Source organism: Gossypium hirsutum, chromosome A05 (assembly GCF_007990345.1).
Source record: "Gossypium hirsutum isolate 1008001.06 chromosome A05, Gossypium_hirsutum_v2.1, whole genome shotgun sequence".
Classification (NCBI taxonomy): Eukaryota; Viridiplantae; Streptophyta; class Magnoliopsida; order Malvales; family Malvaceae; genus Gossypium; species Gossypium hirsutum.
This window is the reverse complement of record NC_053428.1, coordinates 70416596-70488684: the sequence shown is the minus strand read 5'-3', so window position 1 is coordinate 70488684 and position 72089 is coordinate 70416596. Positions and strand designations below refer to the sequence as shown.

Here is a 72089-nt window from a genome sequence, read left to right as displayed (position 1 = left end):
AGCACACGGGCGTATGGCGTGGCTGTGTAACCCAAGTTAGAGAGTTACACAAGCACAGGCACGGGCTGGACACAGCCGTGTGTCCTTATTTCTAATGTTACATGGCCTGAGACACGTGTATGTGTCTCAGCCGTGTGACCACTGTAGTGTGAAAATTTTTCCATCTTTTTCCATGAAGTTTTGAATATTTCTGATTTAGTCCCAAATAGTTTCTAAAGTGTTTTTGAGGCATTGAGGGCCCGAATAAGGGATGATATGCATGTGACTGAATGGACTTTAATATGCATAATGAAATGTTAGAAATGAATGTTTGATGTTTTGATTATACAGTAATGCTCTGTAACCTTATTCCAGCAATGAATACGGGTTAGGAGTGTTACGTAGAGTCTCCTTGAAAGACTTTTATGAAGCGGGTAAAGAGCACAATAATAGCATAGCCTAATCTTTATCATCAACCTGAACCTAAACGTTCTTTAAATCATTTAAAAGAGTAATGAATTAACTAATATGATCTCTAAGAAACTCACCTTCATTCATGCGAAACGTAAATAGACGTTGTTTCAACACTAAACGGTTAGCCGAGACTTAGTCGCATAAAGAGTTTCTAACCTTTCCCACAAGGCGGATGAGGTCTTCTCTATCAATACCTCCTGCAATACCATAGTCGCGAGGCACAATTGGATTGCAAAAAAGGCTTTTTCATCAAGCTCTACCCATTTTATTTGATTCAGATTCTCAGGCTTTTTCCCAGTAACAACCTTCTTCAACCGGTTTGAACTAGAATTGCCATCATCTGAACTTGTAATAGATTGAAATTTGTGTCACCATCGAACTTCTCAATTTCAAACCTTGTTGTTGCTATAACAACCCGATTTATGGCCCAGTCGGAACAGTTGTCTCAAGACCACAAATCTAAAGTTAAAAAGATTATTTTATTATTTTATTATTCTTTTGATGTTCTAGCATTAATATATTAGTGCATGGAAAATTTGGTAAGTTAATTTTGACGTTTGTGAGCCCAATTGTGGAAAATGACTAAATCGTAAGCTAAAGGTGTTATTTTGTTAGAGAACCAAAATTGGAGGTTTTTAATGGGCAAATAGACCCTTAATTGATAGTATAGCCGACCATGAGATATAGGGGAGACAATTTTCAAAATTAAGTGGAAATTTGGTAGCTATTTTGACCAAAAAGAAATAAAATAGAAAAAAGTTGTCAATCTCTTTTCTTCTCATCTCTTTCCACCGAAATTATCAACCATGAAAGGGGGTTTGAAAGCTTAAATTTTTCAGCAACTTGAAGCACATGCAAGTAAGTGATTTTGATAGTTTCTCTTAATGATTTTTACATTTTTGGACTCCTTGAAACATAAGCTTTCAAATGAGGGGTCTATTTTGCAAAATGATTAAGAGTTTAGGGTTTTGAAATGAAAGAATTTTTTTTGTTTGTTGAGTTTTTATGGAATAAAATGAGTCTTGGTTGTCTTATAAACAACTTTTTTGAAAGGTGTTAGCATGAAAACACCTAAAGGGGACTATTTTGCATAAGTTGCAAAATAAGTGATAAGTGTGTGAAATAGAGAGAATTTGGGGTTTCTATAAGAGTAAAAAGAGTTTAGCTAGGCTTAAGATGCGAAGAAATTCGAAAAAAAATCAATTTTCGAGCATAGGGGCAAAATGGTCATTTTGCCAAAGTCTAGGGGCAAAATGGTCCTTTTTTGAAAATGTGAATTTTCAATTGCCTAATTGTAATTAGTGACTAAAGGAGTGTATTTTTCTAATATTGATCAAGAATTGTCAAATCCGAACCAAGACCGGGGGAAAGCCAATCAAATCAACTAAACCGTTTAGTCGCTACATTTTGAAATCCGAGGCAAGTTGTATGTAAATAATACAACTATCCTACTATCAGTATTTAAATTTTCATTGAATAAATATGACATGAATTACTTGATTTTAGGATTTGAGAATGTGTAATGATCATTGAGATAGTAGAATTCCCGTTGGGACCTTAGGAAGTAAACCGGATATTCATGCCATAACACTTGGGTCATTTGTGTGAGCTAGTGTAAGACATGTCTGGGACATGCATCGGCCACATTAGGAGAGTCAATGTAAGACCATGTTTGGGACATGGCATCGGCATTGAGACGAGTGCTAGTGTAAGACATGTCTAGGACATGCATCGGCCTCGGGACGTAAGCCAGTGTAAGACATGTTTGGGACATGCATCAGCTACAAGATGTGTCAGTGTAAGACCATGTCTGGGACATGGTATCGGCACGGTTATGTGAGAGCTAGTGTAAGACCATGTCTAGGACATGGCATCGGCCTCGAAGATGATAGCCAGTGTAAGACCATGTCTGGGACATGGCATCGGCACCTTACCCATGATTGAGGCCTATGGAATATCCAGTAGTGTTCCGAATGGTTCAATGGTGAGAGTTATAAATCTAAGTTAATGAGAAAAGTACAACCGTATTGTGAGTATTACAGGTACCTAAGTGATTTGTATAAGATGTGAACTCATTGTATATGTTATGTGATTGTATGAAGTGAAGAGTAAGTCATGCTTATGCCCACTTTGGTATCATAAGTTGTTGGTAAATTGTAGACTTATTATTGTATATTTATTTATATGCAACTTACTAAGCTTTATGCTTACTCCTTTTCCTTTCCTTTTCTTTCAGTGCTGCCTAACTAGTTTAAGGATCACCGGAAGTCAGAGATATCGATCACACTATCAGCCGAAACATTCGGTATAGTTGGATTTATATTTTTGAATATGGCATGTATAGGATTAAAACTTATTATTTTGAGTCTTAGAGATTTGGCCAAATGTGTTGGCTTGGGACAGATCCCACACCTAGTATTAAGCCATGAATGATGGTTAATATTTATATTGAGTTTATAAAATTTACATTTACATTGTTGAATGAACGTCTATTATGACTGATTTGATTTTGGAAAATTATGCTGCTTTGGTATTGGCTGGTATTTACATGAAAATAGGTATGCAAGGGTGGCAATGAGGTTTGGTAAATAGCCTTATATTGTCCATACAGGTAGACACACGGGCGTGTGTCTAGGCCATGTGTGACACACGGTCGGCCCCATGGGCGGTGGTCCAGCCGTGTGTCCCCTGCACATAAAAATTTCAAGTTCGTACACATGGTAATAAACACACGGGTAGAGACACAGTAGTGTGTCTCAGCCATGTGGAGGACACAGCCATTTACAAGTTAGTACGCATGGTAATAAACACACGGGCAGAAACATGGCCGTGTGGAGGACACGGCCTAGTACACGGCGTGTGCCATGGCCGTGTGACATTTTAAGGATGCTGACGTCAGAAATAGAATACCCAGGTTTTTGCACACGGGTTAAGACACGGGCGTGTCATGGCCGTGTGAGGGACACGGGCCATTGACACGGGCATGTATTTAGCCGTGTGAAAACCCCTGTAAGTGTGAATTAGAATTTAATTCCACACAGGTGTGGGACACGGGCGTGTCCCAGGGTGCTTAGGCCGTGTGGGCCACACGGACCATTAGCATGACCATGTCGAAATGGTCACACGGGCGTGTGCCCTATTTTAAGGCAAATTTCTTAAGGTTGGTTTAAGGACCCAGAATGGTCTTGAATAGTTTTCAACTGTCGATTTGGGGCTCGTAGGACCATAATAAGAAGTTTAAAATAGAAATTGAAAATTTTTTAATTTAGACCAAGTCTCGGCAACTTGAGACTGTTGTATGCATGGGATAAAGTTAGATAATACCTCGTACTCTGACCCAACATGGGTTTCGAGTATAGAGTGTTACATTTAGTGGTATCAGAGCTATGGTTTAGTCGGTTCTAGGACTAACCTAGCGAGAGTACGGGTCTAACTATACATACCATAGTTGTACATTAATAGTGTGACGAATTCTGACGATTATAAATTATGTTTTTATATAGTAAATGGATCCTGATAGAGCCACGACGGATGACGTGGAAAGTAATGCGTCGGCTCTCGCCAAAGGAACCGTGCCGGTTGAGAGTGAGCCCGTGACTATGGGCCAAAGCGAAGGGGCTAGAGAAGCCTACCTCCGGATGATGGATTTTTGGTACATAGAGTTCGTTCATACGAACCCGAACACTCCATGTCCTCCACCTCCCTCGATTCTTTAGTATGCCTCAGTAGCTCCGCAAGGTGCGGACATGTTTAGAAGAGAGAAGCCTCTGGTAGACAAGATCCGGAAACAAGGGGCCGAGGAATTTCGGGCTAGCATAGATGATGATCCGGAGAGAGTAGAGTTTTGGCTAGAAAATACCATCAGAGTATTTGATGAATTATTATGCACACCTGAAGAATGCGTGAAGTGGCGATGTCACTTTTACGAGATTCGGCATATCAGTGGTGGAACACTCTCATGTCTGTGGTACCAGGAGAAAGAGTAACTTGGGAAATTTTCCAAGAAGAGTTACGAAAAAAGTACATTAGTCAAAGATTCATAGATCAAAAGAGGAAGCAGTTCCTAGAGTTAAAGCAAGGTCGTATGTCAGTGACAGAGTATGAGCGGGAATTTGTGAAGCTCAGCAAGTATGCGCAGAAGTGCGTATCTACAAAAGCCACCATGTATAAGAGGTTTGAGGATGGCCTCAATAAAGACATCTGAGCGTTTGTTGGCATTTTAAAGCTACGGGAATTTGTAGCTCTTGTTGAAAGAGCCTGTTAGGCCAAAGAATTGATTAAAGAAAGAAAGAAAGCCGCATTTGAGTCACAGGATTCGAATAAGAGACAGATGGGGAAATCACATCAGTCCTCATCCAATAGATCAAAGGAATTCTCTACCGATTGAGTAATTGGTGGGGTATTCAAACAGAAACAAGAATTAGCAGAACACGGCATCTAGAGCCCAGACCACTTCGATCGCGAGTGTCGGCAGTGCTCGACCAAATAAGCTGGAGTGCTCGCATTATGAAAGATGTCACTTCAGCGAGTGCCGAAGAAACGAAAGGGACTGCTTCAAGTGTGGGTCACTAGACCACTTTATCCGTAATTTTCCTAAAATGAGAGAGAGAGAAAGAAAGCAAGAAGTGAAGGCAACTAGTGCACCGTTGAGGGGTAGACCAAAAAGAACCCTGAGAGGGGGGCTAGCAGTAGGGTGCGGCAAGAGATATCGCAGTAAGGTCTGAGGGCAGAGCACTTGCAAGGACTTATGCTAAACGTGCCCGAGAAGAGGCAAAATCTCCCGATGTGATTACGGGTACTTTTTCTATCTATGATATAATTGACCCGGGATCTATCCACTCTTATATTTGTATGGAATTGGTACCTCGTATGAGCATGCTAGTAGAGTCCACTGAGTTTGTGATCAAAGTGTCTAACCCTTTAGGCAAATATGTATTAGTGGACCAAGTGTGTAAGAATTGTCCTTTGACAATTAGAGGTCATTGTTTTCCAGCCTTGATATAATTTCCGTTTAATGAATTTGACGTAATCCTTGGAATGGATTGGTTGACTTCTCATAGTGTTGTAGTGGACTGTAGAAGGAAAGTTATTGAGTTAAAATGTGAAAATGAGAATGTTCTTAGAGTTGGACCAGACGGATCAGATAATCTACCTATAGTAATATCGTCTTTAACTGCTGAGAAATATTTGAGGAAAGGATATGAGGCCTATCTAGCTTTTGTGTTGAATACTCAAGTATCTGAGTTGAAGATTGAATCAGTACCAGTGGTCTGTGAGTTTACAGACGTGTTCCCGGAAGAATTACCCGGACTACCTCCAGTGAGGGAAATCGAGTTTGGAATTGAGTTGGTTCCTAGTACGATGCCCATCTCGATTACTCTGTATAGGATGGCTCCAACCGAGTTGAAAAAGTTGAAAGCACAGTTGCAATAGCTAACGGATAAGGGCTTTGCGAGATCGAGTTTTTCACTATGGGGTGCTCTGGTACTTTTCGTGAAAAAGAAAGACGAGTCGATGAGATTATGTATCGACTATAGACAGCTCAATAAGGTGACGGTGAAGAACAAATATCCTTTGCCAAGAATCAATGATTTGTTCGATCAGTTAAAGGGAGCCACTGTATTTTCCAAGATTGATCTGAGGTCTGGCTACTACTAGTTAAGAGTGAAAGAGCAAGATGTGTCAAAGACTGCATTTTAGACAAGATACGGGCATTATGAGTTCCGCGTCATGCCTTTTGGTTTGACTAATGCCCTATCAGTGTTTATGGATTTCATAAACCGCATTTTCCGACCGTATCTAGATAAGTTTGTTCTCGTCATTATTGATGACATATTGATTTATTCACGTGATGAGAGCGAGCACGCGGAACCTTTGAGAGTTGTGTTACAAACCTTGAGAGACAAGCAATTATAGGCCAAGTTCAGTAAGAGTGAATTTTGGCTTAAAGAGGTCGAGTTCTTAGGACATGTTGTGTCGGGTGACGGGATCCAAGTTAACCTAAGCAAGATCTCGGCTATTGTGGAATGAAAATCGCCAAGTAATGTAGCTGAAGTTCGAAGCTTTTTAGGTTTGGCCAGATATTACAGGCGGTTTGTAAACTGATTCTCTACGATAGTTACACCGATGACAAGACTGCTGCAAAAAGATGTTAAGTTCGAATGGACAGAAAAGTGCCAACAAAGTTTTGAGAAACTGAAGACTTTATTGACTGAAGCACCAGTGTTAGTGCAACCGGAGTTAGGCAAGGAATTTGTGATATATAGTGACGCCTCCTTGAATAGTTTAGGGTGTGTACTCATACAAGAAGGCAAGGTTATAGCCTATGCCTTGAGACAACTAAAACTACACGAGAGAAATTACCCGACCCATGACTTGAACTAGCGGCTGTAGTGTTTACGTTGAAGATTTGGAGACACCATTTGTATGGAGAGAAATGTCAGGTATTCACTGACCATAAGAGCTTAAAGTACTTGATGACTCAAAAGGAATTGAATTTACAGAAACGATAGTGGTTAGAGCTATTAAAGGATTACGAGTTGATTATCGACTACCATCCGGGGAAGGCGAACATCGTCGCTGATGCATTGAGTAGAAAATCATTATTTGCGCTGAGAGCAATGAATGCCAATATGGCTTTATCTGATGATGGTTCAGTTCTAACAGAGTTGAGAGCTAGACCGACGTTTCTTCAAGAGATCCGAGAAGCTCAGAAAGGCGATGAGAAATTGCAAGCCAAGAGAACTCAGTGTGAGTCGGGAATTGATTCAGATTCTCTAAATGTGTTATGAGTTCTAATCTCTAATCGGTGTATTTTTCTAAGTTTGTAAAATAGCCTATTTATAGGCTAAATTCATAGGTCAAATAATAATAAAATAATCTAGACTAATTAAAGTTTGATTGAAACAAATAAATAGAGATTAATTGGAAGATTATTTCTCAAATTTGACTGAAATAGGAGTCATACTTAACACTAATAAATTGGAATTTATGCACTTATTGATTCCTACCATCATCTTCTCCATTTAAGCCCCAATGGTTTAGTGAGAGAAAATAGAAGATAAAGAAAGAAAGATTCAATCAAAGTAAGAAATTATGTTTCCACAATCTACACTTTAATTATTTGTGATCTTTGGTATGATAAAGCTACTTGAGCCTATATATTAATATTTTTGTTCATATTTTTTATGTTGGGAGAAGAGGAAATGATGTAAAGAAGGCTTCCAAGTTAAGGGAAAAAGGATTCAAGCGTTGAATAACTTTATATTGAATTTTCAGTTCATCCAAAAGGTAAATACCCATGGATTTTCTTACTTTTCCTTTAAATATTATAATGATAAGTTTGAATAATTAGTGAAATAAATAGTTGAAGTGATTATGTGTATTAATATGAAAAACCATGGCTTGAAATGTTGCCATAATTAGTAAAAAAATGATAAGCCTTCCCTTAAATTGCATAAAAATTAGCTAATAAAGTGTCATGACAATTTTAGTGCCATGGTATAATGGAAAAAGTGTTGTTAAATAATAATATGTGATTAATAGCTATAAATGAGCAAAATATAGTAATATGATACAACGAAACAAAGAAATGATAAAAGTGGAAATTGAATCATTAAAAATGGAAAATGTGTTGTATAAGATGCAAATTTAAATGTGGTAATTAGCACATTGAGTATGAGATATATAAGACTATAGTATATATTACCTTAAGGATTAGCACTTTGATACAACCGGTTGGGCCCTATATATATATATGTGTATACTTGGTTTGATGGATGGATGCACTCTTAATAAAATATGTATAGGGTGTTTGATTAGAATCTGGAATATTCGATTCATATTTTATTAGTGTTTACTAAGGACTATGTGCATAAGATTGTGATAATAAAATGTATCACATGAATTATTTTTAAAAAGATTGAATACTTGAACTCAATAACTTTACAATAATAAGAAACTCATTTTTGAATGTAAAGTTATTAAACAAAAGATTGATATCCAAACTTGGCATTAAACCATCCTAAGTATAGGGGTAAAAGAGAATTATTGAAATAGTAATGTAATCGTAATGCAGAAAAAGGGGCATGCAGCAAAAGTGATTGAAAGTGCTTATACAACGGATGGCAACATTAAAGATAAAATGGCTTAAGTAAAAGCTAATGGAATGAGAAAAGAGTTTAGTCAGGGGTGAAGCCAAAAAAATTTTAGGGGCAGATGAAATTTTAATTTTTTATAGTTTATATTTTTATAATTTATAAATGATTAAATTGAATTTTTTATAATTTTAGGGGGGACAAAGTGTAATTTTACCTTTATTAATTTAAAATTTTTAAAAAATTTTCAAGAGCCTAAAATGTAATTTTCCGTTTTAAGGGGGCCGGGGCCCATGCCATGTTAAAGAATTTAAAAGTGAGACTGTGGTTAAATTCTGTTAAGTGGCATAAATTAAAACTTTGTACCATAATTAAAAAATGAGGTGAGTGAGAAAATCTGTGTACTTATTAAATTCATTGAGCTTACATGTTAGTTGTTAAACGTGTAGGTTGATTGCAAGCAGGAGGATGGGCTTGTATTGCTTCACCGATGGATCACATCACATTCCCTAGGGAATAACTTGTGTATTCTTTTTCACTTTGACTTGATTTAAAGGAATTGGTCGGTATATACATAGGTTAAGTGTATTAATAGTGAACAATGAATAAAGTGTCTTATTAATTTTTTTTTGTAAAATGTGCCGTGAGTTGTCATATGGGATGTTATCGGTTAAGTTCATGATATTAAAAAATTATATTTCAAATTGTATTTGATGCCTAAAAATGTCTGAATGATTGTTTTGGAGATAATAAATTATGAATTTGAGTGTGTGGCTATTCACGTACTTGAATGATTTTCAAAGATATTAAGAGTTTTAGAAATGAAGTGTCATTAATTACTATTATTTACAGTTGTAGGGCCATCAGATGATAGAATTTAGCCATCGAAATGGAAGGCAAACAATCTTAATAGATGTGTTCTTGCCAAAATGTCATCTAGATGGCAAAAAAATAGTCATTCTAATGGCATCAAGGTTATTTTGAAATATATAAAAGTGTGCTGATTCCATTTTGAGTTATTGAAGATATATTTTATGTAATTGTCATGTCCAAACATTTAGAGGATAATTTAATGATTTTTTTTTAAATGTTTTTGAATTGTTCAAATTGATGAACTTTTTTTCATTAAATTTTATTAAATGGTTCAAATAATAATTTCATTTAAAAAGACATTGATAAATAGAAAGATTTCATGAACGCCACATCACCTACCCATATCAGACGTTGGATTGGATAAAGAGGTGTTACATATTATGTGCATTTGTTCTCAGTTGTAAGGTTGATTGTGGTTCTTGTAATGTTTAAGTTGTTATTGGTTGTCCCTTGTTAGCATACCTCAGGTTTTTATATGAAATAAATTATTTTTTTGCTGAAAAGAAAAAAAAAGATATATTCTAAAGCTCATGATGATTTGAGGAAATTCATGTCAACTCAAAATTTCTCCACATTGTTCTAGGGCCCATTTGGATGCGTTTGAAATATTAACACAGAAATTGAAGCAATCAGAATGGTACTCCAATCAACTCCTTTCGGAAGACCTCCATTGAGGTGAGATTGGACAATTGACCGGAGATATTTGGAGGGTTTAGCTACTGAAACTGTTACTTACAAAAATACTTATAAGATTATTAAAATAGAATTTTTCCTTGGCATAGTCATTCTTAGTTGTTGAATGAAATCTAGTCAAGCCAACCTAAAAATTAAAATAGAATTAAAGCAAATCTTTAAAAATAAAAATATTATTTTTAGTAAAAAACATTCCAAGTAAACTAATCCCAAAAATTTATTGGGGATTTTTTTATGCAATTCAATATATTGTGAATTTTCTTAGGTTCTCTTTGAATGAGTGGTGAGGTTAGTTACTACTGTAATGAGATTAGATGCAATTGAACATATTGTTAATAATTTTCTTAGGCTTCCATAGATTGGCTATTGTTGAACTGAGATTAAATTTAGCAATGAATATACATGTCTGTGTTCAAATGTAATTATAGTGGTTATGTGAAAATAGAAAATGATTATTAAAGATATTATATTGAAATGGTATTTAGTAGAAGTTTATCAAAATTAGATTTATTTTAAATAATGATTTTATTTAGTTCTCTTGTATTAATGTTTATTTTATCAATTCATATTAATTTTATATATCTAATTCCTTCACATATATATCTAATTACTACATAAAAATAAATTTTACAGATTTATTATGTAATGAGTTCCTCAAAAATATATGTGTTTAATTATTTATTTCTCAGTTAAAAAATCTAAAATTTGAAAAAAGAAAAAAGAAAATTGTAAAGACAAACTTTATTTACCCAACAAATGGTACAACAGTAAACGTTTCTTTCATTGGAAAGCTTTTCCTTCCATTTGGAGCTTAAAAGAGAGTTCATGCGTTTAAAGACTTCAAACTCACCTCACCTTACGTTATCTAAAAAACATCTTTCAGTTAAAAAAAAAATACTTTTTCGTTAATAGGATAATGGAAGATTGATGCGGGAGTTAAGTGAAAATACATATTATTTTTAATTTTCACATTAGAAACCATTTATTTTGCACATGGACAAATTTCTAAAAGCAAATTGAGAGTATCAGTCGCTTTAACTTTCAGAGAATATTTTGGAGCCAAGGAAAAAAGTAGAAAAAATAAGGTTTTTGGAAAAGAAAATTTAGAGAGAGTGCACGTCTAGAAGCTATTATTGACGGGTAGGTATTTCGTATGTGAAATTTAAGTCTGGTTAGTGTGTTTTTTATTTTTTTTTTGGAAATCCTTCTGTGCAAAACCCTAAAATATCGAGGTTTAAAATTTTGGGGGGAAGGTTTGTGTCGAAAGTTTGTTTGTATGTAGTTATATGTAAAAAAAATGTTTGACAAAGAAACAGGTTTTTTTGAATCAGAACTATTTTTGGGAGTAGAGCTTCCTCCATATGAAAAAGAATGTAAAATCTGTTTGATTTTTTGGAGAATGAAATAATGGGTAAACTTTTGTTTGTGCATAGACAAACCTTAAATCTAAGAAGCATTACCTTCTCTTTTTTTCTTCTCTTCTTTGCTTAACGTCTTTGCCTACAATAACACTATGGTTTTATATTATCATTTAGGGTAACAAAAATTAAAAAAAAAAATGGTATACTATTTAGCCTTTTAGTGCAGAGTGTGCCTCGTATTTATCAAACGTTTTGCAGGTACTTAGGAAGACATTCGACAATTCTTCGAATAAGAGGTAAAATAGAGGTGACATCGCGAGGAAACCCCTAATGAATGTGGCAGCGACGTCGTGACAAGCATGCATGGGATGTCATGACGTCACAATGATTTCTCCAAGTTATGTAATCGCGTTTTAGACTTCAAGAAGGACTGCTTCTCCCAGTTAGATTTTGATAATTCTACGGATATTTTAGTATGATTAGAACTTTAATCTTGGTCTATTTAAAGATGTCATTGTATCCTTGTTTAGACATGCCAATCAACAAAGGCTTTTCTTGAGAGCGACAAGATGTAATTGCATATGAGTTTTGGTGAGAATTTTCGTGATAACTATGAAGAGAATTTTGTTCTAGAGTTAGATTTTTTATTCGGGGTTTGGGTAATGTATGTTTAGTACATTTAGGTTTATTTTCTCTATATTATACTCTCGTTTGTTTACTCATTTAGTGGAAAGTCAATATCTCCTTTGCCCACAGTTTTTCCCTCTTTGAGGGTTTTCAACGTAAAATATTTGTGTTCGTTCTTCTCCACTTTTACTATCTCATTGTTGATACGGTTTGATCCCCACAAAATGGTATTAGAACCAAGGTTCAGCTTCCGCAGATCGACTCATTCAGTGACACAACAATGATTTTGGATATCGAGAAGTTTGATAGTTCAAAATTTTCAATTTTTGGAAATTTTGGATAATTATGGAGGTAGCTGATGTGGTCGAGCACAAGGGTGATGATTCGTTGCTCTCAACATAATCCAGTTGAATGTGGAGTCGTGTCAGATGAAGGCATGTGTTTGATTTAGAAAAGAATCTCATCCCCTTTTAGTCTTTAGGACTTGAATAGTTCGCAGAGTGTTTGAGGCAAGATTGGTCACAGAGGGTTACAGTCAAGTGGAGAAAGTTGATGCTTTCTCTCCTATTCGGGTATTACTGGCCCTTATTGCATTATACAACTTTGATTTGAAAACTAGGAGTCTTTTAGTTTCCAAGTTTGAGCACAATTTAGAATTGGTTGGCATTCTGAGAAATTTGAATTTAGTCCGTAATGGGGTATGGAAAAGGAGCCCTGATAAATACGAGTCAATGTGGAGATTTGTGAGATGTGCTTTGCATTTATTAGACATTTTGTAGACACTTAGGAAGATGTTCGATGATTCATCGAAGAAGAGGTAAAATAGAGGCGATGTCAAAACATGAAGACAAGTACCGTCATGATGATGCGATAAAACCCCAAACGAATATGGTGATGACATCGTGATGAGCATGCATGGGCGTCACGATGATTTCTCCAAGTTATGCAACTGCATTTAAAACTTCAAGATACTACTTCTCCCAGTTAGATTTTGATAATTCCAGGGGTATTTTAGTATGATTAGAACTCTAATGTTAACCTATTTAAAGGGGTCATTGTATCCCTGTTTAGACATGCCAATCAGCAAAGGCTTTTCTTGAGAGCGAAAAGACATAGCCGCATACAAGTTTTGGTGAGAGTTTTCGTGATAACTATGAAGAGAATTTTGTTCTCGAGTTAGGTTTTTTTATTCGGGGTTTGGGTAATGTACTCTCGTTTGTTTACTCATTTAATGAAAAGTCGATACCTTTTTTGCTCGTGATTTTTCTCTCTTTAAGGTTTTTCACGTAAAATATTTATGCTCGTTCTTCTCCAGTTTTACTATCTCGTTGTTGATATTGGTCGATCCCCAACATTTAGATTTCTAACATTTATATAATTTAAATTTATTGTAAAACATGGAAAATAGGTGTATTTTTCATTTTAATGAGGCGGAATATTAGTGTTTTACACAGCTCCACGTGACCAATTATAAAAAAATAGTTAGATAACAAAAAAAAAGAGTTCATAATTGTTTGAGCTCTGATATAATTTACCCAAAAAAATATACCCCTGAAATTCCATCTCAATAATGAAATAGGGAGCCTTAAGAGCATGTCGTGTAGCTTTGGGCCTCAGTTGATGCATTAATTTAACTTTATTACACTACCCACACCTTGCTCATCAAAATAACATTTTATCATGTTTTTCAGGCTCAAGTATTGTATCAAGCAACTTAAATCTATCGATAGATTGCATTTTCTTCCCTTCTAACCAACGGTCTTATAGAAAGTAAACTCTCTTCCCGGGATTCTTTTGCAATATTTTTAAAATGGTGAAATTATCAATTTTTAATTTCATCAATTTAAAGGGTTCAATTGAATATATTATTAAAAAAATACAAACAATTGATTCAATAGATTTACGAGTCAACCTTTTCTTCTACAAACGACTAAGGCTTCGTTTGGATAGGCAATTGACTGCGGTGAGGTGTGTTTAGCTTACTTTTTGTCTCACGCTACAGTATCGCTATAGTATCTAATCTCACCGCCACCGCTGTTTTTACACTAACCGCAGCTAAACGCACCGCCTATCCAAACTCACCTTAAGTCTTACCATTACCTCCATCCCATTTTGAAACAAAGGCTATCTAACAAACAAATCAAGCGGTTGATATTTTTCACTCACCAAATTAGATTCCAATTCCATTTTTTGTTTGCTTCCTTGACTGGCTCAACCTCATCTCCTATCTACATTTCATCAATCAAATTGCAAAATTTTCCTCAAAAATTTGGGTATTCTACATATCCAATAATATTTCTAAAAAATATATATATCATACCTTCATTTTATTTTACATTTTGTGAACCATACATCTCAAGGATGCATTTGGCTCATTTTATGTAACATTTTACCTCATAATCTCACATTCTGAGTTAAGATTATCTTATTTGAATTCGAAATATTTTCATCACCTCATAATTCCATATTCCCAAATAGTGTCAAGATGTCGAATGTAATATGTAATCTAAATACCACTCATTCCTTGAGTTATTTCATATTACAAGTGGAATCTGACCAATTTACCATTTGTTTTATTTTAATCAATTTTATCCTTTTTTTCAAATAAAATTTGTGTCTAATTAAAAGAAAAAAAAATCTCCCTTTTTCTTAATAATGAAATAGTAAGTTTTACTTTAAAATTATAATTATTATATTTACTCTAAATATAGTTTATTGATTGTTTTATAAGTATGATTTATAAATTAAAATTGATGATACAATCGTTTACTTATTAATATATAAATTGTAATAAAAAAAGTTATCATAATTTATAACAGTTTTATGAAATTTGAGATAAAAATATTAAAAGATTTGAACTTAGTAAAATAAATAAATTTCATAATAAAAATAATTTAGTAAAATATGTTTCGGGCAATTTTAAAATTTGTCAATCAAAAATCAAAATTTTACATTTCAACCAAGTAAATCAAATCAATTTATTTTCCAGGTTTTAAAAGATATTTAGCAAAGTAGGTCGTTTTTCTCAAATTCAGGAAAATAGGTCGATTTTGGAGGGAGAAACAAAAAATGCTTCTTGCAAGAAACGTTTTAGATGACATGTCGGAAAATGTTTTCTACAAAACGTGTTTTCTTTTAACACATTAGATTCTTCAATCAGATGGTTAAATGTTAGCAGTTTTGTCCTTGAGTCTCGGGTTAGATTCTTTTCCTACTCACTTTTTTATTTTTTTGTATTTCATGTTGTTTTAATTTTTTTTTAATTTTTAATTAATAAATATATTATTTTTAAGTTTTTTTAATTCATCTTTTTAATTAATAACTCTTTTATTTATATAAATAAATTAAAAGTACAAAATTATATAAAAAATTATATGATATAAATATCATTATGTTAAAATGTTTTTAATTAATAACTTATTTATTTATATATAATAAAAATTAATTTTGATTTTATAATATTAGAATTTATCATACCCACAATGCAGATGAAAAAAATAATGATATTTAAAATAATCATTTAATTTTATAATATTAGAAATCATCACTCCCATAATGTAGATGGAGAAAATAAATATGTAATATATAAAAATTATATATAAAAAAGTATCAAACAAATTAGTTAAAAATAAAATACTTTTAACATAATAATATATATAATATTTGTTAATTATATAATTACATATTTATTATTTCATTTATATCAATAAAAGAGTTATTAATTAAAAATATGAATTAAAAAACTTGAAAAATATATTTATGAATTAAAAATATTAGATAAAAATTAAAAATTAAAAAAATATATAAAAAACATGAAATAAAAATACAAATGGGGGCAGAAGAGACAATTAATAACATTTAATTATCTACCAAAGGAGGTAATATATTATAATAATAAAAAAACATACATTTTGTAGAAATCGTTTTCTGATTCTCTTAAAAATTAATCCATTTCTTTAAATTAAAAAAACCGACTTAAATCCATAATTATTTTTTAGAAACGGCCACTTTATCTAATTTACCCAAAATTTCACCTCATAACAAACCAAACCCCTTATAATGTCATATATCTAGCCTAAGATATCTCACCGGAATGTCCACAATCATGATAAACTGAATGAGAAAAAGGTGATGAGGTGATGTGGGTGGCATGAAGGAGCTAACCTATGTTTAACGTGTCGCACATTCAAGAGCCTGCACCATACTGGACGCAATGCTTCCAATGAATCAGTATCAGGACCTTTTGCTTACACCTTTTTTCTTTAGGTTAAAAATTAGCATCAATGGATTTGGTTTGCTAAATACAATATTAAGGTTGCTAAAGTTATATTCTAAAATGAGATTATAGTATTTATATTGGTAACATTCCAGTAATCTTATTATTATACATTATAAAATTAAGATGTCGTAATATAGGATATAACCTCGTTATAGTCCATTTTTTAGATTATCTTAAATTATGAACCAATTGATTATTTATTTTTATAACCACTAGAGTTTTGTTCTTAAATAAAATTTGACTAGTTAAAAATATAATATAAATATATATATTTTTCTTAATAATGAACCAGTAGATATCATACATTATAATTATAATTATTATATTTTATTTAATAATTTCTTTATTAATATATTAATTATAGTTCATCTTGCAATCGCTTTTTGTAAATTGTTATAATTATGATTTATAAATTTATTTAACATTATATAAACTTATTAATCTATAAATTATATTAAAAAGTAAAAATTATAATAATTTATCCCAATTTTATGAAAATTGAAACTAAAAAAAAATATTAAATGAGTTAAACTTGTTAAAAAACAAATTCTATAACAAGGACAATTAAGTAAAATGTACTTTTAGGCATTCCATCAACCAAACACTTGAATCTTACATGTCAAATGAACCAAACAATGTAATCTCACGTTCCACCTATAATCTTATATTCTCATAATCCTATCATGAAATATAATCTAAGATTTGGTAAATCGAACTTGCTATTTCTATTTATAAAAGGAATAAAGGATGAAAAACATGATTGTTTGAACAAAATCAAACCGATCAGTTACATCAATTGGATTGTGAATCAATCAAGGTACTGATCCGAAAAGACGTATCAAATCAGTTGATTCGAGAATTGGTATAGCCTGATTGAATTGTAATAAAATGGTTGAATAAAAAATTTTATTTTTATTATTTTCTATGAAATTATTAATAATTTTTAATAAATCAATTGAATTAATAAATAATGATATAACTGATTCAGATTTTATTCTAAAAAATTTAGGTGCAAAAACATAAGGTTTTCTTTGGTTTAGGGAATAAAGAAATCCTAAATCCAATTTCAAACTTATTTAAGCACATTAATGCTCATTTCTTTCCTTAACTCTTCATCATGAATGTTGAGATAATTCATCGATATTTAATTCTCAATCTTTTTCATCTTTTACCAATACTAGAAGAAGAAAGGAAAAAGATTAAATTTGTAATTAGAACTTATTTTTTTTATTTTTATATTTAAATATATTGAATAAAAAAATATTTAGTCTTTTTTTAACATTAATCTCATTAGATTCTTATTATATCTGTTCTTTTTAATACTATATCAACTCCTTCAATATATAAACAGAAAAATAATGTACCTCAACTTACTTGAATCTACGTCCTTATGCATTTATACATTTCAAATTGAGAGAATGATGTACGAGGTTTCAACTTTGGTGATTAAAATGTCAAATAGTGGACCTTAACAACTATTTTTAGGTTCAAAATCAGATTTTCGATGTCCGATAAATTGATATTGTCAATACGTACACAATTATTTCAAAATTTTAATTAAAATGAGAAATAAATAAGATTTAAATAATTATAGAAATAAATCCTAAATTACAAAATGATAAATTTAATTCTCAATGTATATATTTTTTATTAATTTGATCTTTTTTTTACTAAATTTAACCATTAAATTTTTTTGAAAATAATCAAATTATTTTTCTTTAATAAAAATGCTGGCTAAAACATTTAATTCTTTTAATAATGTTGGCATTGTAGTATACGTGCACTTTATGCTGACATGATATTATTTGTCTTGAATGTTATATCAAAAAATAATTTAAAATTTAAAACAATATTTAAAAATAAAAATTATAAAAAAATCATAAAAGTTTAATTAAAAAAAAAGAAGAAGAAGCATGAAGTATATATTGATTGTCATGCAGAGTACAACGTTTAAAAACTTAACGTTTTAGCCAATATTTTTATTAAAAAATTAATTTGACTTTTTTTGAAAGGCTGGTGGTCAAATTTAACTTTAAAAAAAACAATAACAGTCAAATTAACATAATATAAAAACTTTGAGAACTGAATTTTTTATTATGACATCTCACATTTATGTCTTTTTAGAGTCATAGACTTATGTATAAATTATGATTTAATACACAATGTAATACATAAAGAACAATTATGTAAATGAAATATCTATTTTAGTTCAATGATATAAATGAAAAGTTAGAGAAAAAAAATTGTAAAAATAAAACTTTAACTTTAATTCAAGTATATATATAGTTAGAAAGATATATGTATTCATTTATTTTATTATATTTATATAAACTTTTACTTTTATATTAAGGGAGAAGTTAAGAGGCTGGCAGTAGAGATGTTCAAATTTTGGTTAAAACTAAATTAATAGATCGAATCAATCTAATTCAGTTAATTAGTCGGTGAACTGATCTAATTCGGTCAGACGTTGGTTAATAATTTTTTGAAAGTTCGATTATTGGTTAATTTGATTCGAAATAGGGTAATTAGTTGTATTAATCGAGCTTAATAATTAATAATACAAATTATATGTAGTTTTAATTTGATTAACTAGGTCAAATGAACATTATCAATTTTTTTTATGTGTTATACTTGTTTTAACCCAAAAAACATATAAATTTGGTTAATCAACTGAATTAACCGAAATTTTTCGATTCAATTAATTATTTTTAAAAAAATTTCGATTCAATTAATGGTTGAAAGATTAAAAAGTTTAATTAATTCAATTAATACTAGTTCAGTTCGGTTAACTGAATAGTTAAGCGTTTAAACACCTCTACCTGGCAGGGACTCCAACCTCTTAAAATAGAAAATTTATTTTTTAGCCCCTTTATAATTATCAAAAACTTATTATTTTTATAAAACAATAAATTTTAATAGGGTATTGTTATCCTTTTTTATATTTTTATATCAATTCTAAAAAAGTAAATACAAAAGATAATATTCGAATACAAGGCATTATAATCTTTAATAGCTTAGTTTTACCATTTCAATTAAAAGCAGATTATATTTTTATATCATTTTTATTAATTTATTATATAATTCTTTTTACTCATAGTATAATTGTGTTATAATCTAATATTTATAATATTATATTATATATGTTAAATATGACTCTTATTTTCAGTCAAATTTGAAAAATAATCTTTCAGTTAAACTCTGTTTACTTTTTTCAATCAAACACTGATTAATTTAGATTATTTTATTATTATTTGACCTATGAATTTAGCCTATAAATAGGCTCTTTTACAACCTTAGAAAAAAACACCCATTAGAGATTAGAACTCATAACACATTTAGAGAATTTTGTGTTTACGTTTTGAGGGTTCTTTGTTTTCGAGTTTTCGAGGTTTAGTCTTAATCTCCATCTTTTGTAATCTTCGTTCTTTTGCCATTATAGTAAAATTATCTTTGTTCGTGATTTTTTATCCTCATTGGAGGGGTTTTTTCACGTTAAATTTGTGTGTTCAATTTCTCAATTTATTCCGCTATTTTCTTGTTCGTTGCTTAATCGGGTCGATTCTTAACAAGTGGTATCAGAGCTAGTTCAATTTTCATAGATCAGCCCGTTCAGAGATGGCAGTAACAAGATTTGAAATTGAGAAGTTCGATGGTGAGACAAATTTCAATCTATGGCAAGTTTGGATGATGGCAATTCTAGTTCAATCTGGTTTGAAAAAGGTTGTTACTGTGACAACCCTAAAATGACCCTAGTCGAAAAGCAGTTTCGGGACCGCTAAACTGAGTCACCAAATTATTTGAATGTGATATTTATTGTCTAAAATATGTGATTATGAAGGTGTGAAAGTTTTAGGCTTCGATTTAGTAAATTGCATGTGAATTTAGGCAAAAGGACTTATGGGTGACATTTTTGAAATGTGATAGGCTAATCTACAAGGACCTAATAGTGCATGTAATCAAAAGGGAGGACTTGCATGTCAATTTTCCCCCCCTAATATGTAGTGGCCAGCCATGAGCATGGGTGGACAAGATGTTATGGCTAAAAACATGTCATAAACATGTTGGGGTAGTGCATTATGTAAGGATTAATAAAATAAAGAGCATGGGTGGACAAGATGTTATGGCTAAAAACATGTCATAGACATGTTGTGTTGGTGCATCATGGGAGGAAACAATAAAATAAAGTTAGTAATAAAGAAATGGAGAAAGAAAAAAAGAGAAAATATTAAGAATGATAAAACATGAGGTGAGTGGGAGGAGAAACCAAAGTTGTCTCCCCCTTTACTCCCCATTGCCGTGACTAGAGAAAGGGGAGGAAAAACAAAATTCTTTCTTTGTTGTTCAACATGGCCGAATAGAAGAAACAAAGGAGGGGAAGAATTTTTGGTCACTTGAGTCATTAAAAAGGTTAGTATATTATGTCAAATTGTGAAATTTTAACTTGTTTTAGGTAAATAATCATGGTTCTTACTTAGCCCATGCTAAAATTTGTAATTTTGATGGATGATTGGAGCATTCGGCTAGGGTATAAAGGAAGGGATTTTGATTGTTTCATCTAAGTATTGATGATGAATGTGATTTGTGAATGTTTATATTAGTAATAGCCGAAATTAAAGAGGTTTGATGTCTTGAACAAATGTTGATTATATGATTCGAAAATGAGATATGTTAATGATGAAGTATAATCGGCCATGGAAGTAGCCCATTTTGGAAGTGTGATTTGTGGTATATTTTTTTGTGGTTGATTATAAAAATTTGGCTTAAGTGAGGTAATTGGTAAAAGATGTGTTTATGATGTAATACATATATTCTCATAAGCTAAGTTATGTATATGTGATATCTTGCATATTGGTTGTTAAGGTAAGGTTTGAGATATTAACGTATGAATATGTTTTGTTTGTGGTTCGGCAACTAATGGTTAAGTTGTTAAGTTACATGCTTGAGTTTAAAATGTGCCTTATATGTGGTTTAAGAATTTGGTAAATGATAGATTGATATTTTGGATATTTCATTAGTCAAGTGATATTGTAAGTGTGGTATTATTTGATTCGGCACTTATGTGTAAAATTGGTAGTTATTATTTTGGTAAAATGTGAAAATTTTGGTAAGACCAAATTTTATACTTAAGCTTAAGTGAAGTTGTTAATGCTGTATATATATATATTAACGATTAATAAATCATGTGGTTTGGCTTGACTTAGTAAATAGTGAAGAAATGCATATTTATACATAGTGTTTATGAAAGGTAGTTTTATAAATGTGATATGAGTATTTCGTTTGTAAATGAGTAGTAAATATGTTAAGAATGGTTCTAAAATGTATATGGATGCCGTGTGATTGTGTTTGATTGGGAAGTAAATTGTTTGATTTAGCTCAAGAGCTTAGAGGATCAAAGTCGGATAGGGGAAAAGAGAAAGTAAACGAATAGCCGTGGATATCTAATCGTCGACCACTTCCGAGGTAAGTTTTAAGTGATTAAACGTTGAGTAAATTCAATCATAATAGGACATAATGAGTTGATTTAATAAGGTATGATGTGGCCATGATATGTCTTAAACTCAAATGGTAAGTTCATATGTGTTTGGACTTGGAAATTTAAGAGCAAATTGTAATAGTTTGCTTTGGATAGCAGCAGTAACGTGATTTTAGAAAATCACTATAAATTGTTGGTGTGGAATTATAGGCTGAATAAAATATTTAATCAAGGCTTAATTAGTCTAGTTTCTTATAAAAGAGACCTTGTGAGCAAAGAAATTTCCTATAAAGAGATATTTAAAGTTGTGTGAGACGGTGTCAGAATGACTCCGAAATCCCCTGTACTATTTTTAGAAAATCATTATAAATTGTACAAAAATGGTTATAATATAAAATTTATATGCTTAGACTCCTTAATGAGTCTAGTTTCAAATGAAATCAAATACAACACATTTTGAATTCTGTAAAATGAGAAATTTGATTCGTAGTGAAGAGTGGTCAGATTAGTCAAACAGTGAAACAGGGGAAACTTTAAGAAAAATCTGGTATTAATTGGCCAAACCTAAAATTCTGGAAATTTTATGGATGGAAGATATACGATGCTATATTCAGGAAAAATTAACGGCAAGTGATTTGGAGTTTTGTAGCTCCGGTTATAAATAATTTAGTGACCATTGCTCAGGAAAACAGCTCGTAGTGAATATGTGATTTTGTTGTAAACATGGATAAAACTTGTTTTAGTTGCTCATAAACTATTGATTAAACCCATACTTGAATTCTAAATCGTGATATTGTAAGCTTATGAGTATTCGAATATGAAATGATAGTATGGCGTAAAATTGAATTATTCATTGGAAAGTGATGGATGTAGATTCGGCCAAGACCAAGTCTGTACATGATAGTATATGTGGTATGTGAAGTATATTTGAATAAATGTGAAAGTGTATATATGTGGTAAGGCCTAATGGCCGATGTGATGAATGTGAAAGTGTATATATATGTGATAAGGCCTAATGGCCGATGTGATGAATGTGAAAGTGTATATATGTGATAAGGCCGAATGGCCAATGTGATGAATGTGAAAGTGTATATATATGTGTGATAAGGCCTAATGGCCGATGTGATGAATGTGAAAGTGTATATATGTGATAAGGCCTAATAGCCGATGTGATGAATGTGAAAGTGTATATATATGTGATAAGGCCTAATGGCCGATGTGATGAATGTGAAAGTGTATATATGTGATAAGGCCTAATGGCCGATGTGATGAATGCGAAAGTGTATATATGTGACAGGGCCGAGTGGCCAACGTGATGGATGTGAAAGTGTATAAATGTGATAAGTCCCGAAGGGCATTTGTGTCAGTACTATATCCGGGTTAAAACCCCGCAGGCTTTATGCGAAAATATTATCACTGATTAATGTCCGTAAGCTTCATGCTCGTACTATATCCGAGCTCTAAAGACCCGATGACTACGTGTGGAGATTATGTCCGGGTAAGACCCGATGACTACGTTTGGAGATTATGTCCGGGTAAGACCCGATGACTACGTGTGGAGATTTTGTCCGGGTAAGACCCGATAACTTCATGTGGAGACTTCGTCTGAGCTAAAGGTCTCACCGATAATCCGAGTAGAGGTTAAAGCTATAAGACTTCGTAATAAGAATTGCTTATAAATGTATTCAATGCGAAAGGTTAAACAGGTATGTACTCCAAGTTTATATGTGAGCTTGATTTAAACTAAATCATAAGGTAGTTATGTGATGCATACGAGAGCAATCTATGAGACTATTCCTATGATTATGTGACATCGGATCAGTGTGAGAGGTTATGTGAAATCATACAATAGATCTATGTCACATGAGCTCACTTTTATGTGAAGGTTTATCTGCCTATTGTATATGATGAGATGTGCATATTCGGTAAAGGGATGGTATGCCTGAAGGAAGAGGGAAATAAAAAATACGAACAACTATGTTATGATTTGATTGTTATCTGTTGACACTGCTTAAAACTTACTAAGCATTATAATGCTTACTCCGTTTATTTTGTTTTCTCTGTTTTATAGATCTCATTGCGAAGCTACAGGCTCGGGGATCGTCAGCAACTAGTCACACTATCACTGTCCACTGTTTGGTACTGCTATGTTTTGGATTATCTTATGGCATGTATAAAATAGACTAGTGGCGGAAGAATATTTTGGTTAATGTATATAAGCCATGCGAAAATGACATCTTTTGAATGTTTACTTAGAGAAGTTTAAATTTTATCCCTGGCTGTGCTTAGTACTTATCTAAATGAATGACCTTTATTTCAAGAAAAAGTTCAAAATTTTACGGTTCTGACATGAGTTACAAGCTCGGTAATGCCCCTTACCTATTCCGGCGATGGTCACGGGATAGGGGTGTTACATTTTATTGGTATCAGAGCTACGGTTTAGTCGATTCTAGGACTAACGTAGCACGCGTGAGTCTATTTATACATGCCATAAAGTGATAAAATGATAGTGTGATGATTTTTGACTATTAAAATGTGTTTGCTGTATTGTAATGAATCTTGATCCCGATCGAGCTGTAGCAAGCTTCTGACTATGAGAATCTGCGATATAACTTCACTTAGATATGCCTAAATTATTAAGTTGATCAGGTACGTATCATGTACTCATATTTGAATTTCGATTTGGATTGAATTATAAGGGTATAAGTGATGCAATTTTGAAAGAGTGTTATGACTATAAATGTGATTTTTGTATGTGGCTATGGAACTGGAAGTTGAATGGTCGATAAGCATGTTGTGTTTGTATTCAAGTAATGTAAATGATATACTAATGTGTAATGCTATATGTGTATATGTACATGAGAATTGAGAGTGAAATGTCCGGGCTAAATCCCGAAGAGCATTCGTGCTAGTGATGTATCCGGACTAAGTTCCGAAGAGCATTTGTGCTAGTGATGTATCCGGACTAAGTTCCGAAGAGCATTCGTGCTAGTGATGTATCCGGGCTAAGTCCCGAAGAGCATTCGTGCTAGTGATGTATCCGGACTAAGTTCCGAAGAGCATTCGTGCTAGTGATGTATCCGGGCTAAGTCCCGAAGAGCATTCGTGCTAGTGATATATCCGTGCTAAACCCCGAAGAGCAGTTGTGCTGGTGTTATATCCGGGCTAGGTCCCAAAGAGCAATCATGCTGGTGACGTGTATTCGGGCCTTCGTGCCTAGTAGGCTTCGTGCCGGTAATTTGAGCAAATTTTAAGTGTTCATTACTATACGAATTCAAATTTAAATGAGATGATATGTTTAAAAGTGTACATACATGATGTTTATAGACTTGGTTAAGTCATTTCAATGTGTAATAACGAATGAATAAGAGCACTATGTGTGTGAATGATTAGAGGCACTGTGTGTGTGCGAATTCCTTTAACCGAGCACTATGAGTGCGAGATCGGTCAGTGGGCACTAAGTGTGTGAAGTGGAATTCATGTAAGACCTCGTCTGGGACGAAGGCATTGATTTGAGATAGTGTGTAAGACCATGTCTGGGACATGGCATCGGCTCGATATGTGAGAATATGTAAGACCATATCTAGGATATGGCATTGTAAGAGCTATATGTGCTTAATGAGTATCCGTAATGATTTCGAATGATTCAACAGGTATATTTAAGATGATAAATTAAGTAAGATCAGAATAAGTGATACAGGTATGTACGGAAGGTATGAGAAAATCAGATGAAAGTAAAAAGATGGTGGATATGTTGTTAAGAAATGAATTCATGTTATAAATGTGTTACGAATTTAGTCTATGGAATGCTTGGTATATGAAGTCATATGTGCTATTGCTAAATGACCCCTATTTTTTTTTGTTAATCATATTCAAGAAATTATTTCGATTAAGTTCGACATTTGAAAGTCGGTAAGAATTTGTGATGAATGCTGATAATTTTGGATATATGGGTTATGTGCTAAAATAAATCCCATGCCGGTATACAATATGAGGCTTGATGCCAAATCGATTGTATACGGGTATCGTTAACGGTGATTGAATGTGCTAAATGAACTCAATGTTCAGGTATGTGGAAGTTGATTTTTTGTTGGAAATAGGTTAAGTTGAATAGTGAGATATGATGGAGTGATAAAGGATAATTATTGGGATGTTTGAGTATATGTGTACTTTCGGTCAGGTTACAGCTTATACATGAATGAAAATGTGGGTTACAAATATGTGGGTTGATGATGTGAATTATACATATTAATATGTGCTTAATATGTGTTTGAAATGCATTTGTGAATTAAATTAAGTGATTATTACTTATGAAATCAAGAAAATGAGATATATGTGCATACTTGTAGAAATGTTTATGTATTTGTTTTAAGATAAGAAAATGATTTTATAGATCGATGCGAAATCAATAATGAATTACAATTGCTATCAATGAGCTAATGTCTTTGTGGATATAATTCAATAAGAGGACGTTATCCTAAACTATGCATCGGTAGAAATTTTCGGGGACGAAAATTTCTTAAGTGGGGGAGAGTTGTGACAGCCCTAAAATGACCCTAGTCGGAAAGCGGTTTCGGGACCGCTAAACCGAGTCACCAAATTATTTGAATGTGATATTTATTGTCTAAAATATGTGATTATGAAGGTGTGAAAGTTTTAGGCTTCGATTTAGTAAATTGCATGTGAATTTAGGCAAAAGGACTTATGGGTGACATTTTTGAAATGTGATAGGCTAATCTACAAGGACCTAATAGTGCATGTAATCAAAAGGGAGGACTTGCATGTCAATTTTCCCCCCCTAATATGTAGTGGCCAGCCATGAGCATGGATGGACAAGATGTTATGGCTAAAAACATGTCATAAACATGTTGGGGTAGTGCATTATGTAAGGATTAATAAAATAAAGAGCATGGGTGGACAAGATGTTATGGCTAAAAACATGTCATAGACATGTTGTGTTGGTGCATCATGGGAGGAAACAATAAAATAAAGTTAGTAATAAAGAAATGGAGAAAGAAAAAAGAGAAAATATTAAGAATGATAAAACATGAGGTGAGTGGGAGGAGAAACCAAAGTTGTCTCCCCGTTTACTCCCCATTGCTGTGACTAGAGAAAGGGGAGGAAAAACAAAATTCTTTCTTTGTTGTTCAACATGGCCGAATAGAAGAAACAAAGGAGGGGAAGAATTTTTGGTCACTTGAGTCATTAAAAAGGTTAGTATATTATGTCAAATTGTGAAATTTTAACTTGTTTTAGGTAAATAATCATGGTTCTTACTTAGCCCATGCTAAAATTTGTAATTTTGATGGATGATTGGAGCATTCGGCTAGGGTATAAAGGAAGGGATTTTGATTGTTTCATCTAAGTATTGATGATGAATGTGATTTGTGAATGTTTATATTAGTAATAGCCGAAATTAAAGAGGTTTGATGTCTTGAACAAATGTTGATTATATGATTCGAAAATGAGATATGTTAATGATGAAGTATAATCGGCCATGGAAGTAGCCCATTTTGGAAGTGTGATTTGTGGTATATTTTTTTGTGGTTGATTATAAAAATTTGGCTTAAGTGAGGTAATTGGTAAAAGATGTGTTTATGATGTAATACATATGTTCTCATAAGCTAAGTTATGTATATGTGATATCTTGCATATTGGTTGTTAAGGTAAGGTTTGAGATATTAACGTATGAATATGTTTTGTTTGTGGTTTGGCAACTAATGGTTAAGTTGTTAAGTTACATGCTTGAGTTTAAAATGTGCCTTATATGTGGTTTAAGAATTTGGTAAATGATAGATTGATATTTTGGATATTTCATTAGTCAAGTGACATTGTAAGTGTGGTATTATTTGATTCGGCACTTATGTGTAAAATTGGTAGTTATTATTTTGGTAAAATGTGAAAATTTTGGTAAGACCAAATTTTATACTTAAGCTTAAGTGAAGTTGTTAATGCTGTATATATATATATTAACGATTAATAAATCATGTGGTTTGGCTTGACTTAGTAAATAGTGAAGAAATGCATATTTATACATAGTGTTTATGAAAGGTAGTTTTATAAATGTGATATGAGTATTTCGTTTGTAAATGAGTAGTAAATATGTTAAGAATGGTTCTAAAATGTATATGGATGCCGTTTGATTGTGTTTGATTGGGAAGTAAATTGTTTGATTTAGCTCAAGAGCTTAGAGGATCAAAGTCGGATAGGGGAAAAGAGAAAGTAAACGAATAGCCGTGGATATCTAATCGTCGACCACTTCCGAGGTAAGTTTTAAGTGATTAAAAGTTGAGTAAATTCAATCATAATAGGACATAATGAGTTGATTTAATAAGGTATGATGTGGCCATGATATGTCTTAAACTCAAATGGTAAGTTCATATGTGTTTGGACTTGGAAATTTAAAAGCAAATTGTAATAATTTGCTTTGGACAGCAGCAGTAACGTGATTTTAGAAAATCACTATAAATTGTTGGTGTGGAATTATAGGCTGAATAAAATATGTAATCAAGGCTTAATTAGTCTAGTTTCTTATAAAAGAGACCTTGTGAGCAAAGAAATTTCCTATAAAGAGATATTTAAAGTTGTGTGAGACGGTGTCAGAATGACTCCGAAATCCCCTGTCCTATTTTTAGAAAATCATTATAAATTGTACAAAAATGGTTATAATATAAAATTTATATGCTTAGACTCCTTAATGAGTCTAGTTTCAAATGAAATCAAATACAACACATTTTGAATTCTGTAAAATGAGAAATTTGATTCGTAGTGAAGAGTGATCAGATTAGTCAAACAGTGAAACAGGGGAAACTTTAAGAAAAATCTGGTATTGATTGGCCTAACCTAAAATTCTGGAAATTTTATGGATGGAAGATATACGAGTCTATATTCAGAAAAATTAACGGCAAGTGATTTGGAGTTTTGTAGCTCCGGTTATAAATAATTTAGTGACCATTGCTCAGGAAAATAGCTCGTAGTGAATATGTGATTTTGTTGTAAACATGGATAAAACTTGTTTTAGTTGCTCATAAGCTATTGATTAAACCCATACTTGAATTCTAAATCGTGATATTGTAAGCTTATGAGTATTCGAATATGAAATGATAGTATGGCGTAAAATTGAATTATTCATTGGAAAGTGATGGATGTAGATTCGGCCAAGACCAAGTCTGTACATGATAGTATATGTGGTATGTGAAGTATATTTGAATAAATGTGAAAGTGTATATATGTGATAAGGCCTAATGGCCGATGTGATGAATGTGAAAGTGTATATATGTGATAAGGCCTAATAGCCGATGTGATGAATGTGAAAGTGTATATATGTGATAATGCCTAATGGCCGATGTGATGAATGTGAAAGTGTATATATATGTGATAAGGCCTAATGGCCGATGTGATGAATGTGAAAGTGTATATATGTGATAAGGCCGAATGGCCAATGTGATGAATGTGAAAGTGTATATATATGTGTGATAAGGCCTAATGGCCGATGTGATGAATGTGAAAGTGTATATATGTGATAAGGCCTAATAGCCGATGTGACGAATGTGAAAGTGTATATATGTGATAAGGCCTAATGGCCGATGTGATGAATGTGAAAGTGTATATATGTGATAAGGCCGAATGGCCAATGTGATGAATGTGAAAGTGTATATATATGTGTGATAAGGCCTAATGGTCGATGTGATGAATGTGAAAGTGTATATATGTGATAAGGCCTAATAGCCGATGTGATGAATGTGAAAGTGTATATATGTGATAAGGCCTAATGGCCAATGTGATGAATGTGAAAGTGTATATATATGTGATAAGGCCTAATGGCCGATGTGATGAATGTGAAAGTGTATATATGTGATAAGGCCTAATGGCCGATGTGATGAATGTGAAAGTGTATATATGTGACAGGGCCGAGTGGCCAACGTGATGGATGTGAAAGTGTATAAATGTGATAAGTCCCGAAGGGCATTTGTGTCAGTACTATATCCGGGTTAAAGCCCCGCAGGCTTTATGCGAAAATATTATCACTGATTAATGTCCGTAAGCTTCGTGCTCGTACTATATCCGAGCTCTAAAGACCCGATGACTACGTGTGGAGATTATGTCCGGGTAAGACCCGATGACTACGTGTGGAGATTATGTCCGGGTAAGACCCGATGACTACGTGTGGAGATTTTGTCCGGGTAAGACCCGATAACTTCATGTGGAGACTTCGTCTGAGCTAAAGGTCTCACCGATAATCCGAGTAGAGGTTAAAGCTATAAGACTTCGTAATAAGAATTGCTTATAAATGTATTCAATGCGAAAGGTTAAACAGGTATGTACTCCAAGTTTATATGTGAGCTTGATTTGAACTAAATCATAAGGTAGTTATGTGATGCATACGAGAGCAATCTACGAGACTATTCCTATGATTATGTGACATCGGATCAGTGTGAGAGGTTATGTGAAATCATACAATAGATCTATGTCACATGAGCTCACTTTTATGTGAAGGTTTATCTGCCTATTGTATATGATGAGATGTGCATATTCGGTAAAGGGATGGTATGCCTGAAGGAAGAGGGAAATAAAAAATACGAACAACTATGTTATGATTTGATTGTTATCTGTTGACACTGCTTAAAACTTACTAAGCATTATAATGCTTACTCCGTTTATTTTGTTTTCTCTATTTTATAGATCTCATTGCGAAGCTACAGGCTCGGGGATCGTCAGCAACTAGTCACACTATCACTATCCACTTTTTGGTACTGCTATGTTTTGGATTATTTTATGGCATGTATAAAATAGACTAGTGGCAGAAGAATATTTTGGTTAATGTATATAAGCCATGCGAAAATGGCATCTTTTGAATGTTTACTTAGAGAAGTTTAAATTTTATCCCTGGTTGTGCTTAGTACTTATCTAAATGAATGACCTTTATTTCAAGAAAAAGTTCAAAATTTTACGGTTCTGACATGAGTTACAAGCCCGGTAATGCCCCTTACCTATTCCGGCGACGGTCACGGGATAGGGGTATTACAGTTACTGTAAAAAAAGCCTGAGAATCTAAATAAAATAGAATGGGAAGAGCTTGATGAAAAGGCTTTTTCTGCAATCCAGTTGTGCCTCGCAAATACGGTATTGCAGGAGGTATTGATGGAGAAGACCTTATCTACCTTGTGGAAAAGGTTAGAAACTCTTTATGCGACTAAGTCTCTAGCTAATCGTTTAGTGTTGAAACAATGTCTATTTACATTTCGCATGAACGAAGGTGAGCCTCTTAGAGATTACATCAGTCAATTTATTACTCTTTTAAATGATTTAAAGAATGTTGAGGTTCATATTGACGATGAAGATCAGGCTATGTTATTATTGTGCTCTTTACCCCCTTCATACAAGTCTTTCAGGGAGACCCTGATTTATAGCAAAGACAAACTCTCGTTCGAAGATGTGAAGGGTCATTTTTTGAGTAGAGACAAAACTCAACAATGAACTTCATTTGGATAGAAAGATAGATAGGCAAGCTTCCGTTTTGGTAGCAACAACGAAACGAGATAAAAGGTGTCGCTATTGTAAAAAAGTTAGGTCACGTCAAAGCAGATTGTTATAAACTGCGAAATAAAAGAGCTGCTGAGAGTAACGAGGAAGATGTAGCTAGTGCTAATTTGGCCGATGAAAATGGTGATGATTTCTTGTTAGTGTCAACAAGCGATAACACCAAGCTCACATCCGAGTAGATTCTAGATTCAGGATGTTCTTTCCACATGTGTCCCAATAGAGAATGGTTCTCCACATACAGTTCGGTTGAAGGTTGTAACACCCCGTACCCGAGACCGTTGCCGGAGTCGAACACGAGCTGCTAACCGACTTAATTCATTTACTTTTACAGTCCATTTTAAAAATTTCCAGGCAGTTGGTAACTGTGTCACTGTCACCTTAAAAATCATATCTTGAGTTCTAAAACTCGAAAATCAGTTTTGTAATTTTTCCCTGAAACTAGACTCATATGTCCATCTACATATTTTTTTCTAGAATTTTTTTATTGGGCAAATTAGTACAGTTTATTAGTTAAAGTCTCCCCTGTTACAGGGTACGACTACACTGACCTTCATGCATTACGATTTGGATATCTCCCTGTACAGGGCTTCAATACTGATTCCGTTTGTTTCTATAGAAACTATACTCAAATAGGAATCTATACATATATGGCATGACTTCTAAATGTCTCTGGTTAATATATAATGAATTTCCAAAGTCAGATCAGGGGATCCAGAAACCGTTTTGACCCTGTCTCACAAAAACTTTAGCATCTCATAATATACTGTTCATATGAACATTTCGTTACTTTCCTATGAAAATAGATTCATCAAGGTTAGTTTGCATAATTTATTCACTATTTAATTCCATTCCTACTATTTTTAGTGATTTTCCAAATCTACATCACTGCTGCTGTCAGCATCTGCCTTTAAGGTAGACTTTACCTATTTCATAGTTTCCATGATTCAACTAGCCCTTTTAGCATAAATAGCACAAATTATGATAGTGATTAACCATTCCCATGGCCAATCCTTGTTAAGCATATCCATACCAAATGATTATAACATTATGCTCAAACATATATAAGCCATTTTCGCATGGCTATCCAAAATTATACAAATCCAAAGGGTCCATGACCCACAACAAAAAGGGTAGTCCTATACATGCCATTTCAAAGTTCAACCAAAAGTATACCAAAAGGAGCTTTGATAGTGTGGGCGACTTCGACTTCAAAATCCCGAGTCCGATAACTAAAGAACTAAAATCTATAAAACAGAGAATCAAAGAAACGGAGTAAGCATTAAATGCTTAGTAAGTTTTAAGCAAACAAAGTGTTCTCAATCACTATCATTGGTCATTCATTTCAACTGTTTGATGAAGTTAATCTAGAGCTTCATCTCGATCTATAATATCATTAAACGCAACACTTGGCTGCCACATATATACTTTCAAATAATAATGACCTAGATGGTCAAATATTTCCAAAGCACATTCTTCATCGATTTTCAACTTTCAATAATCCTTTCCACTTGTTCATAATCACATCCATACTTTTACGTATTTCAACATGACAAGTACTAAATTACCATAGGCACATAAAGAACCAAACATATTCCTTATCACATATACGTAAGCTTACAAATCATAATCCTTACCTTGTACTGGCACATCTAGCTCAACCCAACTCATACTCAAATCATAAGGCTTTTGGGCAGAATATGCACTAATACATAAGAATATTTCATCGCATACTTTATTATACAAACATACCATTACCAATTAGATCATTCTCATATTTGGAGTTATAATATTAATCACATTTACCTACCTCTTTGATACTAATAATTCACCTCGAAATCACTCCACCGATGAGTAAGTAATACGTACCTAAACATCTTAAATACATAATACTTAATGCAGATACTCAATATCAAAGTCTTACTTGAATCCTAGCATTTAGCCGTCGGGTCTTTAAAGCTCGGATATAGTACGAGCACGAAGCCTACGGACATTAATCAGGATAATATTCTCGCATAAAGCCTGCGGTGTTTTAACCCGGATATAGTACTGACACAAATGCCCTTCGGGACTCATCACATTTATACACTTTCACATCCATCACGTTGGCCACTCGGCCCTGTCACATATATACACTTTCACATTTATTCAAATATACTTCACATACCACATATACTATCATGTACAGACTTGGTCTTGGCCGAATCTACATCCATCACTTTCCAATGAATAATTCAATTTTACGTCATACTATCATTTCATATTCGAATACTCATAAGCTTACAATATCACGATTTAGAATTCAAGTATGGGTTTAATCAATAGCTTATGAGCAACTAAAACAAGTTTTATCCATGTTTACAACAAAATCACATATTCACTACGAGCTGTTTTCCTGAGCAATGGTCACTAAATTATTTATAACCAGAGCTACAAAACTCCAAATCACTTGCCGTTAATTTTTCCTGAATATAGACTCGTATATCTTCCATCCATAAAATTTCCAGAATTTTAGGTTTGGCCAATCAATACCAGATTTTTCTTAAATTTTCCCCTGTTTCACTGTTTGACTAATCTGACCACTCTTCACTACGAATCAAATTTCTAATTTTACAGAATTCAAAATGTGTTGTATTTGATTTCATTTGAAACTAGACTCATTAAGGAGTCTAAGAATATAAATTTTATCTTATAAATATTTTTGTACAATTTATAATGATTTTCTAAAAACAGAACAGGGGATTTCGGAGTCATTCTGACACCGTCTCACACAACTTTAAATATCTCTTTATAGGAAATTTATTTGCTCACAAGGTCTCTTTTATAAGAAACTAGACTAACTAAGCTTTGATTACATATTTTATTCAGCCTATAATTCCACGCCAACAATTTATAGTGATTTTCTAAAATCACGTTACTGCTGCTGTCCAAAGCAAATTATTACAATTTGCTCTTAAATTTCCAAGTCCAAACACTTATGAACTTACCTTTTGAGTTTAAGACATATCATGGCCACATCATATCTTATTAACTCAACCCATTATGTCCTATTTTGATTGGATTTACTCAACGTTTGATCACTTAAAACTTACCTCGGAAGTGGTCGACGATTAGGTATCCACGGCTATTCGTTTACATTCTCTTTTTCCCCTATCCGACTTTGATCCTCTTTGCTCTTAAGCTAAAGCCGCAGAGCACTTTCAAACACCATCACTCAGCTTGGATTGAAGCATCGGATACAAAAACTTTAACCTTCATGTACAATTAATTTCGGCATTCAATCCCCTTAAATTTCAGCTTGTAAAACAATTAATAGCAGTTTTAGACATCATAGTCTTCACCCATTTAGACAACATTCTTTAACATCTAAATAGCTCATTTATATATCATTTGTTCATTAACAACACAATATTCAAATAGCATCAATACCACAATCAGATAGCATAAGCAGGGCAGCAATGAATAATACCAACAAGGTAAAATTCGGACAATGATTTAACATTTTCAACAATTGTCAAACACAAGAGAATAAAAGTTCAAGGAAAGCTCACTAAGGTTCCCAACACCGATTCTACCTATTCAATTTGCTCTTTCCCTTTTCTACTACAACCTTCTCCTACCTTGTTAGCTAAATACAATCAACCCCAAAGTTACAAAAATGGATTATAACAACACAAGCATTCACTAAATTCTTTTAACACAAGTGAGAAACTCTTCATCTACTAGACATGTAACACCCCGAACCCGAGACCGACACTGGAGTCGGACACGAGATGTTAACAAACTTTGAAAAAATTTTCCAGACACTGCCCAGTCTGAGTACTAGTCGCTTCAAAAATCATATCTTGAGTTTCACAACTCGAAAATCAGTTTTGTGATTTTTCCCTGAAACTAGACTCATGTCCCCACCTATGTATTTATTTCTAGAATTTTTGGTTGGGCCAATTAGTACAGTTTATTAGTCAAAGTCTCCCATGTTACAGGGGTCGACTACACTGACCTTTTCCCATTACGACTTGGATATCTCTCTGCACAGAGCTTCAATACTGATACTGTTTGTTTCTATGGAAACTAGACTCAGAGAGGAATCTATACATATATGGTATGACCCCTAATTATCTCTGGTCAATTTATAGTGAATTTCCAAAATCGGAACAGGGAATCCAGAAACTGTTCTGGCCCTGTTCCACAAGAACCCGAATATCTCTTACTGTACTGTTCATATGATTGTTTCGTTACTTTCATATGAAAGTAGATTCATCAAGGTTCGATTACATAATTTATTCACTATTTAATTCCACTCCTACGAATTCTTGTGATTTTTCCAATCGACACCACTGCTGCTGTCAGCCTCTGTTTTCAAAGTAAACCTTACCTATTTTCGGGGTTTCATGGACCAACTAGGGCCTTGTCATACATATGCCCACATATGATCATACTTAGCCATTCCAATGGCTGATCATTTGCTCAACACTTCCATTCCAACTATAGTTACATCATGAAACCATCTATACATTCATAAACACGAATGGTCTAATGCCATACTCCACTTCTACAAGCCATTTTCGCATGGCTGTACACTTATACATTTCATAAAGTACTCGAAAAACAACAATGGGTAGTCTTATACATGCCATATCAAAATTCAACCAAAATAGTACCCAAAAGAGCCTTTGATAGTGTGGGCGACTTCGACTTCAAGATCCCGAGTCCGATAGCTGGAGAACCAAAAATCTATAAAACAGAGGAGCAGTGTAACGAGTAAGCAATTTATGCTTAGTAAGTTTTGAGCAAGGAATTCCAGCATAAACAAAGAATAACACACATTTAGCTAAACGGAATATTTCACAATACGCAATTTACCGATATCAAACTTGCTTCACAACATTAACAACCCTTATGTACATACACAAAGACTAACTTAGCCGAAGGCCGGTAGCTCGTTTATCAACTGAGCGAACATTTATTTGTAAGGGCTCGATTAAATTCAACACATACGTAACATATCCCCATATTGGGATGTTTTTCGAGTATTCGCTGGAATTTTACAGCAAGCTCATTCATTACCAAATCACGTACCTTCGGGATTTAACCGGATATAGCTCCTCGTTCAAATGCCTTCGGGACATAGCCCGGTTTTAGTAACTCACACAATGCCTTCGGGACATAACCCGGATTTAACAACTCGCACGAATGCCTTCGGGACTTAACCCGGATTTAGTATCTCGCACAAAGGCCTTCGGGGCTTAACCCGGAATTTGTATCTCGCACAAAAGCCTTCAGATCTTAGTCCGGATATATTCACTTAGCACAAAGCCTTCGGGACTTAGCCCGGACAGCATTCAATTAATCATGCACATCTAACAATAATTCATGGCACATTCATATTTCATTTTCATTTGCGAAACTCAAACACAAGGCACATATCGTCCTTGCACATTCGGCTCAATAGCCACACATAGAGCATGATTTAATCACATCGTAATTTAAGCTCTCTTACTCAAGAACTTACCTCGGGTGTTGTCGAACGATTCCGCTAACTATTCGACCACTTTTTCCTTCCCTTTATCGGATTTATTTCCCCTTTGCTCTTGAGCTTAATTAAACAAATAAATTGATTTCATCATTTAGGCATCAAAAAGATGAACACAAGGCACTTAGCCCATATTTATACATTAGACATTAAAGTCTCATACATGCAAAAATCATGCATCAACACAACATATTAGCTAATTTCTTTCCCCTTGGCCGAATATGCATGTCTATTTTTGGGATCGATTTCAACACTTAATACACACATATACACACTAGTAAAGCATCCTCCCCCTTTTCATCAATTTAACACATGCATTGTTCATTAACATGCAAAGTTACATTCGGCCTTAGCACACATCTTGCTAGCCGATTCTTCTCCATTTAGCAACCAATGCACATATGTGCTCACACAAAAATGCTAAAAAGGAGGTTCAAGAATCATCAAGCCATCATCACATGCATCATTAACAAGCTTCATATTTTGCATGCAATGGCATTAACACAACCTCCACCTAGGCTGAATCTTAACTCATCCTCATGCCTCATCACCACAACATCAAACACCAACCAAGAATGATGCATCCATGGTCAAGTGCCAATTCCATCACATAGCAAGATTTAGACCATGGGCTAGGTAGAACTCAAGCTAACAACTAAAACATGCATGCATCTCATGGAACATCATCAAACATACCTTAGCCTAGCTACATGCATGGCCGAATCTCTTCACCTTTCTTCTTCTTTCCTCCTTAAAATTTTTGGCCAAGGATGAACCAAAGGATGAGAAAATTTTTTCTTTGTTTTTCTTTCTAATTTAGGCTAAATGAAGGTGAGAAAAGGATGAACAAAGATCTTCTCCTCTCTTTTCTTTAGCTCACGGCAATGGGGGGAAAAGAATCAACTACACACTTTTTTTTTTTGTGTAATCATCATACTCCTTTTCATTATTTAATTTCCATGCCTATTATTTTATTTTTTTCCACCCATGATGCACCAACAAAACATGTCTATGACATGTCTTCGCCATCAAACTTGGTCTACCATGCTTGTCATGGCCGGCCACTACTAGTAGGGGGGGAATTTGACATGCAAGTCCCCCCTTTGTCCACATGCACTAATAGGTCCTCACACATTGACCTATCACATTTTAGAATTTTCTCACATAAGTCCTATTGACTAAATTCACATGAAATCGACCAAATTGAAGCTTGAAATTTTCACACATTCATAATTACATATTCTAGACAATAAGTATCACATTCAAACATTTCGGTGACTCAGTTTAGCGGTCCCGAAACCACTTCCCGACTAGGGTCAACTTTGGGCTGTCACAACTCTCCCCCACTTAAGAAATTTTCGTCCCCGAAAATCTTACCGGTAAATAGGTTTGGGTATCATTCTTTCATCGAGCTCTCGGTCTCCCAAGTAGCTTCCTCGATCCCGTGTTTGAGCCATAACACCTTTACTAGCGGAACTCTTTGTTTCGCAACTCATTCACTTCACGAGCTAGGATACGCATCGGTTCTTCTTCATAGCTCATGTCGACTTGAATTTCAACCTCTGATGGGCTAATTATATGCGATGGATCAGATCGATAGCGTCGAAGCATCGAAACATGAAAGACGTCATGAATCTTTTCAAGCTCCGTGGGCAAAATCAATCTATATGCAACCGGACCAACTCGTTCGGAGATTTCGTACGGCCCAATGAATCTTGGGCTCAACTTGCCCTTACGGCCGAACCTGAGTATCTTTTTCCAAGGTGAAACCTTAAGGAACACTTTGTCTCCCACCTGATACTCGATGTCTTTTCGTTTCAAATCTGCGTACGACTTCTGACGATCCGTGGCTACCTTCAGACTTTCACGGATTACCTTTACTTTCTGTTCAGCATCTTTAATCAAATCAACTCCGAAAATTTTACCTTCACCGAGCTCGGTCCAAAACAATGGTGTACGGCATTTACGACCGTACAAAGCCTCGTAAGGTGCCATCTTAATACTTGATTGAAAACTATTGTTGTAAGCAAATTCAATCAAAGGTAAATACCGTTCCCATGAACTACTGAACTCGAGGATGCAACATCTCAACATATCCTCAAGTATCTGAATTATCCGCTCGGATTGACCATCGGTTTGGGGGTGAAAAGCAGTGCTAAAATGCAGCTTGGTACCCAGAGCTTCTTGCAATTTCTTCCAAAATCGTGAGGTGAATCTCGGATCTCTATCCGACACGATAGAAACAGGTACCCCGTGTAATCTCACAATTTGAGAAACGTACAATTCAGCTAGTTTATCCAATGAAGAATCCGTATGTACGGGGATGAAATGAGCCGACTTAGTCAGCCTATCAACAACAACCCAAATCGCATCCTTCTTACTTGCTGACAATGGCAGTCCAGACACAAAGTCCATTGTGACTCGATCCCACTTCCACTCGGGTATCATGATCAGCTGGAGTAATCCTGAAGGCACTTGATGTTCCGCTTTCACTTGTTGACATATTAAACATCTCGAAACAAAGTCGGAGATGTCCCGTTTCATACCATGCCACCAAAATTGACGTTTCAAATCGTTGTACATTTTCGTACTCCCCGGGTGAATTGACATTTGGCTACAATGGGCTTCGTTCAGAATCATCGAAATGAGTTCCGAATTCCTTGGAACACACAAACGATTTCTGAACCTCAAACAATCATCATCATCAATTTGAAACTCCGATTCCTCGTTCGGAACACACTTAGCCCGTTTTGCAACCAATTCATCATCGACTTTCTGGGCTTCACGAATTTGGTGAGTCAATAATGGTTTAGCTTTTAATTCAGCTACCAACACATTGTCTGGTAGAACAGACAAACACACATTCATCGCTCGTAAAGCAAACAATGACTTTCGTCTTAAGGCGTCCGCAACCACGTTAGCCTTTCCCGGGTGGTAATCAATGACAAGCTCGTAATCTTTCAACAACTCAAGCCAACGTCTTTGTCGCAGATTCAAGTCTCGTTGAGTCATCAAATATTTGAGACTTTTGTGATCCGAAAATACATGGCACTTCTCACCAAACAAATGATGTCGCCATATTTTCAAAGCAAATACGATGGCGGCTAGTTCGAGATCATGGGTCGGATAATTTCTCTCGTGTGGCTTCAATTGTCTCGACGCATAGGCCACAACTCGACCGTCTTGCATCAATACGCAACCCAACCCAAGTAGGGATGCGTCACTATAAATGACAAACTCTTTACCCGATTCGGGTTGCACTAAAATTGGGGCTTCAGTCAAGTGAGTTTTTAGTTGATCAAAACTTTTCTGACACTTCTCCGTCCATTCGAACTTAACGTCCTTTTGAAGTAGCTTCGTCATTGGTGTGGCTATCATCGAGAAACCTTCGACAAATCATCGGTAATAACCGGCGATCCCCAAAAAGCTCCGAACCTCAGTAATATTTCTCGGAGGTTTCCAGTCAAGTATGGCTGAAATTTTGTTCGGGTCAACTCGAATACCCGACGCGGATACCACATGACCCAAGAAGCTAACCTCTCTTAACCAGAACTCACACTTACTGAACTTAGCATATAACTACTTTTCCCGCAAAATTTGCAACACTAGCCTCAGATGCTCAGCATGTTCGGTCTCATCTCTTGAATAGACCAAAATGTCATCAAGTACATACGCAAGGTATGCTTCGCACCCTCTTCTTACATATTTCTGTGCCAACATTGCTGATATTACAGCTGGCATCCCCTCCAAGTCCGCAGATTCAACTCGGATTACTTCGTTATTTGCGCACCTCAAATCAATAGTCTTGCTCTTGCAATTCACAACCGCATCATGCGCGGTCAACCAATCCAAACCAAGGATAACATCAAATTCATCAAACGGCAAAAGCATCAAGTTCGCCGGGAAACAGGAACCTCGAATTTCCAGGGGACATTTCTTACACACTTTGTCGACAATCACGTAACGACCCAAGGGATTTGACACCCGAATTACGAACTCAGTAGACTCAATGGGTAAAGTCTTACTGGAGGCTAAGGTTTCACATATGTAAGAATGAGTAGAACCGGGGTCAATCAAAGCAATTACATTAGTATCAAAGAGAGTGAATGTACCGGTAATAACATCAGGCGAGGAAGCATCCTCGCGGGCACGTATAGCATAAGCTCTAGCAGGCGCACGAGCTTTGGATCTGGTTATATCATCTCTAGATCCTCTCTGACCACCACTAGCATTGCCCGTATTTCCAGATGGTCTACCTCGAGCAGTGGTAGCACCCGGTTTCCCACTCTGATTTTCATTCTGTTCAAACAACCTCGGGCAATCTTTAATGAAGTGGTCAATTGATCCGCACTTGTAACAGGAGCGGTCAGGGAATCTACAACTCCCCGAATGCCATTTACCGCAATATCGACATTTCGTTCTATCTCGACGTTCATTCCCAACACTGGCGACCGAAGTGCCTCGTGTACCCACAGGGGGTCGATCACGATCTTGTCTAAAAAGGCCCGAAGTGCCTCTAAACTGGCCCGCATCATCTCGAAATCTCTTCGATGTCTGTTGAAGAGACCTTCCCGAGGATCTTTTACGAAACTCTCCAATTCCCTCATCAACTCTTTGCTTTTCTTTTCTAAGCTCTTCGGCTTTACAAGCTCGTTCAACAAGTACCACGAACTCTCGTATTTCAAGAACACCAACGAACATTTTTATATCTTCATTCAGCCCATCCTCGAAGCGTTTACACATAATAGCTTCGGACGAAACACATTCCCGAGCGTATTTGCTAAGTCTAACAAATTTTCGCTCGTAATCAGTAACCGACATGGAGCCTTGCTTAAGCTCAAGAAATTCCTTCCGTTTTTGATCAACAAATCTCTGACTAATATACTTTTTCCGAAACTCAGTTTGGAAAAACTCCCAAGTTACTTGCTCTCGGGGCACAACAGAAGTCAGAGTACTCCACCAATAGTAGGCAGAATCACGTAGCAAGGAGATAGCACACTTTAGGCATTCATCGGGTGTACAAGATAGCTCATCGAGTACCCGGATAGTGTTGTCCAGCCAAAATTCAGCTTGCTCGGCATCATCGCTATCCATAGCCTTAAATTCAGTAGCCCCATGTTTTCGGATTCTGTCAACTGGGGGCTTATTTGACCTTATTTGGTCCGTTACTGGTGGTATTGTAGGTGCGGGGGTAGTATTTGTCGGGAATGGAGGTTGTGGAACAGCCATATTAGTTCGAATGTATTGGTTGAACCAATCATTCATCACGCTATAGAATGCTTGTCTAGCTTCATCATTCGGATTACTAGCATTAGGTTGAGAGTCTGCCGGCAATGTCCCTTGTGCGGGAGCAGGCGCTACACTCTCAAGATCATCAGCTACCTCTCGGTCACGATCGGGATCCATTACTATAAACACATTTACAATTGTCAGAAATCACCACACTATCAAGTAATCACATAAAATGGCATGTATAGCTAGACCCAACACATTACGGTAGTCCTAGAATCGACTAAACCGTAGCTCTGATACCAATATAATGTAACACCCCGAACCCGAGACCGACACTGGAGTCGGACACGAGATGTTAACAAACTTTGAAAAATTTTTCCAGACACTGCCCAGTCTGAGTACTAGTCGCTTCAAAAATCATATCTTGAGTTTCACAACTCGAAAATCAGTTTTGTGATTTTTCCCTGAAACTAGACTCATGTCCCACCTATGTATTTATTTCTAGAATTTTTGGTCGGGCCAATTAGTACAGTTTATTAGTCAAATTCTCCCATGTTACAGGGGTCGACTACACTGACCTTTTCCCATTACGACTTGGATATCTCTCTGCACAGAGCTTCAATACTGATACCGTTTGTTTCTATGGAAACTAGACTCAGAGAGGAATCCATACATATATGGTATGACCCCTAATTATCTCTGGTCAATTTATAGTGAATTTCCAAAATCGGAACAGGGAATCCAGAAACTGTTCTGGCCCTGTTCCACAAGAACCCGAATATCTCTTACTGTACTGTTCATATGATTGTTTCGTTACTTTCATATGAAAGTAGATTCATCAAGGTTCGATTAAATAATTTATTCACTATTTAATTCCACTCCTACTAATTCTTGTGATTTTTCCAATCGACACCACTGCTGCTGTCAGCCTCTGTTTTCAAAGTAAACCTTACCTATTTTCGGGGTTTCATGGACCAACTAGGGCCTTGTCATACATATGCCCACATATGATCATACTTAGCCATTCCAATGGCTGATCATTTGCTCAACACTTCCATTCCAACTATAGTTACATCATGAAACCATCTATACATTCATAAACACGAATGGTCTAATGCCATACTCCACTTCTACAAGCCATTTTCGCATGGCTGTACACTTATACATTTCATAAAGTACTCGAAAAACAACAATGGGTAGTCCTATACATGCCATATCAAAATTCAACCAAAATAGTACCCAAAAGAGCCTTTGATAGTGTGGGCGACTTCGACTTCAAGATCCCGAGTCCGATAGCTGGAGAACCAAAAATCTATAAAACAGAGGAGCAGTGTAACGAGTAAGCAATTTATGCTTAGTAAGTTTTGAGCAAGGAATTCCAGCATAAACAAAGAATAACACACATTTAGCTAAACGGAATATTTCACAATACGCAATTTACCGATATCAAACTTGCTTCACAACATTAACAACCCTTATGTACATACACAAAGACTAACTTAGCCGAAGGCCGGTAGCTCGTTTATCAACTGAGCGAACATTTATTTGTAAGGGCTCGATTAAATTCAACACATACGTAACATATCCCCATATTGGGATGTTTTTCGAGTATTCGCTGGAATTTTACAGCAAGCTCATTCATTACCAAATCACGTACCTTCGGGATTTAACCGGATATAGCTCCTCGTTCAAATGCCTTCGGGACATAGCCCGGTTTTAGTAACTCACACAATGCCTTCGGGACATAACCCGGATTTAACAACTCGCACGAATGCCTTCGGGACTTAACCCGGATTTAGTATCTCGCACAAAGGCCTTCGGGGCTTAACCCGGAATTTGTATCTCGCACAAAAGCCTTCGGATCTTAGTCCGGATATATTCACTTAGCACAAAGCCTTCGGGACTTAGCCCGGACAGCATTCAATTAATCATGCACATCTAACAATAATTCATGGCACATTCATATTTCATTTTCATTTGCGAAACTCAAACACAAGGCACATATCGTCCTTGCACATTCGGCTCAATAGCCACACATAGAGCATGATTTAATCACATCGTAATTTAAGCTCTCTTACTCAAGAACTTACCTCGGGTGTTGTCGAACGATTCCGCTAACTATTCGACCACTTTTTCCTTCCCTTTATCGGATTTATTTCCCCTTTGCTCTTGAGCTTAATTAAACAAATAAATTGATTTCATCATTTAGGCATCAAAAAGATGAACACAAGGCACTTAGCCCATATTTATACATTAGACATTAAAGTCTCATACATGCAAAAATCATGCATCAACACAACATATTAGCTAATTTCTTTCCCCTTGGCCGAATATGCATGTCTATTTTTGGGATCGATTTCAACACTTAATACACACATATACACACTAGTAAAGCATCCTCCCCCTTTTCATCAATTTAACACATGCATTGTTCATTAACATGCAAAGTTACATTCGGCCTTAGCACACATCTTGCTAGCCGATTCTTCTCCATTTAGCAACCAATGCACATATGTGCTCACACAAAAATGCTAAAAAGGAGGTTCAAGAATCATCAAGCCATCATCACATGCATCATTAACAAGCTTCATATTTTGCATGCAATGGCATTAACACAACCTCCACCTAGGCTGAATCTTAACTCATCCTCATGCTTCATCACCACAACATCAAACACCAACCAAGAATGATGCATCCATGGTCAAGTGCCAATTCCATCACATAGCAAGATTTAGACCATGGGCTAGGTAGAACTCAAGCTAACAACTAAAACATGCATGCATCTCATGGAACATCATCAAACATACCTTAGCCTAGCTACATGCATGGCCGAATCTCTTCACCTTTCTTCTTCTTTCCTCCTTAAAATTTTTGGCCAAGGATGAACCAAAGGATGAGAAAATTTTTTCTTTGTTTTTCTTTCTAATTTAGGCTAAATGAAGGTGAGAAAAGGATGAACAAAGATCTTCTCCTCTCTTTTCTTTAGCTCACGGCAATGGGGGGAAAAGAATCAACTACACACTCTTTTTTTTTTGTGTAATCATCATACTCTTTTTCATTATTTAATTTCCATGCCTATTATTTTATTTTTTTCCACCCATGATGCACCAACAAAACATGTCTATGACATGTCTTCGCCATCAAACTTGGTCTACCATGCTTGTCATGGCCGGCCACTACTAGTAGGGGGAATTTGACATGCAAGTCCCCCCTTTGTCCACATGCACTAATAGGTCCTCACACATTGACCTATCACATTTTAGAATTTTCTCACATAAGTCCTATTGACTAAATTCACATGAAATCGACCAAATTGAAGCTTGAAATTTTCACACATTCATAATTACATATTCTAGACAATAAGTATCACATTCAAACATTTCGGTGACTCGGTTTAGCGGTCCCGAAACCACTTCCCGACTTGGGTCAACTTTGGGCTGTCACAAGACATGCAACATTTGCAACTAGAAAAGAAAATCTTCTCTACTCCCACATATTCGTCAAGCTCAAATCAACAATGCAACCAGAATTTGTCAACGAAAAGCTATGGGCAAGGGAGAGTTTAGAAGAGTTACCCTTCTACTTGAAAATTTTAACTTCTATGCAACAAATTTCATGGTTTTCCACTACATGCAGCTGCCCTCTCCTTTCTAGCTTCATTCCTTTCTTCCTCTTTTCATTTTGGCCAAGAAGAACCGATTTCTTCTTTTCTTTCCTTCTCAAGTCACGGCAATGGGGGGGAAACATGGATGAGACAACTTTGTTCTCATCACCCCTCCCTTTTCATTTCTTTATTACTAACCCTTTATTATATTCTTTCTCCCATAACACACTAACACAACATGTTTCCAACATGTTTCACCCCATAACATTTTGTCCACTCTCATGCTCATGGCCGGCCACTACTAATTAGGGGGGAAATTGACATGCAAGTCCACCCTTTTTATTTCATGCACTAATAGATCCTTATGTTTTGACCTATCACATTTCAAAAGTGTCACACATAAGTCCTATTGACTAAATTCACATGCAATTTACTAAATCAAAGCTTAAAACTTTCACACATTCGTATTCACATATAATAGTCATAAAATATGACGGCTAATTATTTTTATGACTCGATTTTGTGGTCCCGAAACCACTTTTCGACTAGGGTCAAATTAGGGGTGTCACAAAGGTGGAGTTGTGCGCATGGGAAACGATTCATCTAAGTAAGGTAATTGGTAATGGTACTGTTAAAATTAAGATGCACGATGAGATGATTAAGATACTCTCAGATGTCAGGTATGTACTTGATTTACTAAAGAATCTCATCTCCTTAAGTATTTTAGACTTGAAGGATGCAAAATCAACATCTAGTCGAGCGGCATTAAAGTATCTCGTGGAGCTATCGTTTTGTTAAAAAGTAAAAGAACCGACAGTCTTTATATTTTGGAAGGTTATACAGTGACTGGTGAAATCGGACGTCCCTCGTCCGTTACGGAGCTGAAGTCAACTTGTTTGGAGCGGAGGCAACTTGGTCATAGGAGGGAAAAAGGTATGACCATTTTGTTGAAGAAAGATTCTCTTTTGGATGCAGGTTTTGAAAAGTTAGGGCACTGTGTTCGTGAAAATCAAACCTGGGTTAGTTTTGATTTGGCAGTGTACAAGTCAAAGGCTAGAAGTCTTCCAGTTTCTAAGCACAAATTTGACTCAGTTAATTCCCTGCATAGTTCAAGATAGGCTCGTGGCGGGATTTGGCAATGATGGCATTGTGAAAATATGAGTCAAGGTGGAGATTTGTTAAATATGACTCCTATTTTCAGTCAAATTTGAGAAATAATCTTTTAGTTAAACTCTGTTTACTTGTTTCAATCAAACACTGATTAATTTAGATTATTTTATTATTATTTAACCTATGAATTTAACCTATAAATAGGCTCTTTTACAACCTTAGAAAAAAACACCCATTAGAAATTAGAACCCATAACACATTTAGAGAATTTTGTGTTTACGTTTTGAGGGTTCTTTGTTTTCGGGGTTTAGTCTTAATCTCCATCTTTTGTACTTTTCGATCTTTTGCCATTATAGTAAAATTATCTTTTCTCGTGATTTTTTATCCTCATTGGAGGGGTTTTTCCACGTTAAATTTGTGTGTTCAATTTCTCAATTTATTCCGCTATTTTCTTGTTCGTTGCTTAATCGGGTTGATTCCTAACAATACATATTTATATCATTTTAGTATTTAACCATAATGATGTGAGCACACCCGGGGCAACCTCGAATGCAAACCAAGATCTATTCGAGCTTCCAAAAGGCCCTATGACTGGAGTTCGAACCAAGCAAATTCAAGACGCTTTATCAGCCTTGGTGTTGCGCATTTGGGATGACAACAAGGTCCATGATGTTGGAGGAGCTAAGGACCACTCCTTGAAGACTCCATGCACCCTTTTGCAATCTGATCTCAGCTCCTTTCCAGCTCCCCATACGCCATTCAGCTTCCATCAGCTCACTTGAGCTTGATTTAGCTCGCTTGAGCTCAAATTTAGCTCATTTCAGCTAATTTCTTCTTCATTTTAATAAACTAAGTTTCGATTTTGTTTTTAACTAAGTTTGCTATAGCTCATGCCGAATTCCCTAGCTCAACTTAGCTCACTAAGTGCTTTTGACTATTTGAGCTAGCCGAATTTAATAGTTGACTTATAATTAATATGACTAAATTTAGTTATTATCATTAAGTTGTTTAATATTCTTATTATGATTATATGAATAATTATTTTATTTAATTATGTTATTTAATTATGTAGGTTAGCCGAATGTGGAGGTTCATTCATGACAAGGTGCATGTATGGGAATGTTCATTGAACGGGAAGATACATGCATGTTTCGGTTCAATGTTTGGAAGCCTTACATTCATGTACATGGAGGGTTAATGAATATTGAAAGATACATCTTCCTTGGACGGCACACATGCATGAATGGAGGACAATTAATGCAAGTGTATGTACGGCTAGGTTCAAGCCTCCTTCCAAGTTCCTTGTACAACCGATGCATGTGGGGGGACCCTTGGAGTTTTCTAAGCACCTATTCGGCCAAGAGACACCTCTTGGAAGTTTCATGCACACCTTGGCCGAACCTAGACAACCCGTTGAGCTCCCAAAGGTGCACATTCATTCAAGTGATTAAAGCTCATACATGAAGCTGTCCAAACACATCCCCATCAGCCGAATCAAGACTAGTTACTTAATGTTTTCATTCTAGAACATTCTAGTTAATTCATGACTGAATTTGCTTAGTCTTTAAGCTAGCTAGTTTGTCCATTCGGTTACTACATGATTGCCTATAAGTAGTTTGTTGATTTTATTGTAAAAGGACTTTTGCCAATTTGTTTAATGAACATTGTTCTTGTGAGGTTGCTTCCTCTCATATCTCGTACAAGTTTCGAAAGACTTATCTAGCTTGTGCTAGTGGCGTCAATCATCCTTGTTTGAACTTATCACCAATCTTGGTGTGGCGTTCACCTATCCATCTATTCACCCTTTTCACCTTAACAATATAGGAATCAGGGTGACACTTTTTAGTGTTGAATCATTCCTGACGTTGAGTTCGTTTTACATTCCCATTTCAAATTCCTTTCTTGTTAACCAAACCGAGCCGTCTATCATTCATCCATCTTTGCTACCCTTAGCCGAACCTATTACTAATTCTACACTTCTTGAAACCTTCCGCTTACCCTATTCTATTTTTTTACTTCTATTACTAAAAATTCGAGGCACGAACAACTCTCTCGACTACGATCGGGCAACTAAGTGAATTCGACTCAACTACCCGAGCCGGATCACATCACATAAGGTGTAGTATCATAATTACTCATTTCATCCCTTAACCAATGGAGCACATTTCATGGCCAATTGTTTACCTATTTAGAGAGCAATCATGATGAGAAAAATTATCATAGTAGATACCCTGATTTTGACAAAAAAAATTATATATTTTAATAATTTTTATCATCATTTAATTTTGCACGTTTAAGAGGGAAATATCATGATAAATAAGACTAGAGAAGTAGAGATACATCGGTATAAAATATTTTTTTACAAACTTTCACCTTTTTTCCAATTTTATTTTCTTTCTCACCTTATTAAGTAATTCACCCATCTTCCCAAGCTATCTCATTTTCCCATCATTGCCTCTCACCTTTAACACTTCAACTCTCCATTCATTTTCCCTTTTCAAGCTTTCTTATTCCTTACTTGGTTTTTCCTAGTAATAAAAAAGGTAAGTCCTTTGACCCCCCCCCAAGCTTTGCATTTTCATCACTATTTTTCTTTGGAGATGTTTTCTTTGGTTTTAGCTCTCTTGTGCTTTCATGGTGTTGTAGTGACTTGTTTGAATAATGAAGGGTATGCACTTTTATCCTTTAAGAACTCCATTTATGAGGACCCTGAAGGGTCTTTAAGCAACTGGAACTCTTCTCATGACAACCCTTGTTCATGGAATGGGATTGCATGCAAAGAACAAAGGGTTGTTTCCATTAGCATTCCAAACAATAAACTCCGTGGATTTCTTCCTTCTGCTTTAGGCTCTTTGTTTGATCTTCGCCATTTGAATTTGAGGAACAATAAGTTGTTTGGGGCTTTTCCTGTTGAGCTGCTTGAAGTTGAGGGATTACAAAGTTTGGTTCTGTATGGGAATTCATTGTCTGAGTCTTTGCCAAATCAAATAGGGAAGCTTAAATACCTTCAAACATTGGATTTATCTGAGAATTTCTTTAATGGTTCATTGCCTTCATCAATTGTTCAATGCAAGAGACTAAGGACCCTTGATCTTAGCCAAAACAATTTCACCGGTTCACTCCCAAATGGGTTTGGAACTGGCTTGGTTTCTCTTGAAAATCTCGATCTTTCATTCAATAAGTTCAATGGTTCAATTCCTTGGGATTTTGGGAATCTTTCTAGTTTGCAAGGAACTGTTGATTTGTCTCACAATCTCTTCACTGGTTTAATCCCAGGTAGCCTTGGTGATCTTCCTGAGAAGGTTTATATTGATCTCACTTATAACAATTTAAGTGGTCCAATACCCCAAAAAGGTGCTCTAATGAACAGAGGACCAACAGCATTTTTTGGTAATCCTGGTCTTTGTGGCCCTCCATTGAAGAACCCTTGTTCTTTGGATACTACTGGTGCGACTTCTCCTTCTTCACATCCGCTTCTGCAGGATAATAACTCGACTGGGAATTTAGCTGACAAAGAGAGAGGACTAAGTAAGGGAGCTGTTATTGCTATTATAGTGAGTGATATAATTGGAGTATGCATTCTTGGGATGCTGTTATCCTATTGTTGTTCAATCGTCTGCGTTTGTGATAATGATAAAGATGATCATGGTGATGGGTTTGAGAAGGGAAGGAATGGAAAGGGATGTTTGTGCTTCCGGAAAGTTGAGTTGGAAACTTTATCGGAAGATCTAGAGCAGTATGATCTTGTGCTGTTGGATACACAATTGGCATTTGATTTGGATGAACTACTTAAAGCTTCTGCTTTTGTACTGGGGAAGAGCGGAACTGGTATCATGTACAAAGTTGTGCTCGATGATGGGCTTATTTTAGCTGTTAGAAGACTGGGAGAAGGTGGCTCTCAAAGGTTTAAGGAATTCCGGACTGACGTAGAAGCAATCGGAAAGCTGAGGCATCCGAACATTGTTACTCTCAGAGCCTATTATTGGTCTGTCGATGAAAAGCTCCTCATATATGATTATGTACCTAATGGAAGCCTTGCCCTTGCATTGCATGGTATGTTAACATTGTATTACCTTACTAGAACTGCAGTTAGTATAACCTTTTGGCAATTTGTATTAAATGTCACTTTTTTCTTATCTGTATCAGGGAAGGCTGGGATGGTATCTGTCACACCGTTATCTTGGCCTGTACGACTAAAAATCATTAAGGGTATAGCCAAAGGCTTGGTTTATCTACATGAATTCAGCCCCAAAAAACATGTTCACGGAGATTTGAAGCCAAGTAACATATTACTTGACCAGAACATGGAATCACGGATATCTGATTTCGGACTTGGGCAACTAGCTGGTATTGCTGGAAATTCCCCAATCATGCAATCTGACCGAATGCTGTCAGATGAACCCCAAGAGAGACTACAAAAGAGTGCTTCCTCGGAAGCTACTGCCATTTATTCCTCCACGAACTTGAGATCTTTTTACCAGGCTCCTGAAGCCCTGAAAGTAGTAAAACCATCACAGAAGTGGGATGTCTACTCATATGGGGTAATCTTGCTAGCAATGCTCACAGGGAAATACCCTGTTGTTTGTGTAGGTAACTCGGAAATGAATCTTGTTCATTGGATTCAGCTATGCATTGAAGAAAAAAAAATCTTTTGGATGTTTTAGATCCGTATTTAGCACCGGATGCGGATGAAGAGGAGGAGATAATAGCAGTTCTAAAGATCACAATGGCTTGTGTCCATAGCAGCCCTGAAAGAAGACCTACCATGAGGCATGTCTTTGATGCTTTGGAAAGGTTGACCAGATCAACTGATTAAGAAATCAATTAAAACCAAGTTCTTTTCATCAAACTGGGGAGGCATGGTTTCGAAATTATGGTTAGTTCTGCTTCGACTGAAACTGTTAGCTCGTATGTACAGCAATAACGACGCAATCATGCTGGAGACAAAATGTTCATGTCTTTGTTTTTGTAGGATTCCTTAGGTGATATGTTATTGCTAGGTAAGATCTTTTTGCATGAAATGGCTGTTGGAGTATGTGTGTGTATATATATATATGTGAAATATATGTGATAGATCATATTGGTAAAACCAGTCATTTTATTTTTTTTATTTTTTCTACTATGTTACGAGTATTTTTCATGTATTTAGAGGACCTTTAGAATAACATATCCATATCTAGGAAATCTATATAAACAAGATTGAATTGCTAAAATATTAATCATATAAGTATGGATGTAGGTAGATTCAATGATATAATGAAACACAATCACATTCATATGTTGTATCAATATATAGGGGGGTTAGTTTTTCATAAATTTAGGTTGATAAGATGGAAATTATTATTTAATAATAGAAATAATTAAAAATTAATTACAAAATACATAGAAATTCAAAGTTGGATGAGACAAATAAAAAGATTTGGAGTTGTTGAGTAAGCTAAACATCTTGTAAGCACTATGAAAACGAAACACAACAGCTACGTACTCAGAATGATGGACGATAAACATCATCCTTCTTTCGGCAAATACGCAGCCGTTTCACCCGTTCCACGAACTCCCTATATTAAATTAAAATTAAATTATGAAAGCAAAAGTGAAATTTGAGATGATAGCAGGTAAATTAGCTTACTTCCAGGGGACATCCCCAACATTCCTCCAATTTTCCCCTATGTCGTCTTTGTATAATAACCAATACTCCGACTCCACACCGAATAACCTTAATCCCGAGAGTGAATGTCTCCCTGTCCGATCATCATTTAGATAGCGCTCACGCTTGCTGAAACTCTTAATTAAAATAAATTTTGAAGGTATGATGAAATATTTGATTTTTTAACTTTATAAAAAAATTATTTTAGCCATTTATTTAATTTTTTTGTTTCTTTAGTCTTTCAATCTGCATTTATTTTCAAATCACCCTAAAATGAATAAAAACGGTAACATTTTTTAACTTTGCTGACGTCGTATAAACGTGAATGATTTGTCAATGTTTAATTATTTTTTTTAAATTAAAAAATTATAAAAATTATTTTTAAAAATTATAAAAAGTATTTTAATATTTAAAAAAATAATTAAATATCAACGTGGTAATCTATATGTATGACATATCAGCAAAATTAATAAATGTTAACTTTTCCTTCTATTTTTGGGTGATTTAACAAAAAATACAAATTTAAAAATGAAAAGATGCAGAAAATCATGTGGAGAGTTAAAATGATTTTTTTCTAAATTAGGAATACAAAAAAAGTCACTACCTTCTAAGAATAATAACATACCGAACATTTCTTCAAGTTGTTGTGCAAGGCCTAAGTAGCCACCATGATCAACCATGCAAACTTTTCTACCAACCATAACTCCATCCATGTTTACCTTAACATAAACCCACCTCTCCTTGCTTTCAACCGCTTCTGCTTCGTCCTGACACTCCTCGGAATATCCAGCGTTCGAGCTTTTTTGGTGTGACGAATTCGGCTGGCGGGGCCAATTTAACAGGGCACTATATCTGCCTTCCAAGCTTACCACTAACTCAAAAGAGTTAAGAGTTAGATCATTGCAATGATGTTTAAAACACTCAAATTGAATAGATCAAACAAACCACTATTTCTCGGTTGAACAAGTTGATCCAATCTACTTTTTTCAACTGCGAGTATAACTTATATGTGTAGAGGGATCAAACTGAACAGAAAACACAAAGACTTACAATGTGTAGATGGATGGTAAGGTTGAGGTTGGACAGTTCCCAGACTCAGACCAAGATCAATAATACCATTTTCTTCATTGCTTTGATAATTATAAACTGAGTGAAGAATGGAGTCGTTTAGAAGAAAGCTTGGAGCATTGGAATCCATTAATTTGATTTTTTTTTTGTCACTTCAATTGCTACCAAAAGCAAGTTGATCTGCTCTAACATCACAACTTATTTATATTAGAGGCAGAACAGATATAGAAAAATACCATATTAATTATATTGAAAAGTACATAATTACATTTTTCACTCACTACAAAAATAAAATCAAACTAATACAAAGTACAAATGGATCCACATATGTTAATTAGGCATCGTAAGATTAGAGAATTGACAGTTGCACTAGTGAGATTCAAACCTAAATACTTGAGAAAAAAAGGGTCTTAGGTTTTATCAACAATGTCAATGCCTTATTCACTAAATACACATTAATTATTTTCTATTGAATTTTATGATGTAAACAGAAAAATTACTTAAACATGACTAAAACAAAAGAAACCGTCAAAACTTATATAATATGAATTATTAGCTTATCAAAAGTTAAAAGAAATGTAAAACAAATTTAATTCACAATTTTAACACAAAAAAGTTAACTGAATATGATACGAACACATGAAATAATCATGAAATAATCAGATAAGAGAATATAATAGTGAAATGGGATGTAAAAAGTGGGGGCACCAAATGTGGAAGACAGGAAAGAGCTGTCCATAATCAATGATTGATGAATGGTTTATCTTCTTGTGATACAAACAACATGCAAAAACACACTAAAAACCACAAGAACAAGGGATGGCGGAAGTGATCTTAACCAAAGTTTGGTCGGATTTTGCCGCCCAACAATTGCTACATTGGCTCAGCTTTTCAGCTACTTAATTCTAGTGAACCAAAGTAAAGCTTGTCGATAAGTAAGGAAATTGGAATATTCTTTACGATCCACATTATTTTAGTATTAAAATAAATGTTGAACATACAAATGAAATAAAAAAGAGTGGAGTTGATTTAATCATATGTATTTACGTCAATTGAAACCAGTGAAATAATAAATTTGAGTGATTTAGAGAAGTTTTGAAATTTGCAGGATGCCCATTCCTATGCTACTGGAAGTGGTTTGATGTGTCTCCAAGAGATTTGGTTAATTGACACAGCTGCACCTCTTCAATGAGACATTGCTCAGAAACTCTCCTACCATTACCTCTTCCCCAAAAAAGCTGTTTTCTTTTGTGCCCTTCGTTTCATCTACACAAATTGAAATTATTTAATACATATATTTTACTAGTTTCTAATAAGTGAATCCGGTTGGGTGTTCAGTTTCTTCCGCAATAGTTTAGATTTAATCATTATTGTACAAAAAAAGTTTTGTATAAGTAAAATATAAATATTATTTTATGAAGTGGGAATTAACTTATAACAGTATAAAATTTAAGGGATAATTCTTTATTACTGTTGTGGTTTTAAAAATGTTTTTTAGAAAAAATGTTTTCGAAAAGTGTGATAAAAAAGTACTTTAAAAAAAAGTATGTTAGTTTTTAGTGCTCTCCATTATTATAAAAAATTAAGGTTAAAAGTTAAAAAAATTTTACACTCGATTGGACCAATACCAAATTTAGGCCCATATTTTAAGCGTTAATCCAACTTAGCTCGAAAAATGGCTTTAAAATTTTGTCCAAGCTCAATTCAGATAAAAAAATGAGGAGCTCAAATTTTTTATATAAAAATAAATTTAAAAAAATACAATACATCAAATACAAGAAAAATATTAAAATAAATATTTTCCAATAAATTAAAAATACATTAAAAATGTTTTTATATAATACTAAAATGATTGCAACTTAGTAAGCAAATAGCTCTAAAATAGAAGCAAAATTAACCATAAAAGAAGATTTATACAACATCCAAATAATACCAATGTAGTAGCAAAACAATAGTAAACAGCAACAAAAAAAATTATGCAGTTTAAGTCGGGCTTGGGCCAAGCCTGAGCCAAAAAATCCTTATCCGAGATACCAACAAAATAATAGCAATGTAGTAGCAAAACAATAGTAAATAGCAACAAAAAAAAAATTATGCAGTTTAAGTCGACCCGGGCCAAACCTGGGCCAAAAAATTCTTATGTGAGTCTTGGCGCATTTAGAAAATGGGTCTTATTTTTTTTTGTCAAAGCTCATTTTTTAAGCCTATATTTTTGTTCAAAAAACCTCCAACTTTTCGGGCGAACCTTCAAGCCTAGGTGGGGTAGCCCACCCATAATTAGGTTTACATGATAGTTGAAAGCAAAAAAATTAGTGAAGTTATATGATATTTAAATAGTGTTAGTATTTGATACACTAATAGTGTACTCTTTTTTTTCCACAAATAGCCTTAAAAAATTATCTTACGTCTTTTTTTTTTGAATACTTATTTTTTTTAATATTTTACTATATCCTTGTAGAATACTTGTCAATCTCCTGATCTTATTTGTGAAGTCTAAAAATTCTAAAAATAGTGTACCAAATATTTTCTCATTTAATGAATTTTTGAAAATTAATATTAAAATTTTTAATTCAAACTCAAACCAAGCATAACAGTTTCAGTTTTTACCTTAAATCAAAATAAATATTTGAGTCTTGAATTCAAAGTGACCCTTTTACATTTTAAATAAGAATTTTAATTACTTTTTCCACACCAAGAAACAAAGAGGCTACGTTCAGTTTTCAACAAGTCTTTCCCACCATCATTACAGTTGACAACTAAACTTTTCCAAAACAATGCTAATCAAATTCAACAATATCACCACATATGCACCGTTGGATGGTTTACATGTGGCAAACTTACAATTTCCATGACCCTAATCTTACATAAACAATTCAACAATGGACCTATTGCAAGCATTAGTATAAAATTCAGTTCTTGAAGATTGACATTTGGACATGAATATATAATATTACCTTCCGAAGACTTTCCAAATAAAAATTTATACATATCCATACCTGAGACATACCCTTGTCCAAAACTCAAACCTGAATCTGAGTAACGTAAGCCCTACCAATGCCTCCACGGAAATGATCAATCACATAACAATAGCTGTGGCTGATATAAATCTGATGCTGCCACCAAAAGAGTTCATATTTTAACCACCATTGGGAAAAAAAATGAATGGTTGCCTCACAAAAGCTTTTGCAATCATGTTTAATCATATTGACTAAGAAACTGGACGATACATGGGTAAACTTGCTCCATAGCCTGCAGTTTTAACAAATTTTAGAAAACATTATCCATGCAGCAGTCAAATAATAATCAAGTAGCCTGTTAAATATTTTCTAGAGTACGTCAAATTTCGGGTCAACATCAACTTTCCTGTAAGTCACAAACCTTTAATTTCATTTATATCTCTGAACTAACTAGGTCACTCCTTTAACGGAAATGCCAACTCAGCACACCTAACCAGCATTTTAGGTTAAAAAAATCCATGTTGACTTTATTGGATCCATTTTAGGATTGAAATCAGACAGTTTCACCGGCCAAAAAAAAGGACCATATGCGTACTGAGTGGATATTTCAGGCGTTATCTTGATAAGAATTAAAAAAGTTTATCTGTCCGTTAGAAGTTTACATAGATGTTTAATAAATTTAATTAGATAAAATTAAAGTTTTGTGACCTAAATGAAAGTTTATGCTAATCTCAATGTCCAAAATGTAAATTAACCCTATTTTCTATCAGCATGCTTACCAATCGTCCTCCCACCAAATCATAGTGTGCATAATGGGGGCCATGAGGTTCTCCAAATAGTTTATAGGTTACCAAATTCTCCGGAAAAAGCTTCGCAGTTTCTGGTTTTAGAAAAGAAGGGGGGAAATGATAAATATCTATGAAAACCATATTGACTACATGTATTTAACTAAACCACAAAATAACCCCTACCCTCAACAGCTTCGGGTGGGCAAATCAGATCTTGATCTCCTGCAATAGCCAGGACAGGGACATTGCTTTTATTTAGGTGATCCCTGTAGGAAAGTTTACCACTTCTATCGCATAACCCCTTGTCTCCGAATGCTGATGTGAGCTGCATAATAAGCTTAGTTGGTATGGTACCTGGAAATGATAGTTGACGTTATGCAAGTCAGAATATACAAGTGAATGAAAGCAGAAAATTTGATAAATTCAAAACAGAGCAACTAGAGATTATATTCAGAGTCAATGCTGGCCAGAAAATGACAAAAATCTCTTGTATAAAATCAGAAACCCAGTTTTGTGTCTGAAGATCAAATTATTAAATCTTTTGTGGCATTAACAACAGTATACCCAGATGTTCATTACCAAGCCATTGTACCTTAGTGCCAAACCATAAAACTCCCTAGACCCTTCCAAGCGAGGGAGCGTCCACCTAAGTGGGCTTTTTGTAAGGCAATATGCATAAAAAAACAGGTCCATTTGATTTAAGTTCACTTTCATTTTTATTTTCATATTAATTGTACCACTATTGGTAAAAGGAGGATGACAAGAAACCCTTAACTTCTGATTATTTAAATTCAGCAACAGACTTGAGAGCATAAGGAAAACATGCATATTGGCCAAAAAAAGAGAGAATTTAGTTATAGGATAATTTGGACCACTCTTTAAAGTTTATCATTATAATTATATTATATATTATTAGACACACACAAACATGTACAAAAACACACACATGTACACATTGCGCCTTAGACAATATTCAGGGTTCTAGTGCCTACAAAACACCTTGCACACTTGACAACACTATTTGCAGTAAGAAAAAACATGCCCGTACTCACAGAAATTATTTAAGACGAGCTTTTCTAGCAACTCCGGATGCATCATGTCCTCTGCTGATATTAGATCATTCAGCCAACCCAATACATAAGGAGGCTGAGAAGCTAGAGGATAAGCAGCTGCCAGTAATGTTCCAAATGGAACAGCAGGGACGTTAAGTGCTTGGGCAGGATCTGCCTGCAGAACCAACGCCATGATGTTAATTTCTCAGGGAACCTAATGCTATAGAACTTTCAATTAGGTAGTCTTCAAAATCACATTAACATAGCAACTAATGTGCATGACACTAGCTCAAGCACTTACAAGAGGTAAGAGTACTTTGAGTGGCTTTGAACATCTGTAATCAAGTGCTGATGCCATAGTTACAACAGCCTTAAGTCTTGGCTCCCGTCCTTCAGAACCTTACAAGACGATATGTGACACACAAGCAATGGTGAGTTTTATCAATATCAAGAGCAAAAGAGAGCAAGCCAAATATAAGTACATTAAAATCAATATTAGCAAATGGTATTTGAACAAACAAGTCAATTTTTCTTCAGAATATATCAAACTTTATATGCAGGCTTACTGCTGTCTAGAATTGTAGCAGTGGTAATGCAGTGGCCCTTCGATACAACAGATTGAGAGTAAGCTCATTTTTGTAACAGTGGCACTATATGAACTCCGAGGGTTTAATAGCTCTTATTTTAATTGGTTATTAAATAGGTGATGATGCATAAAGAATTTGTACCTCTTAAATTCCGCTAATTATTTCAAATCCAAGACAGTTACGTATTTTGAGCTGATAAATTGTTAGTTTGAGATTTAGAAGACAAGTTCAGCCACAACATTTCCTCCTATGGGGTTTTCAAAGTGTAGTTCAACTGATTGAGGGACATTATGCATCAGACTTTAAGCATGAAAAACATCACAATATGGCATAAAATTTAAATGATGATATCTTACCGCACCGTGATAGCATTGCATAAAGCAATATGCCTCCCATTGAGTGACCAATTGCAAGCAGTTTTCCATCCTTTGGCTTTGTCTGTGCCCTTATGTATTCCATCTATACGAATGGAGATTAAATTTGTCAATTCAACCTCGGGATTGTAGGCATGAATATCATGTAAAATGAAAAACAAGAAACAGAACTCATACATTCTAATTAAAGTACAAATGAGTGAGATTTGCAAAATGTCACCTTACCGCAGCTGGAACATCCTCCTCCAAATAGTGATCAAAATCCCAATCATACTTCACAATCAAGTCAAGTTGTTTCTGAAAATCTTCTATTGTTGAAGAAAGCCTCTCTTGAATATCAATGAACTGAGGTGAAACAGATCGTTGGCCTCCCTCAATAATATTTACAAGTCTTTGACTCAGATCTCTAATTTGGCTGGCAATAACTGAGTTTTGTTGTTTTTCTAATACGTTGGCGAGCTTTATCCTCACCTCCTCAAAGCGTTCAGATAACTGAGAATCTTCCAAAAGTTTTGATATCTGATCTAATAATTTAGTTGATATTAGTCTTGATTGACTTTCACTAAGAAAGCCAGAAAGTCTCTCAGACAAACGCATGAAAATTTCTGTCAACTCTGCAACCAATTTTGCTTCATCCCATGCCGTTCCAATCCCTATTGAATCTTCTCTAAGAAAATAAAACTCAGAATCGGATAGGTAACCAGAAACATCGGTTGGCTGCTTCTGAGGAGACACTTCATTTGCCACACTCTTAGCTATAGCTTCAATCTGCTCAGATACTGCATCAGCAGATTGCTTAAGTTCTTTCAAATTTGATGCCTGCACACTCAGCCCAGCACCACGAAACTCAAGAATCCATGTGTCAAATCCTTGGCCTGACATGTATCTCGCAAATGAAGACTGCATACCGAATTTATCAGGAAAAGTATCATATTTATCAGTAAATAAGAAGGAAATAATATTAAGCATCTCGGAGGATACATGTAAATTTGGAAGGTGTTGTTTATTTAAGTATTCATGTAACCATGTCAATAACGGAACTTAGCGTAAGAGAACCTAGAGAATAGAATATTTTGTTATGTAATTTCTTCCATAAAGTGTATAGGCTACATTTGTTGTCTAAACAAGGCTATCCATACAATTGTCAAAGAAATGCATAACAGGTTTTCTAATGAAGTCAACAGGTGATGACTGTTGGTGACGTAAAGGGTCCATATGGATTGAACTGTCAAGTGTAAGTTTCTCATTAAGCTTGGTTCAACTATATATGCCTAATGGCTCATCAAGCATCAGATTTGGGCTTTAGAAATTATGACATCTCACAGGTAGCTATCACTTGGATAAATAAAAGTGATGATATAATATATATTTATAATATCAACAGCTACTAACATACAACATGGCACACTAAATGGTCTTCCAGGACTCATCAGATTTTGGTTTCTATGAAGCATCAAGAGGATCATAGAAAATCTCAAACTGAAAATGTTTGGGGTTGTATTAATTACACGCTAAAGATAAAATGTCCATTACTCCTGGTCAATCCATGAGCAAACACAGCTAAACAACCTCATGCAGCATAAAATCTATGAAATCTGAGAGAAAAACAATTGAGCATCCATACTAAAAGCAAAAAAGAGCATACTGAAATGGACAGAAATACAAGACTAGTGAACCCAAAACCCACTCTGAGATACATGAAATGGCTCTTTTTTGTCATAAAAAACATTCCTTTTGAAATAATAATTTGAAGACAAAAACACAAAAAACAAATTAATGTGGATCCTTGATTAGGTATGGTTATTTCATCTAGTATGACTTAACATGTATTCTCATCCCAAATTAAAACTAAAAATTAAAGAGTTAAGGATAGAACTAGAACTGTTTTATAATTTTATTTTATACTTTTCAGTTTATAACCACAATGGCGCTGGACAGTAATGTCCAAATTAATTGGAAGCCAAACATTCCAATGCTTTGTTTTAACTAACAGAAAAAAGAAGATTTCAACATTACAAAACTTTTCCTCCATATAAAAAGATAAAAAACAATAACATTCTACTATTTCAAAACAAAAACACATAAGATTGAAATTAAGTAAATTAGCATAAAATTAAAAGCAGAACTTAATTTACCTCAGGAGAAAGATCATACCCAATGGCATTAGTCCCCAGTCCAGATAATAATAATAGAGGGTGATTTCTAGGTGGCGCCTGTTAAAAAAGAAATCATTCTCTCTATCTATAAATAAAAACAATTAGACAGCCAAACATAAATTTGGATTTCAAAATTAGTATAAATTGCACATATAAATATAATATTCAAGATATATCACAAATTCATATTTTTATACCTCTCAAATATATAATTTAGACATAATGTAGGCGTATCTGTATCATAGTCAGATAACATATTCCAAATCTTCACATTCATGTTCTCAAACATAGCATTACAATCAATCTCAACTAAACTATACCTATTTGTCTCATAATTTATATAGCATACTTCAGATCTTCACACTCGTATTCTCAAACATAGCATCATGGAAAGAAAGAGAGTAAGAAAGAAAAATACTAGTAATAACAAAATCCGAAAAGTGAAAGAGAAGAAAAAAAAACCTGAGGAGGAGGGTGATAACGCCAGAGGGCAAGGCGCCAATCAGAATTAGGTAGAGGCACATAGTGGAGCTCGTCGGCTGTACAAATGGAAGGCTTTTCGGTAACGGCAGGATCGTTGGAGAAAGCTCTTGGGAGTGGCCGTAAAGAGGTGGAGGAATGAGAGTGGAGAGATAGAGGGCGAGGGCGAAACCGACGTGGGAGGGTGAAGTTCCGTCTAGGACGGAAACTGCAGGAAGTGGAGGAAGCGAACCGGATATCGGATTCGAATCGGGATTGGGGTTGGGAATGGAATTGGAGCGTGGACATTTTCTTTGAATCGCTGCTGCCTCTGCTTTCAAACGCTTTGAATATTGATTGCTTTTCTTTATTTTGGTTGAATAGGGAATGTGGACTTTTTGGATGATGATTTTGAGTTGGCTACGGCGTGGCATTTGTTCCTGATGGCCACGTGGTGAATGTGATGGTAAAATTCGCGAAAATTGAAAGCGTTATATGATTTTGATTACTTTAGCTCACCCGGACAACTATGGTGGGATACCAAATACCAGTCCTTCTCACGCTTTTCTTAACATTACACTCCATACGTGACGGTTTGTTTACCCAAAGATGAGGGAATGGGGGAAGCAATTTGCCTAAATGCTTACTTTATTCTGTTAATGAATATTAAAAATATTTGAGTAAACCATACAATTTAGTTACTTAATTATTAAGCATGTTTCTTTTTTATTTACCAAACTATAAAAATATTTATTTTCATCATTAATATTATTATTTGTTTTTGTTGTAGCCACCATCGCTAAATTATTAATAGAAATCATGACATTAATTGATATAATTAAATATTTAACTCTCAACACTAATACATTATATCAATTTAATTCTAATTCTAAATAATTTAATAAATTTTATCCTTTATATTTACAAATTTCATCAATTGCAACATAGGAAGTCAAAGATTGCATAATCATTCACCTTTTCAATAGAGATGACTAACAACAATGCCATAACTTCACAAGATGACTTGTCATAATCTAATTCATACTTGAGGTGTAATATCCCATCCGGGGTAGTCTAGGGCAATGAAGTACTATTTATGGAGATAGATATAGAATAAATTTTAAGAAAATAAATGTTAAAAACTTGCTAAGTGCTTGAGGACTGCGAGCACGCCCTTGTGTCACGGACTTAGAGTTTTCACAAGCAATCTGTGCGGCCTTAGGCAGTTTCCTCGCTCAAAAAACACCTAAGTCAGCTTAACTCGCAACAATTGAGGATTCGAAAGAACTCCTCTAAGGCACCCACGAAGAACAGGAGAAGAACGAAGTAAGAACGAACTTGAAAGATGAACAAAAGCCATAGAAAGCAAGAACACATGAGAGAAAAGTTTGAGTGAATGCTCTCAAAATTCTATTAATAATTGAATGAATTACAATGAGGGGGAGAGGCATCTATTTATAGCCGAGCCTTCCCAATATCAACGGTACAAATCAAAATACATCAATGGCTAAGATTTAGAGCTATCTAGATATCAAATCTCTAATATTATAGAGTCGTGTCTTCTAAAGATTATATTTAATGTCTAGGATCACATATCTTTGAAGATCCCCTTCCATATTTGCCAAGCATATCTTTGAAGATCACTTTCCATATCTGTCAAGCTCTAGAGATGGGCTTTCAATCTCTCCAAGCAATGGACTAGTCCGATTGGGCCAAATGACCTCCCTCGAATGCGATGGATCGTACAAGTTCGTCATGGTTGCAAGTTCCCACCCGCAACCCATGACATTCTCCCCCATTTGTTCTAGTGACACCCCCGTCGGGTCTCCCTCATGGAACATGTCTAACTTATCTTGGAACTACCACAATGCCTCAGCAGGTTCTCAACTTGCTTCGCTATCGGGAAGTCCCTTCCATCGAACCATGTATTCATGCCGCAGTCGATGGTACCTTTGTCTAATCACACGGTCTGTATCAATGTTCTCAACTTCATGATTGTAAGAGACCTTTACCCCCATTGGTACTCGTTCAGACTTGCCTCGAATCGGATCCTTTTGATCTTCATGGAATGGCTTAAGCATGGTTACATGAAACACTAGGTGGACTTTAAGCTTCGCTGGCAACTCAAGCTTGTAGGCTACCTTGCCTACTCTCTTCACAACTTTAAACGACCCATTGCATCTTCACACAAGCCCCTTGTGCAAACCCGTATATCGTAACATCAAGTGTAATTTGGCAAAGACTGAGCCGCCCACTTGAAATTGCACATCTCTTCGATTCTGATCGGCTCACTTCTTATTGCACTTGCTTGCCTTGTGTAAACAAGCTCTAGCAAAGTCATTCTTCTCTTGCCAATCCTTCGAAAATCAATAGGTTACAGGATTTGGTCCTGTATAACGGGTCACAACAGCGTTGGGTGTGAGTGGCTGTTGGCCCATCACTATCTCGAACAGACTTTAATTTGTGGCCCCACTTCATTGCAAGTTGTATGAAAATTGGGCTACATCCAGCAACTTTGGCCAATCCCCTTGTGTTGAACTCATATAGTGCCGAAGATATGTCTCTAACAACGCAGTCACTCGTTCAGTTTGCCCATCTATTTATGGATGCATGCTTGTGGAAAAGTTTAAGTCTGAGCCCATTGACTTGAACAACTCCGTCCAGAATCGGCCCGTAAATCGCCTATCTTGATCACTAATAATAGACAGTGGCAGTCCCCAATATTTCACCACATGTCTAAAAAATAAACAGGCTGCCTCCTCAGCAGGGCACTCTTTGGTAGCTGAAATAAACATCGCATACTTTGAAAACTTGTCCACCACAAAAAGAATACTTGCAAACGCATTAGACTTAGGCAAACCAACAATAAAACCCATGGCTACACTCTCCAATGATCTTTCTAGAATGGGCAAGAGTTGTAGCAAACCGCCTAGACTCTTTAACTCGACCTTGTCTTGTTGGCATACTAGACAAGTCTTTACATAGGTCTCCACATCTTCACCCATGTGAGGCCAATAGTAACAATCCTCCAAAAGGGCCAAGGTACGATACATTCTTGGATGACCCGCCCATTTTGATTCATGACATTCGTTTATGACTTCCTTGCGCAATTTCCCATAGTGAGGCACATAAAAGCAGTGCCCATGGGTGTATAGCAATTCCCCATCAAGCCAAAATCTCCTCATTTTCCCCTTCTTGGCAAGCTCAATCAAACTTTTAGCTGTGGGGTCATGGGATAATCCCTCTCGAATGCGCTCTAATAAGGACCTATCAGGTTGGTTGATTGCTACAAATTCCATCTTTCGGCTAAGTGCATCAGCCACAATGTTAGCACTCTCTGGCTTATATTTTATTGTGAAATCGAACTCCACTAGAAAAACCTGCCAACAAGCTGATTTAGGAGACAAATTTTTATTGGTTAGAAAATAACTGTTAGCAACATTATTGGTAAGAACCACGAACCTGGAACCCAGTAAATAATGCCTCTATGTGCGTAAGAAATGCACCATAGCGGTCATCTCCTTTTCTTGAATCGTATATCTCCGTTCAGTCTCACTAAGATTTTGACTCTCGAAAGTAATTGGATGCCTATCTTGCATCAGTACTCCCTCAATGGCATAATTTGATGCATTCGTGTGTACCTCATAAGGCTTCGAGTAATCTGACAACACAAGTATGGGCTCCATTGTCATCACTTGCTTTAATTGATTAAAGGCCCTCTTACACTGTGGGTTCCAATCCCATACTTTACCCTTTTTCAACATGCCCGTCAAGGGTGCGGTAATTCTAGAGTAGCATTCAATAAAGTGTCGATAGTAGTTCGCCAACCCAAGGAAAGATCTCAACTCTATCACCTTGGTTGGAGCCTCCCACTCAACAATGCCCCGAACCTTGCTTTCATCCATCTGGATCTTGCCACCTCCCACAATGTGGCCTAAAAATGGCACCTTTCGTTGAGCAAATGAGCATTTCTCCTCTTTAACAAATAGCTCATTTTTCCTCAAAGTTTAGAACACTTCCCTCAAATGTTCCACATGCTCGTTGAGCGACTTACTATACACCACAATATCATCAAAGTAAACAACCACGAAACAATCAAAGAAAGGTTAAAGTACCTTATTCATTAAGGTGCATAATATAGCTGGGGCATTCGTGAGTCTGAAGGGCATTACCAAGAACTCATACAAACCGTACCTCGTCACACAAGCTATTTTTGACTCGTCCCCATCGGCTATCTGAACTTGATGGTACCCCGATCTTAAGTCTAACTTGGTAAACCATCTCGCACTACCTAGCTAATCAAACAAGTCTACAATAAGGGGAATAGGTTACCTATTTTTCACTGTGGTCTTATTTAGGGCCCGATAGTCGATGCACATCCTTAACGACCCATCATGTTTCTTTTGAAACAACACTGGCGCACCATACGGAGATTTAGATAGCCTAATGAATCCTGTATCTAAAAGCTCATTCAACTATTTCCGTAGTTCTTCCAATTCTGGCGGGGACATATGGTATAGCCCTAGCTGGCAGCACCATGTTGGACACCAATTTGATCCTGTGATTTACCTCCCTCTTGGGTGGCAAACTCTTTGATAATTTCGCGGGCATCACATCCCGAAAAGACTGTAATATTTGGCCACTTCCTTAGGGATTTCACCAACGGACTTAATGGTTTCCTCCATCTTCAAGGTGGCTAAGTAGTAGACTTTATCTCTACGTATTCCTTTAATAAATTGGATTGCCGATAATATTTTTCCTTCCAGGCTCCCATTTCTTATCAATCTCACCATGCATTGATGGTTCGAATCTGAAATCACCATGTAATTATCGGAAGGACAAATAGACATTAACCTGATCAAAGAAACTTAATCCAACCACAAAATCATAGTCATCAAGTGGTATTACCTTAATGGATGCTTTACCGATCCATTCACCAAGTTGGAGATCTACTCCATTTGTAACCCTATTAATTGGAACACTTTCTGAGTTTACCGTTGTGATCTGACTTGACTCATTTTCAATCTTGAGGCCAAGTTTATAAGTAGCCCCTTTGGACATGAAAAAATCAGACGCCCCTGTGTCGACAAGTGTATTCAACTTTCTTCCAGCCACTATGATGTCCGTAAACATCAGTTCATGACCTATCTTGTCTTTGACACCTCCTAGTATCAAACCAAGATTGTTATCCTCCATATCTGACTCCACTTTTGCTTCCATAGCAGAGAGTACAGCCTTTTTTGGACAGTCCTTAATCATATACGGGCCATCATAATGGAAGCAACTTATAGGCCTGCCCTTCCTTTTGTCCCAAGGCTTCCTACCGTTGCCATTCTTAGTGGGCCTTTCTTTGTCTCACCCATTATTTCCCTTTGGATTGAATTCGGGCTTAGAAGACTCATGCCTGTCTTTTTTTCCCCAAAATTCGACCAATGATTTCATTACAGACATGGCCTTGGTAAGCTATTGGGCTCCTCGGTGTTGCAACTCTTGCTTTGCCTATGGTTTCAACCCATCCATGAAGGAAAAGAATACTTCTTTCTCACCCATATCTAAGATTTGAAACATAAGTTCGCTAAACTCTTGCACGTACTCCCTTACAGTGCCTTGTTGCGAAAGTCAATGCAACTTTGCCCGAGCTTCATCCTCGGCATACTTTGGATAAAACTGTGCCTTAAACTCATATTGGAACTCCTCCTAAGTTCCAATTTCAGTCCCACTATGTCTCACATCGGTGGACCTATGACGTCACCAAAACAAGGTAATGTCATTAAGATATATAGCAGCAGTAATTACCTTAGTGGCATTGTCCATGATGCTTTTGGCACGAAAGTATTACTCGACTCACCACAGGAAGTTGTCCACATCTCTTGCAGACCTTGCTCCCTTGAACTCCTCGGGCTTGGAAACATCAACACTGGGCTTGGGTGCGACAGCAGCTAACCCTCCATTGCCCAAAGTAGCCTTGTAGATTGTGAGTTCACCCTTGAGCTCCACAATCTCCTCTTTCAAGGCCGCCATCATAGCCTCAATGGCATCATCCCTACCAGTCAGCTTTTAAACAGAGTCCAGCACATAGTCTCTAAGTTGCTTCTTCATGGACAGCAACCCATCATTGACCCTATCATCGATATCATCAATCCTCTCCTTGACTTCCCTTACGGATTTTTCGAGAGTGACGACTCGATCTTCCAAAGCCGATTGTATGTCTTTCGAATGGCTAGCTTTCTTAACCGTCCCACGGGTCTTCATTCCCTCAACATTCTTAGCAACTTCTTTTGACATCTTTCAATGGTACCTTCAAACGCTTGCTCTGATACTAATTATCATGGGCTTAGAGTTTTCACAAGCAATCCGTGCGGCCTTAGGCAGTTTCCTCACTAAAAAAACACCTAAGTCAGCCTAACTCACAACAATTGAGGATTTAACAGAACTTCTCTAAGGCACCCACGAAGAACAGCAAAAGAACAAAGTAAGAACGAACTTGAAAGATGAACAAAAGCCACAGAAAAGCAAGAACACTTGAGAGAAAAGTTTGAGTGAATGCTCTCAAAATTTTATTAATAACTGAATGGATTACAATGAGGGGGAGAGGCCTCTATTTATAGCTAAACCTTCGCAATATCAACGGTACAGATCAAAATACATCAATGGCTAAGATTTAAAGCTATCTAGATATCAAATCTCTAAGATTATAGAATCATATCTTCTAAAGATTACATTTAATATCTAGTATTACATATTTTTGAAGATTCCCTTCTATATTTACCAAGCATATCTTTGAAAATCACTTTCCATATTTGCCAAGCTCTAGAGATAGGCTTTCAATCTCTCTAAGTAATGGACCAATCCGATTAGGCCGAATGACCTCCTTAAAATACGATGGATTGCACAAGTTCGTCATGGTTGCAGGTTCCCACAGGCAACTCATGACACTTGGGTGAAGCCTATGTTAAGGTAAGCTTGGTGGTTGCCGAAGCTCCTTTACTGAGTGTATGACACCTCAGCTAATAGAAGTTAATACTTATTTTTAAGTATTGTTAGCTTTATTATTTTGGTTGAATGAGATAGTTGGCCTGAAAAGGGTTAGTTAGAATGAGACATCTGATATTAAGAGGACATGCATTTAAGAAGAGAGAGAAAGTTATTGCTCATAATTATCGAAAGAGGGAAACTAGGGAAAATAAACTTGCTCACTAAGTTTTTCCTTTTGTGCATGCTGGTATAAAGCCAGTATTAGCTTCTTGACCAAGCATTGTGCTTTCTTTGGAAAACTTTATTTTCTCTCTAAATTCTCTCTCTACAACACTTGGGAGCACTCTAAAATTAAGGCTAGTTTGAAGGTTTTGGTTCCTTGTATTTCACAAACTTCATCGATGTTTGATACCTGGTAAATATCAACATAACTTAAGCTATTATCATGGTTATTTATGGGGCCTTAGGATTTCATGATCTAGGATCAATTTAGATAGAAAGTGTGGAGGAAACTTCCAGATTTTGGGTTTCTTGATTTAGTATTCTTGAAAATTTGCTTAGCTTTTCTGAAGAATACAATCTCTTAAGTTATCTATTTATGTCATAGCTTAAGAAACTTCCGAAGGCTCTCGAGACAAAGGCAAGGGACTTGCGGTTTGAGCCTTGCTATATTTTCTGGTGAGTTCCTTTATACCTCATGTGTGTGTATTATACTTCTGTTGATGTCTAGTTCAAGATAAGTTCACATGTCCGGTGAAAAGTCTAGTATTGCATGATGAAAGTGATAAAGAACCTTACTTTGTGTGAAGTCATCACCCATTTTACTCTGAAAAAGGAATAAATAAAGAAAAGAATTCATGGCATTGCCTTTGATGAAATATTCATCGAACTGTAAATTGTGGTAAACATGTATTTGTAATGAATTCATGGCATTGCCTTCAATGCAAAGTGCATTGAACTAGCAGATTGCAGTACATGAATAATGGTTATGTAGCCTCTAATAAGTAGGAATATTGCAAACTAGACTGGTAAGCATGGCAAAGGAAACATAATGAATGATTGATCTCTGAACACAAACTAGGGTTTTGGCTAACACGAAAAATATTATTTGTGTGAGTGCATGGGCATAATGTATACGCCAAAGGAACTTAGTTTGCCATAAGCCCTGTGTAAGTTCGGTATTCGCCAATGGACGAATTGTATGAAGTCTGCTTGTATAGTATTCATCAATAGGAGAACTAAGTGTTTCACTAAGTTGGGAAGGTTTATTTGTTTATCATACGTATAGTTATCTTAGTGTTTTCTTTGGAACTCACTAAGTTCTATAAACTTACTTCGTTTTTCTTCCTTTTCAAGATCCCTGAGGAAGTAAAGGAACCTTCAAGGACTATGACAGAGGATACATATTGTGTGAGGCTTCTAGTGATTTTGTATTATACATGACAAATGGGGGGTTGAGTCAAAGCTTGAAGTTTTAAAGAATAATATTTTGTAATTAAAATTGTATTTGCCAAATGACGTCCTTTCGTTAAATTTTTATAATACACTTTTGTGTTTTAAAAGTATTTGGGCCCTTATGTTTAAATGTTTTATATACATAATACTGCTATAAGGAATACTTAATTGTTTTGTAAACCTGAGGTTTCACCAATTACATTCATGGAAGGAAAAGACTTTAAGGCTGTAACGCACCATTTTTAGATCCTCTTTAAGGATTGGGAATAGGGCGTTAGATGAGAAATGTGTTGGGAAATGTGCCCATATTGTAGTCAACATGTAACTGTTTTCTATTTATTTGTACGATGAAGAAACAAAACAAAGTAATTTCACATTTCACTGTTATGTTCTTTTGTATTTTCTGTCTTTTATATTTTGCATGCATAGCAAAATTATGACAAACAAATATTAGCTCATTGATTGCCTAAAGTTCAAACTGAAGATAAGTGGCATTGTAAAGAACGTTTACATTGTGAGAATGACAACTTACTTTGGTAGATAATCTCAATGAGTCCATAATCCCGTAAAAGAATCAAAGTAAGCATTTGATTCAAATTCTAAGAATGATTTTTATGTCGTCTACAATTCCAATTGGAGAGATGACTAGTCTTAGCTATCGGAGCAATTGATTCCACGATTAGAGACATAGATGTATTCATTGGTAGAATGATACATTGGACTGGACCCAAGATGAATTAATTATGAATTTGTTTGTGAATTAATTCACTTATGATGTTCATGGTGTGATTTACCTTAATCTTGAATTAGTCATTGACCATACGTATGCAACTCATGTGTTTTGATATAAGTGGAGGCTTATTCTCTAAAGATGATCGAGCCTGTAGCCGGTATGTTGGGTACATGACTTGTGTTTCCTACGGTGGTGGTCTCGTCGAGGATGTACGGGAAAATTTTTTAGGCTTCGACACGTTTTTCTTTTTTTTCTAGCATGATCAGACCTTATTTTGACCGGCCAACTTATCGCGATTATCAAGGTTTTGTCCTTCCTTCTTTATTCCTTTATTCCTTTATTCTTTTTTTTTATCTGAAATAGAGATTGAGTCATGTACGTCATTTTTTGCATGGTTTTGTACCACGCTGCATGGAAACCATTAATGGCAGATTCGTTCTCTTCTAACTTGTCAACGATGACTTCTCATAAGTTTTTTGTCGTTCTAATAGGGTTAAAAAGCATGCAAATTTTGTGTTTTCAAATATGGTCATCTGATTTTTAAGTTTTCTTGCGGTTCTTTTTCAAGATATTGTTAGTTTATGAGTTGTGTTTTATATCATCTTCTTGCTTTCAGTATTTTGTGTTTTTCTTTCTTGAATTGGGAATGAGGTTATACTGGTGGATGAGTCTCCTGAAATAATTAGGTAATGGTGTTGGTTCTTTTTTGGATTGCTACTATTTTACTTTCTTCTTTGCTGTGTTACATTGCAAATTCTTTTTCCTGGGAAGGTGCTGGATTCCCGGTGCTCGGGTAGTGGATATCCCAATATATTGACACTTTTTTGATGCATCAACGGAGTCGAAAAGGGGAAAAGTTCTATCACTGTCCTGGTGACTTTAGCGTTTCAAAGGAAATGGTTTCGTGGGGCACGATAAACCAATAAAGATCCTCTGCTGGAACTGTCGTGGGATTGGAAACCCT

The 72089-nt window shown here is 35.3% G+C and overlaps 2 protein-coding genes and 1 pseudogene across 3 annotated transcripts; 1 reads left to right on the top strand and 2 right to left on the bottom strand.

Annotated features, from left to right (window-relative positions):
• The first annotated feature begins 49301 nt into the window (after positions 1-49301).
• On the top strand, positions 49302-51983 carry LOC107903876 (receptor protein kinase-like protein ZAR1; annotated as a pseudogene).
• Positions 51984-52257: 274 nt separating this feature from the next.
• On the bottom strand, positions 52258-55217 carry LOC121229132 (auxin-responsive protein IAA32). The gene is made up of 3 exons (XM_041112464.1): positions 53572-55217; positions 53147-53392; positions 52258-52615 (listed from the first exon to the last, which is right to left on the bottom strand). The coding sequence occupies exons 1-3, from the start codon at positions 53717-53719 to the stop codon at positions 52500-52502; spliced, it is 510 nt and encodes a 169-aa protein (XP_040968398.1). The 5' UTR covers positions 53720-55217; the 3' UTR covers positions 52258-52499.
• A 1136-nt stretch (positions 55218-56353) lies between these two features.
• LOC107903878 (uncharacterized) lies at positions 56354-62424 on the bottom strand. Of its 2 annotated transcripts, none has more exons than XM_041112463.1 (9): positions 61966-62424; positions 61483-61560; positions 59573-60247; positions 59330-59432; positions 58688-58785; positions 58387-58561; positions 57518-57688; positions 57326-57426; positions 56354-56702 (listed from the first exon to the last, which is right to left on the bottom strand). In XM_041112463.1, exons 1-9 carry the CDS (start codon positions 62269-62271, stop codon positions 56610-56612), a joined length of 1800 nt encoding a protein of 599 aa, XP_040968397.1. In that variant the 5' UTR covers positions 62272-62424; the 3' UTR covers positions 56354-56609. The 2 variants fall into 2 exon arrangements, with proteins under 2 accessions (XP_040968397.1, XP_016685544.2); XM_016830055.2 differs by having other exon boundaries at positions 56354-56838; positions 61966-62413.
• Positions 62425-72089: the final 9665 nt, after the last annotated feature.

What these genes read in the sequence shown, in the direction of transcription:
- LOC121229132 (XM_041112464.1), bottom strand. Translation starts at nt 53,719, where the DNA reads ATGGATTCCAATGCTCCAAGCTTTCTTCTAAACGACTCCATTCTTCAC. An exon ending in TTACCATCCATCTACACATT is followed by an intron (nt 53,393 to 53,571) that starts GTAAGTCTTTGT and finishes CTTTTGAGTTAG; the next exon opens with TGGTAAGCTTGGAAGGCAGA. An exon ending in ACAACTTGAAGAAATGTTCG is followed by an intron (nt 52,616 to 53,146) that starts GTATGTTATTAT and finishes ATGATCGGACAG; the next exon opens with GGAGACATTCACTCTCGGGA.
- LOC107903878 (XM_041112463.1), bottom strand. Translation starts at nt 62,271, where the DNA reads ATGTCCACGCTCCAATTCCATTCCCAACCCCAATCCCGATTCGAATCC. An exon ending in GTTATCACCCTCCTCCTCAG is followed by an intron (nt 61,561 to 61,965) that starts GTTTTTTTTTCT and finishes CTTTTTTAACAG; the next exon opens with GCGCCACCTAGAAATCACCC. An exon ending in TCAAAGTACTCTTACCTCTT is followed by an intron (nt 58,562 to 58,687) that starts GTAAGTGCTTGA and finishes TTGGTTCTGCAG; the next exon opens with GCAGATCCTGCCCAAGCACT.